General features: G+C 40.6%; 3 protein-coding genes and 1 long non-coding RNA gene across 6 annotated transcripts; 2 read left to right on the top strand and 2 right to left on the bottom strand.

Annotated features, from left to right (window-relative positions):
• The first annotated feature begins 43,464 nt into the window (after positions 1-43,464).
• On the top strand, positions 43,465-46,268 carry LOC135102758 (uncharacterized). Its single transcript, XM_064008275.1, has 2 exons — positions 43,465-43,583; positions 45,265-46,268. Exons 1-2 carry the CDS (start codon positions 43,538-43,540, stop codon positions 46,017-46,019), a joined length of 801 nt encoding a protein of 266 aa, XP_063864345.1. The 5' UTR covers positions 43,465-43,537; the 3' UTR covers positions 46,020-46,268.
• Positions 43,583-46,560, bottom strand: LOC135102757 (uncharacterized). Its single transcript, XM_064008274.1, has 2 exons — positions 46,265-46,560; positions 43,583-45,042 (listed from the first exon to the last, which is right to left on the bottom strand). The coding sequence occupies exons 1-2, from the start codon at positions 46,558-46,560 to the stop codon at positions 44,382-44,384; spliced, it is 957 nt and encodes a 318-aa protein (XP_063864344.1). The 3' UTR covers positions 43,583-44,381.
• A 6,184-nt stretch (positions 46,561-52,744) lies between these two features.
• LOC135102756 (uncharacterized) lies at positions 52,745-60,421 on the top strand. The gene is made up of 3 exons (XR_010269765.1): positions 52,745-53,137; positions 53,753-53,932; positions 59,232-60,421. It is a non-coding gene; the product is annotated as an uncharacterized LOC135102756 (long non-coding RNA).
• LOC135102755 (uncharacterized) lies at positions 57,726-62,175 on the bottom strand. 3 transcript variants are annotated; one of them, XR_010269764.1, is made up of 4 exons: positions 60,433-62,175; positions 59,208-59,324; positions 58,709-58,889; positions 57,726-58,347 (listed from the first exon to the last, which is right to left on the bottom strand). XR_010269764.1 is itself a non-coding variant. In XM_064008272.1 (3 exons), the coding sequence occupies exons 1-3, from the start codon at positions 60,652-60,654 to the stop codon at positions 58,309-58,311; spliced, it is 378 nt and encodes a 125-aa protein (XP_063864342.1). In that variant the 5' UTR covers positions 60,655-62,175; the 3' UTR covers positions 57,726-58,308. The 3 variants fall into 3 exon arrangements, 1 of the variants encoding a protein (XP_063864342.1); XR_010269763.1 differs by lacking the exon at positions 58,709-58,889 and having other exon boundaries at positions 57,726-57,829; positions 58,188-58,347; XM_064008272.1 differs by lacking the exon at positions 58,709-58,889.
• Positions 62,176-72,089: the final 9,914 nt, after the last annotated feature.

Below are 72,089 nucleotides of genomic sequence, written 5' to 3'. Positions count from 1 at the left end.
TCTTCCTTTGGCTATGTGTACTCTCCTGGCATCAATCTCACTGCATTGTTCACCTAGCTCAAAGAAAATCTGGAGCTGAGTAATTGCATTGAGCCCTTGTAGTTGATGTAGTTCTAATACAAGAATGTCACGGGGTTTAGTTGTCGTTATCGGACGCGAGGGAGTTTGCAAGTTAGCACCTAAACGTTGTAGTACTCGGTTTTATTGCGCCACTATTTGTTTAAGGTTGTCTATTTCTTGTTCCAACGTACAGATGTTAAGTTCTTTTTCTTCTGTTTATACTGGACTGGTTTTGAGAGGGTTAGTTTCCTCCATTTGTTCCCCAGAACTTGCCCCTCACTGTGAGAATAAGGGTTGATCATCCATTTTTCACGACTGGTTGTGGTGAGATGTAGATTACGTAAGTCTTGGGTAGAGGTTCGATCCTCATGAACCTCTGACACAAGAGTATTCTTCAGGTTCCCATTAACTTATCGACCACCACTCCTCCCTCACCAACCTCATCTTCCCCAATGAATCCTTTAATTATCTTCTTAAACTTAGACTCAACTCTCACTCTGCCAGCTTCACTCCAATGCACTCCATCACCACTGAACTCTTCTACAAAGCTCACATTGTTAAAATGAATGTTAGGTGTTTCAAGTGATCTCTTGATTCTGTTGTTTATCTCACACTGAATTCTCTTGTAAATTTCTGCAGGAATATTTCTAGCACGAATTCTAGGTTCAACGTGGCAGATATACACTACAGACTGGCAGTTTGTTTCAATTTCTTGGTAAATTTCTTTGATGTGGTTGAAAATTTCTAATCGGTTAGCATCAACATTTATGTCATTACTACCAGTCCAAAGGATCGTTAGATCATGTTCCCATTCCAAGACTGTTCACACGCGAGTCTTCAAAAAATTAGCTGGCTTTAGCCCCAGGTGCACGGAAAATTCTAATTTCAGTGTTTGGGAACTCAAAATCTTTAGGAATTTGACTGTGTCCCACAAAAGAAATTTTCTACATTATTCGTGAATAACACAAACTCCTGGTGAATTACAACAACTGTACATCCCACCACTCTTGCCACCAGTGCAATGTCCCGCCCCCCCCCCCCGTCACTCGAAAGCCAGATATATATATATATATATATATATATATATATATATATATATATATATATATATATATATATATATATATATATATATATTTTTTTTTTTTTTTTCTGACTAGTTGGTAAGGAAATATCTACTCTTGCTGATTTATGGTCTTTATTTTTCCCTCACTTGTGGTAGCGTTAATACTAATTCACGTCATTCATATCACATCAAGTAGCATAAAGTATCCTTTTAGTAACGCTGAAGATTTCATTACAGTAGTATAAATACTGGTCGAACTAATCACTTGACACACCTCATACATTCACCAACAACAATAATGGGCATTAGTGTTTGGGTATTACATGAGTATAGAGTCTCATTCACCTGGCGAGGGTGGTATTATTCACGCACATGACTGGAAAAATAATTAACTGGTGTTTACATAAGAATAAGCAATCTCCTTACTACATTTTCCTATAACCCTGGTATAACACAGCCTAATCAGCATTCCGAGGACCGAACCAGGTGGTTACATCCCTGTATGATAACGAGAAATACTGCACAACCTTAATAATCCGTGAAGTAAACACCCCATTCTCTCACTATTAAGTATACCTAACCACACACACAAGGACGCACAGACAGACATTTCCTTTACCTCCACTGGCTTTCCTGTAGTATAAGCAAGCCAAGACCTCTCTGAGCGATGTACGAGTACTGATAAGAAAATATATCTACAAATAAGAATAGTAATTACTTCAAACTTAGAGCGATGTACCTATTCTGTAATCAAGCCAAGATCTCTCTGAGCGGGAGTCAAGCCGGCGTCTCCCCCGCCAGGAACCTCCCTCCCTCTGTAGTTTTCAGATTCTTCCTCACGGTAATTCGCAAAAGATTGGTTTCAACCGTATAATAAACGTTTACATTACTTTACTCATATCATGACCTGGTGTATTTTTTCTTCTTAGTAGCAAGGTGAAAAATTCTAGCCACAAGCTAATACCTTGTATGAAAATAATGCCTTTATTCATAAAGAAAATCGATCACCCATTTCCTGCGGGCGCCAACATGTTGTCTGTCTGTCTGTATGTCTCGTGGATGTATGCATGATGTAATAACGACTAAATCTTACCAATAATTCTTATACTAACTTAATTCTACTTATATTAACCTAATATTACTTATATTAGCTTAATATTACGTCCCAGCACTACAGTGGTGCCATCTGGTTGAAATAAAGGAGGGAAAGAAGAAGCAAAGTTATTGGAGATGTTTATGGCTAGGTGCCAGAAGTCATGATGGGGGCTAGATCTTGAAATATTTTGACATTTTTTTTTTTATTAATGAAGGAGTTTTGACTAGTTGGAGAACAGACTTACCATGCTTCCAGACAGAAATATAATGTACTTGAGATTCTGGTGATGGAAGGTTCAAGTATCTTTTGTAGGCCACCTCTCTATCATGTATAGCATGTGAACAGACTGTGTTAAACCAAAATCTGGAAGTTTAGGTCGAGAAAAAGAGAGAGGAATGTACGCCTTCATATCAGACACTATCACGTCTGTTATGCACTCAGCACACAAAAATGGAAGCAGTTGTCATTCCAAGGAAAATCAGAGAAATACCTCCTGAGGTTCTCCCAACTTGTAGAGGCAAAACACCTACGGCACCTACACTGAGCGATAGGACAAGATACAGATATGAAACTTTGATTGGAGGAAAACCAATGAAAAAGATAGGGTAACAACATAAGCAGAAAGATTAGAGGTTAGGAAAAGGTAAATAATCCTGGAAGTATCTCCAAGACAGTCAAGAATATGAGTAGGGTGTTGCAGCAATTGCTCTAGGTCATGGAGGATAGCAAAGTTAAAGATTAGTTCGTCAGGATGGTCAGTGTAGAGAGAGGAAAGACAAAGTTGGTGGCAAACATTGAAGTCTCCAAGAATGGAGATCTGCACAAAAAAGAAGTGAGTCAGAATGTGCTCCACTTTGAAAGTTAAGTAGACAAAGAATTTCTTATAGTCAAAAGAGTTAGGTGAGAGGCATGCATGAATGTAGTTTGAGAGTGACTCTAGTTATAGCCAGATGGTGGAAAACTCAGAAGATTCAAGAGTGAGGGCATGAGAGGAGGTTAAGTCATTGCACACATAGACACAACACCCAGCTTTGGATTAAAAATGAGGATAGAGAAAGTAGGAGGTCACCTCCTATGTGACTGGATGTAGGGTTTAATATGGATTACAAGGTCCAGTTTTGACTTGAGCACTCTCCTTAACAATGGTCATAACGCCAGTTCACACTAATGAGGTCACCAGTCTGTTTTTCTTATATATATATATATATATATATATATATATATATATATATATATATATATATATATATATATATATATATATATATATATATATATATATGATGAAGTTCCAAGACACAACAGAGATGAACAGGAAAAAGATACAGTTTCTTCCTTTTCTTCGCTTTATTTCTTGCAACATTTCACCTTCACAGAAGACATCTTCAGGCATTGTATGTTGTGGAGTAGGTTTAGAGTCCTCACTCCATCAAAATCCAGCCATGTGTTGTTTATACTGAAGTGCAGTGAACATTATGAGCTACCCCTAAACTTCATTCAAGTTGGGGGGCAGCTTGTAATATTCACTGCACTTCAATGGATACAACACATGACTGGATTCTGATGGATTGAGAACCCTACACCTACTCCACGTAATGCCTGTGAAAGTGAAACGTTGCAAGAAATAAAATGAAGAAAAAGAAAAGTCTGGATATTTTCCCTATTCACATGGCCCAGGTATGTTGATAGATGATGAAGTACCAAGTACTTCATTATCTATCAACATACCTGGGCCAGGAAACAACTATTTTTCAAGAAACTTCATTCAAGTTGGGGACAACTTGTAATATTCACTGCACTTCAGTGGATACAATACATAGCTGGATTCTGATGGAGTGAGGACTCTACACCCTCTGTGAAGGTGAAACGTTGCAAGAAATAAAGCAAAGAGAAAGAACTCTTGATGTTTTCCCTGTTCACCTCTAATATATATATATATATATATATATATATATATATATATATATATATATATATATATATATATATATATATATATATATATATATATAAGACAAATTTTGAGTTACAGAAGAGGTGAGCAGGGATACACCGGACTTTCTTTCTTAATTTATTACTTATGCAACGTTTCACCTTCTCAGAAGTCATCTTCAGGCTAAAAGACATAGATAAGATTAATAAACTAATCTATGTCTTTTAGCCTGATGCCTTCTGAGAAGGTGAAATGTTGCGCAAGTAATAAATGAAGAAAGAAACTCTGGTATGTCCCTGCTCACCTCTTCTCTGACTCAAAATTTGTCTTATATATATATATATATATATATATATATATATATATATATATATATATATATATATATATATATATATATATATATATATATATATATATATATATATTGTTGAATGTGATGGCTAATTATGCATTTATTATCTTCTTTAAGATACTTTCTTTATATTTTATTATTGTCCTTTTCTCTTTCGTAGTTTGGTTTATAACTCCGCCTAAGCTAGTCATTTTCGCCAGATCGTGATCACAGTTTTTTTTTTTTTTTAACTCTTCTTCAGTTGCATGTTGTAGCCAATGTGGGAATGGCTGGAGACGTTTCGTGGCCCAGTATTTATTCAGTGGCCTGTGGGGACACCCCGGTCTGCAAGAGTCGTTGATTGGCTGGCTGTGCACAGCTGCCAGACTTGGTATGCGGTGGCTGTGATTGGGTACTTTTTTTTTTTTTTTTCATGGTTGGTAGGGCGTGAAGCTTACACAATGAGTTTAGGGCAATGTTGTTTTTGTGACATTTCATACAGAGTGACCAGAGTTAGAGGATGTCACTTTTTTTTTTTTTGTACAAAAGTATCCCATTCATAGGAAAATAACAAATGCTGACAGGAAAAAGGAAACTTCGAACTCGGTAATAGGAATAAACGGAAGTTTGCACTTATAATATGACAAAGGAAAAAGAAAAAGATAATAAAGGAATGAAACATGAACTTGGTAGTTCAGTTGTTCAGTGAGGCAAGTCTCTAGCCTTAATAAATACTTAAGAAAATTTGAGGATTGTGATGTTGTAGTTAGTTTTATTTTGAGTATTTTAATAAATAATTTGATGTAATGAATGCTTAATACAGCACTATGAAAATGCAAATGAAATTTCTTTTCTTTATTATATTATTATTGTGTATTTATATGTTTATTTGTTTGCTTTATTTCATTTTAGTTATATTTATTTTTATTTCTTGATTTCTTTATTTTTCTTTATTGCCTGAAGTATATAACAAATAATTATTGTTTCCTGATGGGAATATAATGATATGATCACAAGACTGGCATTTTTTTTTTTTATCTGGTCTGTAATACTGATATGACAGCTTAACTACTATTTCAATATAGTACAGTGGAAATTCACTTGGCCGTTATTATATTATGTTGGATCCTTGTTCAGGTCCATTTCATCTTTATATTCAGCTAATTCGAAACCGTGCTTAACTATCTGCTTAAAGTAGCATGCACAGTTAGGAACTGGGCACAACACTAAGTATAATTTTTTAGTTACTCTCAAAAGGATCTTTGTGAATATAATCTATGTCCATAAGCATTCCAAGGGTTTAGGCCAGCGAATACATGAAAAACATAATTAAGAAATTTCAATGGAAGGCATTAAATGATAATTTTTAGTACATCAGTATTTTTTTTTTTTACAGGAAAAAGAAATTGAAATACTATTTCAATATAGTACAGTGGAAATTCACTTGGCTGTTATTATATTATGTTGGATCCTTGTTCAGGTCCATTTCATCTTTATATTCAGCTAATTCGAAACCGTGCTTAACTATCTGCTTAAAGTAGCATGCACAGTTAGGAACTGGGCACAACACTAGGTATAATTTTTGAGTTACTCTCAAAAGGATCTTTGTGAATATAATCTATGTCCATAAGCATTCCAAGGGTTTAGGCCAGCGAATACATGAAAAACATAATTAAGAAATTTCAATGGAAGGCATTAAATGATAATTTTTAGTACATCAGTATTTTTTTTTTTTTTTTTTTACCGGAAAAAGAAATTGAAAATAAATTTTGTTATAAATTTCGTTAGTTAAGATTCAGAGAAAATGACATCCTCAAGTTGAGATCAGCTTGTTTCTGTTGTTATCCTCTCCCTTCATTGATCATCCTGGTGAATTATCCTTTATCTTTGCTATCCTCCACAACCTAGAGGAACTGGTGCAACACCCACTTGTATTCCTGACCGTCTTGTAGATATGCCCAACATTCTTGAACTTTTCCTAACCTCGAATCCTTCTGCTTATTGTGGGGAAGGTTGTAGAATTGCAAATCCCATGTTAAGTTGCCTATGTTCAACTCGTATCTCCTCTCTCATTTATTGACAAATTTCTTTCATTCAAAAAGCATTTTAATCAGGAAGGATAGGAGAACAGTGTCTGCTATAGTTTTTTCTTGTACAGTAATATATATATATATATATATATATATATATATATATATATATATATATATATATATATATATATATATATATATATATATATATATATATATATATATATATATATATATATATATATATATATATATATATATATATATATATATATATATATATATATATATATATATATATATATATATATATATATATATATATATATATATATATATATATATAGACACCTGCCGAAACGATAATTACTCCCAGTGAGGTCTAAAGCACTGTTCAGGGGGTGCTGTGAACTTATCATTAAACCCAGCTGTGACCTCACTGAACGTTTCCCTTTGTGTCTCACAACACAAGGGGGTAGTCACAGCCTGCCCTCTAAAGACAACTCTCTTCCTCCACACAAAACTACAAGCACCTAATAACACACACACCCTTCACTCAAAAATTTTAAAATCATGGCGACTCCTACACCAGCCTCAGAGTCCCCATCTGGGGAGGGGACCATAAATGTCCCCAGGTCGGACTGCCTTTCTGTCGACGACCCTAAGTGTCTTGACACCCCCCTCAACTTTTTCTTCATTAACTTCTGCAATATTCGCGGTCTAAGATCTAATTTTCAATCTGTAGAACACCACCTCTCCTCTTCTAAACCTCATCTTCTTTTCCTCACTGAAACTCAGGTGTCTGAGGCAACTGACAGTAGCCCCTTTTCTGTTCCCTCCTACTTTCTCTATCCTCATTTTCGATCCAAAGCTGGATGCTGCGTTTATGTGCGCAATGACTTAACCTGCTCTCGTGCCCACGCTCTTGAATCTTCCGAGTTTTCCACCATCTGGCTACGACTACAGAGTCATTCTCATACTAAATTTATCTGTGCTGTATACCTCTCTCCTAACTCCTCTGACTATAAGAAATTCTTTGACTACTTAACTTCCAAAGTGGAGCACATTCTGACCCTCTTCCCTTTTGCAGAGATCTCCATTCTTGGAGACTTCAATATTCACCACCAGCTTTGGCTTTCCTCTCCCTTCACTGACCATCCTGGTGAACTAGCCTACAACTTTGCTATCCTCCATGACCTAGAGCAATTGGTGCAACACCCTACTCGTATTCCTGACCGTCTTGGAGATACGCCCAACATTCTTGACCTTTTCCTGACCTCTAATCCTTCTGCTCATGCTGTCACCCTTTCTTCTCCGTTGGGCTCCTCCGATCACAATCTCATATCTTTATCTTGTCCTATCACTCCAATCCCTCCTCAGGATCCCCCTAAGCGAAGGTGCCTCTGGCGTTTTGCCTCTGCTAGTTGGAGGGACCTGAGGAGGTATTTTGCTGATTTTCCTTGGAATGACTACTGCTTCCGTGTCAGAGACCCGTCTTTGTGTGCTGAGCGCATAACAGAGGTGATAGTGTCTGGCATGGAGGCGTACATTCCTCACTCTTTTTCTCGTCCTAAACCTTCTAAACCTTGGTTTAACACAGCTTGTTCTCGTGCTATACATGATAGAGAGGCGGCCAACAAAAGGTACTTAAGCCTTCCATCACCAGAATCTCATGCACTTTATATTTCTGCCCGGAACCATGCCAAGTCTGTTCTCCAACTAGCCAAAAACTCCTTCATTAACAGAAAATGTCAAAACCTTTCAAGATCTAACTCCCCTCGTGATTTCTGGTATCTAGCCAAAAATATCTCCAATAACTTTGCTTCTTCTTCTTTCCCTCCTCTACTTCAACCAGATGGCACCACTGCTATCACATCTATTTCTAAAGCTGAACTCTTTGCTCAAACCTTTGCTAAAAACTCTACCTTGGACGATTCTGGGCTTGTTCCTCCCTCTCCTCCACCCTCTGACTACTTCATGCCACGTATTAAAATTCTTCCTAATGATGTTTTCCATGCCCTCGCTGGTCTAAACCCTCGGAAGGCTTATGGACCTGATGGGGTCCCTCCTATTGTTCTCCGAAACTGTGCCTCCGTGCTTGCACCTTGCCTAGTCAAACTCTTTCAGCTCTGTCTGTCAACATCTACCTTTCCTTCTTGCTGGTAGTTTGCCTACATTCAACCTGTTCCTAAAAAGGGTGACCGCTCTAATCCCTCAAACTACCGTCCTATTGCTTTAATTTCCTGCTTATCTAAAGTTTTTGAATCTATCCTCAACAGGAAGATTCTTAAACATCTATCACTTCACAACCTTCTATCTGATCGCCAGTATGGGTTCCGTCAAGGCCTCTCTACTGGTGATCTTCTGGCTTTCCTTAGTGAGTCTTGGTCATCCTCTTTTAGAGACTTTGGTGAAACTTTTGCTGTTGCCTTGGACATATCAAAAGCCTTTGATAGAGTCTGGCACAAAGCTTTGATTTCCAAACTACCCTCCTACGGTTTCTATCCTTCTCTCTGTAACTTCATCTCAAGTTTCCTTTCTGACCGTTCTATTGCTGCTGTGGTAGACGGTCACTGTTCTTCTCCTAAATCTATTAACAGTGGTGTTCCTCAGGGTTCTGTCCTGTCACCCACTCTCTTCCTATTATTCATTAATGATCTTCTAAACCAAACTTCTTGTCCTATCCACTCCTATGCTGATGATACCACCCTGCACTTTTCCACGTCTTTTCATAGACGTCCAACCCTTCAGGAGGTAAACATATCATGCAGGGAAGCCACAGAATGCCTGACTTCTGATCTTTCTAAAATTTCTGATTGGGGCAGAGCAAACTTGGTATTGTTCAATGCCTCAAAAACTCAATTCCTCCATCTATCAACTCGACACAATCTTCCAGACAACTATCCCCTCTTCTTCAATGACACTCAACTGTCCCCCTCTTCTACACTGAACATCCTCGGTCTGTCCTTTACTTATAATCTGAACTGGAAACTTCACATCTCATCTCTAGCTAAAACAGCTTCTATGAAGTTAGGTGTTCTGAGACGTCTCCGCCAGTTTTTCTCACCCCCCCAGCTGCTAACTCTGTACAAGGGCCTTATCCGTCCATGTATGGAGTATGCTTCACATGTCTGGGGGGGTTCCACTCATACTGCTCTTCTAGACAGGGTGGAATCAAAAGCTTTTCGTCTCATCAACTCCTCTCCTCTAACTGACTGTCTTCAGCCCCTCTCTCACCGCCGCAATGTTGCATATCTAGCTGTCTTCTACCGCTATTTTCATGCCAACTGCTCTTCTGATCTTGCTAACTGCATGCCTCCCCTCCTTCCGCGGCCTCGCTGCACAAGACTTTCTTCTTTCTCTCACCCCTATTCTGTCCACCTCTCTAACGCAAGAGTTAACCAGTATTCTCAATCATTCATCCCTTTCTCTAGTAAACTCTGGAACTCCCTGCCTTCTTCTATATTTCCACCTTCCTATGACTTGAATTCCTTCAAGAGGGAGGTTTCAAGACACTTATCCACCAATTTTTGACCACTGCTTTGACCCTTTTATGGGACTGGCATTTCAGTGGGCATTTTTTTTTTTTTTTATTAGATTTTTGTTGCCCTTGGCCAGTATCCTTCCTACATTAAAAAAAAAAAAAAAAAAAAAAAAAAATATATATATATATATATATATATATATATATATATATATATATATATATATATATATATATATATATATATATATATATATATATATTAGTTTGACAAAAAAAAGTAAAAAAAAAAGACATATTTGCCAAAAATCAAAATCAACCCAAAACAAAAATTTCGACAGCAGACATTGTTGGTTTCTTATAGTTTCATAAGCTGTAATAGCCCATATATGTGTAACAGGAATAACAACAGAGGAGATAATTTTTGTATGCCAAAAATCCGCTGTTTTGAGATATCAAGAGATGATTTTTAATGGGTAACTATAATTTACCTATTGCGGCTAGGGACTTGAAATTCACATGATATATACATCAGGATATGTTGAAAAAACAAACATAGTTTTATTTAGGTACTCCAATTGATTTTGTATATAGGCCTAAAGCAATTAATGATTTCATGCTTAATTACTGGGGTAGAGGGGGAGAAGAATTTTGTTAGATTTCACCATATTTCTTAGTAAAAACCACTGATTCACTGTTTAAAATAAATAAAGTGTTAATGCAAAGACATAAGGTGCAGATACTTGGATACATTTACTGGGTTTATGAAAAAAATAATTATATATTTTTATTTTTCGTCTATAAATCCAAGGAGCATATTTCCTATTCTCTAATGTATGTAGAGAGAGAGAGAGAGAGAGAGAGAGAGAGAGAGAGAGAGAGAGAGAGAGAGAGAGAGAGAGAGAGAGAGAGAGAGAGAGAGAGAACCATAGATTTTCACAGGAAACGAAAGAAAAATGGATACATTAGAAAAATACAGAAAAAGAAAAAAATATATCATACATGTATTGCAGCTCATGAAACCATGGAATTTCATGATGGAAGACCTCATTTTATAAGGGAAAGATTTTTTTTTTTTTTTATCAAAACGTTGCATATATCAAAAGAAGCGGGGAAAAAAAAATGCAGAAAATTATAAAAGAAGACTTTTTTTCAGGTCTGGATTCTACAACACTCCCTTATGCTGCCATCCTATCTTCTCCATTGGGCTCCTTCGATCACAATCTCATATCAGTATCCTATCCTATCGCTCTAGTCCCTCTTCAGGATCCCCAAAAGTGGAGGTGTCCCTGGCGTTTTGCCTCTGCTAATCTGGGAAACCTGAGGAGTAATATACTGATTTTTCTCGGAATGAGATCCATCTCTGTGTGCTGAGCACATAACAGAGGTGATAGTGTCTGGCATGGAGGTGTACACTCCTCACACTTTCTCTTGACCTAAACCTTCCAAATCTTGGTTTAACTCAGCCTGTTTTCGTGCTATACATGATAAACAGGTGGCCCACAAAGGGTATTTGAGTCTTCTATCACCTGAATCTCGTGCGCTTAATATTTCTGCTCGGAATCATGCCAAGTATGTTCTCCAACTAGCCAAAAACTAATATATATATATATATATATATATATATATATATATATATATATATATATATATATATATATATATATATATATATATATATATATATATATATATATATGCCAAAACGAGAATTACTCCCAGTGAGGTCTAAAGCACTGTTCAGGGGGTGCTGTGAACTTATCATTAAACCCAGCTGTGACCTCACTGAACGTTTCCCTTTGTGTCTCACAACACAAGGGGGCAGTCACAGCCTGCCCTCTAAAGACAACTCTCTTCCTCCACACAAAACTACAAGCACCTAATAACACACACACCCTTTACTCAAAAATTTTAAAATCATCATGGCGACTCCTACACCAGCCTCGGAGTCCCCATCTAGGGAGGAAACCATAAATGTCCCCAGGTCGGACTGCCTTTCTGTCGACGACCCTAAGTGTCTTGACACCCCCTCAACTTTTTCTTCATTAACTTCTGCAACATTCGTGGTCTAAGATCTAATTTTCAATCTGTAGAACACCACCTCTCCTCTTCTAAACCTCATCTTCTTTTCCTCACTGAAACTCAGGTGTCTGAGGCAACTGAGAGTAGCCCCTTTTCTTTTCCCTCCTACTTTCTCTATCCTCATTTTCGATCCAAAGCTGGATGCTGCGTTTATGTGCGCAATGACTTAACCTGCTCTCGTGCCCACGCTCTTGAATCTTCCGAGTTTTCCACCATCTGGCTACGACTACAGAGTCACTCTCATACTAAATTTATCTGTGCTGTATACCTCTCTCCTAACTCCTCTGACTAGAAGTGTAGCCGCACCGGCTGGGCATCAATTGGCTCTCAGGTGATCTGTTTTACTGATCACACCCATCATCGTAGGGTCAAGGAAAGGCAGTTCTCCCTGACGTGTTTATTGATGATGTAGGCATGACCGTAAGAACTGCGAACAAGTTCTCGGTCTCAATTTCTTACAAAATAACATTATACATTGATATTAAACACTTTCAACATATTACAATATTCATTAACAATACATGCAATTGACTTGGCACTATGACAATCAGTTTTTACTACAAAATTAAAGTATTTACCTCGGTCACCATCCTGCCCGTCTTTGTCTGAGCGCGACTTGGCCGTGAGTGATGCCCGCAGGCGACTAGCAGGTTAACCCCACACTACTAACAAGTGAGCATAGGCTTCGGTGCTTAATATAGCATTAAATACTGATACTTACACATATTACACGTTTTCATGCAAATAGAAAACTATTGAACATTTCACTTATAAATGCCGAGGAATAATGACGTGTGGTACATACGCTTTACATACAGTAACATGGCTCCCCTAAATTGTGTAACAATTTACCTTAAATTAACATTAGTATGTACCTTAAAACTAGGATTAGCACATAATATGTTTTGTTACACTGGCTCCTTGGCGGGGATGCTCCGGTCTATTATTATGCATTACCTTCTAACAGCAATACTAGACTATGTATTGGCCTCTCTATGATGGTCCTGTTTGCCTTTATGTGTCTTCCCTGGTTGTCGAGATTACAGTCTGAAACCTGGACCTTAACCTTTCTTACTAGGCCATCATGATCAGGAGATACTTCTGTTACTCTTCCCAGTTTCCACTGGTTCCTTGCTACATTCTGATCTTTGATGATAACTATGTCATTTACACTGAGATTCCTCTTTGGTGTCGTCCACTTATTTCTAAGTTGTAGGAATTGCACATACTCCTTTTTCCACCTGGACCAGAACTGGTTGGCCAGGTATTGTGCTCTGCGCCATCTCTTTATGCAGTACAGGTCCTTCTTAATGAAAATGCTTGGAGGAGGCAGTACTACCTTTGTTTTCATAGTTAACAAATTACTGGGTGTCAACGGTGTAGGACTTTCTGGGGAGTTAAGATGGTCCACAGTTAGGGGACGACCATTAACTATATTTTCTGCTTCAACTAAGAAGGTTCTCAGATCTTGGTCATCTAACTGGGTACTATGCTGATCAAGTAACACAGAGAGTACATTTCTCACTGTGCGTATCTGCCTCTCCCAAACACCTCCCATGTGACTGGAATTGGGTACATTCATGTTAAAAGCAATCCAGTCACACTGATCTTTCATGAGTTCTTGTCTGACTTTATTGTTATTTAATTCTTTCAAGCATTTCTCATACTCTGATTTGGCTCCTACAAAGTTAGTTCCTTGGTCACATCTCAACTGTCTTACGGGCCCTCTTCATCCTACAAAGCGACAGTATGCACTTAGGAAGGAACTTGTATCCATGCTGTTGGCTGTCTCTATGTGCACAGCTCTACATGCCATGCAAGTAAAGAGCACTCCATATCTTTTAAGCTCTTTACGCCCCTCTTTGATATAGAAAGGGCCAAAGAAATCTACTGCTGAGTATGTAAAAGGAGGTGATGGTTCTAGTCTGTCAATACGCAGGTCTGCCATCTTCTGTCCCTGTGTTGTACTTCTAACTTTACGACAGATAATGCACTTTGAAATGTGCCTTGATACTAGGGATGATCCTCCTACTATCCAGTATCCACATGACCTGATTTCATTTAAAGTTATGCCCCTGCCTTGATGATTTGTCCTTTTGTGATGGTGGCATATTATCAGCTGGGTTATGTGAGATGTTTTGGGGAGGATGACTGGATGTTTGGATTCATCTGTCAGATTAGAAAGCCTCAATCTTCCTCCTACTCTCATGATACCATTTTTATCAATGTAGGGATCTAACTTATAGAGGGAACTGGTCTTGTCTATCACTTTTGTTCCCTTGCCATTGTCTCCTTTAATTAAAGAATTATGGTTAGCAGATGACTTCAGTACATTTATCTCCTTTTGGAATGCCTTTGATTGCAGTTGTTTTATAATTACATTTTCAGCTTCTGACACTTCTGCTACATTTACTGGCTCATATGTGTTTCCCTTGACTTTAGTAGTGCCATCACCTTTTCCTCTGAAGCTGTTCAGAAGCTTGAGGCATACAGCAACTGCCCTCTTTGCTTTAAACCAATCAGAAAAATACTCAAGTCTTTCTAGTATATCTGTGGGCTGTTGTGTACCTACAGCATGGCATACAACTTTCTTCACTTCAGGATCATTCTCATTTATGACCTTGTACTGGGAATGGCTATCCATTTTGCTATGTTGCCAAAGGAATTCTGGGCCATTCCACCAGATCTTGCTATTACACAATTCATCTGCTGTCATGCCTCTAGATGCATGATCTACTGGGTTATACTGCGTCTCTACAAATTTCCACTGATCTGGTGAAGTGTGATCTCTTATTGTTTCTACTCTATTTGCAACATATACATGGAATCTCTTTGCTTCATTTGCAATGTAACCAAGGACTACTTTGCTGTCTGTCCAAAATACTTCTTCCACATTATTATACTCAAGTTCTCCCTTCAAGAGTTTATGGATTCTAACTGACACCACTGCTGCTGCTAGTTCTAGTCTGGGAATCGTCATGGTTTTTAGAGGTGTGACACGTGACTTTGCCATTACTAATGCACAATGAATTTGGCCAGTCTTGCTAATTAATCTAATATATGAGCACTGGCCATATCCCTCTTGACAGGCATCTGAAAAGTGATGGAGTTCAACCTTTTCTACTTCCCCAAAGTCACTGGGTTTGTAGCATCTAGGTACCTTTAACTGATCTAGTTTGTGCAGCTCATCCTTCCATTTTATCCATTTAGGTTTGACATAATCTGGCACCTCATCCCACTGAACTGCATTCTTACATAATTCTTGTACAATTTGCTTTCCAGTCAGTATGAGAGGTGACACTAGACCTAATGGATCATATATAGAGCTCACTGTTGACAGAATGCCTCTCCTGGTGAGTGGCTTGTCTTTCAGCTTTATTCTAAATTGAAATGTGTCAGATTCTATGCACCACTCAACTCCCAAAGTTCTTTCTATAGGCAGTGTGTCTTCATTCTTACTAAAATCCAAACTTTTAATTCCATCTGCTCTCTCATGAGGAGAAATTGCAGCTAATACAGCTTTGTTGTTTGACAAGAACTTATGCTCTGCTGAATAAGAGTGACAGCTTCATCCATTGTAGCTACTGACTTCAAACCATCATCAACATAAAAGTTATTTCTTACAAACTTGGCTGCATCAGATCCACACCCGTAGTCATCTGCAGCTTTCTTAAGTGCAAAGTTGGCTACACTTGGAGATGAAGTAGCTCCAAACAGGTGAGCTGTCATCCTGTATTCAGCTATCTCATTATTAAGGTCACCATTTTCCCACCAAAGGAATCTTAACATGTCTCTGTGTTCTGGGTTGACCTTCACTTGATGGTACATTGCTTCTATATCACATACAAGTGCAATGCTTTCTTGCCTAAACCTACACAACACTCCAATAACTTTGTTGGTAAGGTCTGGGCCTTGTAACAGGTGACTGTTTAATGATTGGTTCCTGTAGTTTGCACTACAGTCAAAGACAACTCTCAACTTCTTTGGCTTTCTTGGATGATAGACTCCATGATGTGGAATGTGTACCAGACCTTACCATCATTCCTAACTAAATCCTTTGTCGGTACAACCTCTGCATAACCCTTTGTAATCATATCATCCATGAACACTTTGTAATCACCTTTGTGTTGATTATCCTTCTCAAGTTTAGCTCTTAACTTCTTGAGTCTCTGCTTTGCTAATAGTTTGTTGTTTGGAAGCTTGACGTTATCATCTTTAAGAGGAAGGGGCAACTCATAATGGCCATCCTTCAGCTGATGTACTCCTTTTTTCATCTTACTCATAAACCTTTTATCTTCATATGATAATGGAGTGTCAGCTGACTTTCTATCACTGAAGTCAAGTTCAAACATATCTCTCACTTGAGAAGGATTAATCATCTCTTTGGTTTTAGTAGGAAACACTAAGAAATTAACCCTCTTTTCTTCATTGATTTCTACTTCTTGTGTCACTGTTCTGTAGACTACCACTGTATCCTCCAATGGACTTGAATGGGGTGAGATTCTACCAATGATCCCCCAACCTAGCTCTGTCCTACGAGCATAGGGATGCTTCTTGCTATCACCTGCTATTTGCTCTTCTGCCATAATAGCTTCTGCACAATCAAGACCAATGAGGAGTCCTATGTCAACGTTTGGGTCATATTTCATTAGTTTGTCAGAGATTGCCTTTAAGTGGGGCCAGTCACAAGCAGTCTCGGGCCTTGGTATCTGACTCCGTCCAGCTGAAATGTTTTCTGTTGAATATGCTGAAGGGATTGATATTTCCACTTCTTCATTATAACCTCTTACTTTAAGTCCATGAATTTTGATAGAATCAGTGATTTGTTTTCCACTTATTGTGTGGATGATGAGTGACACTGATGGTCCACTAACTCCCAATTTATTCAGAGTGCTTTCCTTGATGAATGAAGCATCAGACTGCTCATCCAGCAGAACATACACTAAAACTTTATTCTCTTCATTACTAACATGATGTAACCATACAGGAACTATCATGGTGTGCATGTCATGTGTCACTGATTCTGTAACTTTGACCTTATTTGCTATTACTGTGGGTTTATCATCTTTAGGCTGAGTTGCTTGTGCTGGCACCTTTTGGCTCTCAGTTCTTGTCATATCATCATTGTGAAGAGCTGTGGGATGGTATCTCTGACATACTTTACAAACTTTCCTTCTTCTACAATCCTTTCCTTTGTGACCCATTTTTAGACACCCTGTACATAACCATTTTTCTTTAGCAAATTTGTACCTAGTATTACCATCAAGTTTGGCAAATTCCTTGCAATCATCTAAATCATGATCCTTTGTACAGTAGTGACAGAATCGTCCTTTCCTTTCCAGGTCCTTGGGATACTGTTTGTTGGCTTGTACATTTACTTTACTTTGGAATGACCACATTGGTTTTTCCTCAATTGCTTTAGCCATGAAAGTTCTACTCCCTCTATTCTTTGTCATGATGTTTGATTCCCTTGGTTTCCAATTGGTTGCCCTTGTGTGAGTTTTGATCCAATCATTTACTTCCCTACTTACTGAATTCCAGGAAAGAAATGGATTGCTTGCTCCCTTTGCTTCTTTCTGGACAAATTCACATAACATTTCAAAGGGTGGGTGGTGCTCTTCATTGCTACTAGAAGTGTTATTACTGTTAGTATCAAGATATATCATCGCTTGCTTTCTCCAGTCATGAACAATATGTTCAGGGAGTTTTGCTAGCACCTTTCTCTGCTCTCTAGGGTCATTCAGAAATGACAAATAAGAAGTGTGTTTCATTGCAGCTAAACAGCACTTCAAAAAATCTGAGAATGCTGTTAATGCTGGACCATTATGTGGAGAGATTGGTAGCCAATTCATTAACCTTTTTGTGTAAGCATCAGCTATGATGCTTTTGTTTCCAAATCTATCACTAAGAATTTTCTTTGCTTGCACATAGTCAGCATCAGAGTTAAAGTGCATTAACATTTTAATGGCATCCTTTGCCTCACCAGTTGTATACCTGTCTAAGTAGGCAAGTCTCTCTTTACCAATAGAAGTTTTAGACTCTACATAAGTTTCAAAGTTTTTCAACCAGCTTGGAAATTCCATGGGTTCTCCATCAAAAGTGTTAGGCTCTATTGGAGGGAGGCTCCACTTGGGATCAGGTATGTTGAATGCAAAGGTTCCCCCAGGATGGGAAAAGGATTGATGATTCTGTCTCACATTATTCACATTATTAGGCATGTTAACATTATGAGTGTGTCTACGAGAGCTTGGTACAAGACTTTGAGCTGTAGGATTGAGATTTATTACCTGAGGTTCACTAAATATTTGTCCATGTACTTCATTTGTCATCAATTCATTATCTCTATTGCAAGAAGAAGGTTTCTCTGGGTCATGGAATGTAACATATTTGTGAGGCATGGCATTGTCACTTTGTTGATTTGCAATTGCTTGTGCTTTCATTTCATTTTGTGACTCTATGTATTGTTGAAGATAACTTTGCTTCTCTACACTTTCATCATTACCTGGAAGCATTTTTACTTCTTCTTCAACTAAGCTAAGAGCATTAAGTTCTGCACTAGCAACTGCTAAATCTCTCTCTTTCTTTTTCTTTGCAAAGATTGCCTGGTCTCTTGCTAACATAACTTCTGCATCTGCTTTTGTCTTAGCTAACATAACTTCTGCCTCTGCTTTTGTCTTAGGTAACCTAACTTCTGCCTCTTCTAAATTATCATGATATTCCTTTTCCTTTCTAAATCTGGCTACCTTTGCTGCTGCTTCTTGCTTTCTTTGTGCTGATGAACGTGATGAAGTAGATGAGACTCTAGAATGTCTAGACCGTTTGCTAGAACAAATTGATCCTCTGTCATTCTTTAACTCCTTTCTTTTACATTCTATACTTTCTAATATTTCATGGTGAACTTGTTGATTGTGTTCCAGCTCTTCATTTAGCTCCTCTGACCTTTCTGGCTCTAGTTCCACCAGCTTTGTGTATTCCACATAATACTGATGAAATGCCTCTATTACTTCACTTGACATGGGCTCTAATTCAAAGGGGCTAATTACAATTTTTAATCCTTTCTTAATTTTGCTGGTAACACTGCTCCATTTACGCTTACAGGACTCTGCTCTTCCTTTGGTTACACTGACTTGATATTCTCTTCCTTTGTCGGTCAGCACTCGCTCCCTGACACTAACTTCTTCAATACAAGTTTGATCCCTGTCCACTTGCTCACCCTCACCTTCCCTAAGGCCATCTACGGCATTAATTTCCTCAGTATCAGACATATCTAACAACTTAATTGTGTCAATACTGAGACACTGAAAGAGCAATTAAAATTACCACTCTTAATACTAGCTAATTGTGGGTAATTTTCACTTAGGCTACTCAATTCAGTGCACACTACTTAACTTCCAAAGTGGAGCACATTCTGACCCTCTTCCCTTTTGCAGAGATCTCCATTCTTGGAGACTTCAATGTTCACCACCAGCTTTGGCTTTCCTCTCCCTTCACTGACCATCCTGGTGAACTAGCCTACAACTTTGCTATCCTCCATGACCTAGAGCAATTGGTGCAACACCCTACTCGTATTCCTGACCGTCTTGGAGATACGCCCAACATTCTTGACCTTTTCCTGACCTCTAATCCTTCTGCTTATGCTGTCACCCTTTCTTCTCCGTTGGGCCCCTCCGATCACAATCTCATATCTTTATCTTGTCTTATCACTTCAATCCCTCCTCAGGATCCCCCTAAGCGAAGGTGCCTCTGGCGTTTTGCCTCTGCTAGTTGGGCGGATCTGAGGAGGTATTTTGCTGATTTTTCTTGGAATGACTACTGCTTCCGTGTCAGAGACCCGTCTTTGTGTGCTGAGCGCATAACAGAGGTGATAGTGTCTGGCATGGAGGCATACATTCCTCACTCTTTCTCTCGTCCTAAATCTTCTAAACCTTGGTTTAACACAGCTTGTTCTCGTGCTATACATGATAGAGAGGTGGCCCACAAAAAGGTACTTAAGCCTTCCATCACCAGAATCTCATGCACTTTATATTTCTGTCCAGAACCATGCCAAGTCTGTTCTCCAACTATCCAAAAACTCCTTCATTAACAGAAAATGTCAAAACCTTTCAAGATCTAACTCCCCTCGTGATTTCTGGCATCTAGCCAAAAATATCTCTAATAACTTTGCTTCTTCTTCTTTCCCTCCTCTACTTCAACCAGATGGCACCACTGCTATCACATCTATTTCTAAAGCTGAACTCTTTGCTCAAACCTTTGCTAAAAACTTTACTTTGGACGATTCTGGGCTTGTTCCTCCCTCTCCTCCACCCTCTGACTACTTCATGCCACGTATTAAAATTCTTCTTAATGATGTTTTCCATGCCCTCGCTGGCCTAAACCCTCATAAGGCTTATGGACCTGATGGGGTCCCTCCTATTGTTCTCCGAAACTGTGCCTCCGTGCTTGCACCTTGCCTAGTCAAACTCTTTCAGCTCTGTCTGTCAACATCTACCTTTCCTTCTTGCTGGAAGTTTGCCTACATTCAACCTGTTCCTAAAAAGGGTGACCGTTCAAAACCTTCAAACTACCGTCCTATTGCTTTAATTTCCAGCCTATCTAAAGTTTTTGAATCTATCCTCAACAGGAAGATTCTTAAACATCCATCACTTCACAACCTTCTATCTGATCGCCAGTATGGGTTACGTCAAGGCCGCTCTACTGGTGATCTTCTGGCTTTCCTTACTGAGTCTTGGTTATCCTCTTTTAGAGATTTTGGTGAAACTTTTGCTGTTGCCTTGGACATATCAAAAGCTTTTGATAGAGTCTGGCACAAAGCTTTGATTTCCAAACTACCCTCCTATGGTTTCTATCCTTCTCTCTGTAACTTCATCTCAAGTTTCCTTTCTGACCGTTCTATTGCTGCTGTGGTAGATGGTCACTGTTCTTCTCCTAAATCTATTAACAGTGGTGTTCCTCAGGGTTCTGTCCTGTCACCCACTCTCTTCTTATTATTCATTAATGATCTTCTAAACCAAACTTCTTGTCCTATCCACTCCTACGCTGATAATACCACCCTTCACTTTTCCACGTCTTTTCATAGACGTCCAACCCTTCAGGAGGTAAACACATCACGCAGGGAAGCCACAGAACGCCTGTCTTCTGATCTTACTAAAATTTCTGACTGGGGCAGAGCAAACTTGGTATTGTTCAATGCCTCAAAAACTCAATTCCTCCATCTATCAACTCGACACAACCTTCCAGACAACTATCCCCTCTTCTTCAGTGACACTCAACTGTCCCCCTCTTCTACACTGAACATCCTCGGTCTGTCCTTTACTTATAATCTGAACTGGAAACTACACATCTCATCTCTAGCTAAAACAGCTTCTATGAAGTTAGGTGTTCTGAGACGTCTCCGCCAGTTTTTCTCAACCCCCCAGCTGCTAACTCTGTACTAGGGCCTTATCCGTCCATGTATGGAGTATGCTTCACGTCTGGGGAGGTTCCACTCATACTGCTCTTCTAGACAGGGTGGAATCAAAAGCTTTTCGTGTCATCAACTCCTCTCCTCTAACTGACTGTGTCTTCAGCCTCTCTCTCACCGCCGCAATGTTGCATATCTAGCTGTCTTCTACCGCTATTTTCATGCTAACTGCTCTTCTGATCTTGCTAACTGCATGCCTCCTCTCCTTCCGCGGCCTCGCTGCACAAGACTTTCTTCTTTCTCTCACCCCTATTCTGTCCACCTCTCTAACGCAAGAGTTAACCAGTATTCTCAATCATTCATCCCTTTCTCTGGTAAACTCTGGAACTCCCTGCCTGCTTCTGCATTTCCACCTTCCTATGACTTGAATTCCTTCAAGAGGGAGGTTTCAAGACACTTATCCACCAATTTCTGACCACTGCTTTGACCCTTTTATGGGACTGGCATTTCAATGGGCATATTTTTTATTAGATTTTTGTTGCCCTTGGCCAGTGTCCTTCCTACATAAAAAAAAATAAAAATAAAAATAAATAAATAAATAAATAAATAAATAAATAAATATATATATATATATATATATATATATATATATATATATATATATATATATATATATATATATATATATATATAACTTTAATCTAACTCCCCTATATATATATATATATATATATATATATATATATATATATATATATATATATATATATATATATATATATATATATATATATATATATATATATATATATATATATATATATATATATATAACTTTAATCTAACTCCCTTTGTGACTTCTGGCACTTAGCCAAAAACATCTCCAATAACTTTGTTTCTTCATCTTTTCCTCCTTTATTTCGATCTGATATCACCACTGCATCTCATCTATTTCTAAAGCTGAACTCTTTGTTCAAACCTTTGCAAAAAACTCTACCCTTTTATGATTCAGGGCTTGTTCCTCCCTCTCCTCCACCCTCTGACTGCTTCATGCTACCCATTAAAATAATCTGCAGTGATGTTTCCCATGCCCTCTCTAGCCTAAATCCTAGGAAAGCTTATGGACATGATGGGGTCCCTCCTACTGTTCTCCAAAATTGCACCTCCGTGCTCGCACCTTGCCTAGTAAAACTCCTTTAGTTCTACCTATCAACATCTACTTTTCCTTCTTACTGGAAGTTTGCCTACATTCAGCCTGTTCCTAAAAAGGGTGACCGTTCTAATCATCCAAACTACCGTCCTATTGCTTTAATTTCCTGCCAATTTAAAGTTTCTTTATCTATTCTTAACAAGAAGATTCTTAAACATCTATCACTTCTAAGCCTTCAAACTGATTGTCAGTATGGGTTCCGTGAAGGCCACTCTATTGATGATCTTCTGGCTTTTCTTATTGAGTCTTGGTCATCTTTTAGAGATTTTGGTGAAACTTTAGCCATTGCCTTAGATATACCAAAAGCTTTTGATAGAGTGGCATAAGGCTTTGATTTCCAAACTATCCTCTTATGGCTTCTATCCTTTTTTCTGTAACGTTTATCCCTAGTTTCCTTTCTAATCGTTCTATTGCTGCTGTGATAGATGGTCATTATTTTCCTACTAAATCTATTAACAGTGGTGTTCCTCAGGGTTCTGTCCTGTCACCCACTCTCCTCCTATTATTCATCAATGACCTTCTAAACCAAACTTCTTGTCCTATCCCCTCCTACGCTGGTGTTACCACCCTGCACTTTTCCATGTCTTTTCATAGACGTCCAGCGCTTCAGAAAGTAAAAAGTTCATGCAGGGAAACCACAGAATGCTTGACTTCTGACCTCTCCAAAATTTCCGACTGGGGCATAGTAAACTCAGTATTGTTTAATGCCTCAAAAACTCAATTCCTCCATCCATCAACTCAACACAACATTCCAGGCAACCATCCCCTCTTGGCACTATACTGCCCCCCTTTTTTGCAGTGAACATCCCTGGTCTGTCCCTTACTTATAATCTAAACTGGAAACTTTACATATCATCTCTAACCAAAACAGCTTCCTTGAAGATAGGCCTTCTGAGTCATCTCTACCAACTTTTCTTACCTGCCCCCCACCAACCGGAGCTGCTAACTCTGTACAGGGACATTATCCTCCCATGTACTGAGTATGATTCTCATGTATGGGATGGGGTTCCACTCATACCGCTTTTTTAGACAGGGTGGAATCAAAAGCTTTTCGTCTTATCAACTGCTCTCCTCAAACTGACTGTCTTCAGCCATTTCTTCATAACCACAATGTTGCATCTCTTGCTATCTTCTATCGCTATTTTCGTGCTAATTGCTCTTTTGATCTTGCTAACTGCATGCCTCCCCTCTTCCCACGACCTCACTGCATAAGATTTCCTTCTTTCTCTCATCCCTATTCTGTTCACCTTTATAATGCAAGAGTTAACCAGTATCCTCAATCATTCATCCCTTTCTGTGATAAACTCTGGAACTCCCTGCCTGCTTCAGTATTTCCTCCTTCCTATGACTTGAATTCTTTCAAGAGGGAGGCTTCAAGACACTTATCCTTCAATTTTTTTTTATAATTCTCTTGATGTCTCTTTTGGGACTGGCGCCCAGGTGGGATTTTATCCCCCCGGTTTTGTCTCCCGTGGCCTTGCATAAAAAGAAAGAAAGAAAGGATAGAAATCTTGCCATTTCCACGTCAGTGATGAGGAGGGAAGACGCTAAGTGGACACAATATTCACCTTTAGTACACCAGGGCCAGTGAGGGTCAGGGAGATATGGTGTATTGAGTGAAACAGAGCATTTCAAATATAAACAATAATATTATGTAACACGATTTTTGTCTTTGACAAGCAAGTGTTACTTTCCAACACTTTTCATTGCAAAAACAATTATTTCTGTCAAACTTTGTTTTCGTGGCTTTTAGAATGATTTTTTGCCCCAAAATAGCTAAATTTCACCATTTTTTCAGATACTGTCACAGATAACTTCTGTAAATGCATCGTCTTGATGAACTGACCACACGTGTAGCATAATGCATCTGTAGGATGACTGCAGCCTCTTCATGCCATCTCACCTCTCGTAATGTATCTTCTCAGGCAACCAAAGAAGAACTGACTGGTGGTCTGCAAGCCCCTACTTTTATATTGCCAAGCAGTACTCTGGAATATTCTTAGTCATTCTAGAATGTGTTCCAGAATGTTCTCAATCTTTCTAGAATATTCTTGAACCTACTTTAGGATATTCTTCATCATTCTAGAAAATTCTTGTAGATTCTAGAAAATTCTTGATACTTCTATATATTTCTACTGTATTCTAGAAAGCTCTAGAATATTCCAGAAATGTTTACGTTGAATAGACTGTTCTAAAAAGTTCTAAAAGCTTCTAAAAGTGTCTGATAGAACATTTTGGAAGATTTGAGAATGTTTCTAAAATGCAAGAAAATTCTTTTAAATATGAAAAATTTCTTGCTAGATCTGGTCAGTTCAAGAATGATCTTATTAAAATTAAAAATCTTTAGAACACTATATTCTTTCTTTCATTGTTTTAACTTATTTACAACATTACAAAAGCAATTAGATAAGCAATTGAAATTTTGCAAAGGTCTTTACCTGACATTAAAACTAATACTATAATGAAATAATGCAAAAAATATAAATTCATTGTTCTAATCACAAAAGCAAAGTTTTAGGATCAAAATAACCTTTTCCTATTTTGTTTAGATAGAAATAACTGGAAAATTATGGTTTGGGACCAAGGACAAGACAAAAGTAAAAGTTTGTTATATAGTGTAATTGAGCAGAGTTCGTTTCAGGTTGAGGGCTGCCCTTGGCCTCAGTTGTTTAGTGTATGTTTCACGTACAGAGCACTACATGAACTTCACGCTAAGAAGACAGGCTGGCATGTTAAAAATTAGTATATTCCTAAGGCTTAAATGTAAGTTGAACATTTTTAGAGGCCAGCGGGAACTCATTTTGACTCCTTTTTTTTTTTTTTTTTTGATATGAGGAATACCCTTCTGTTGCAAAATGTTGAAAAATATGGCTTCCTTTTTTAAGGTATTACACTAACTATGGCCATCTTTTCACATCACCTATGTTTCGCTGCGAAATTTGTTGACTACATGAACTTTGTGTGTTGATAGTGTGGCGAAGATCTTGCATAAATGATACTGTGGCACCACAAAGTGACAAAGGTTTCAAAGCCTCACCCCCCCTTTGGAAGAGGTAAAACACAAGATGAGTAACAGTATATAGTCTCTCATCTTTGTACAAAACTCCAGAGGTACCTCTACTTCGGAGGATCCTGAGGAGGATTGAAATTATAGGGCAAGATACAGTTCAAAGAAGATGACAGAGTAGACAGGAGGATTAGATGTTAGGAAAAGATCTAGAATGTTGAGTGTATCTACAAGATGGTCTAGGATATGGGTAGAATGCTGCACTAATTATTGGTATAGGTCATGAAAGATAGCAAATTTAAAGGCAAATTTACCAGATTGGTAGGTAAAGGGGGATGAAAGCCAAAGTTAGGGATGAACTTGGAAGCCTCAAAGAATGAGATTTTCTCAAAAAGAAAAGAAGAGAGTTAGGATGTGCTCCACTTTTGGAAGTTCAATAGCCAAAGAATTTTTAATAGTTCAACAGTTAATTGAGGTATATAGATAGATTTATAAGAGAGATTCTGAGGCCTAAGCCAGATGGTAGAAAATTTGGAAGACTAAAGACCTTGGGCCTTGGGACTAAAGACCAAGCCAAATTGCTGAAAGTAAACAAGGATACAAAAAGTATGAGGATAAAAGAAAAGGGGTTTTAGTTGGTAGCTTCAGACACCTGTGTTTCGGTGAAAAAAGATAAGGTTTAGGAGAGGATAAGTGATGTTCCACATACTGAAATTAGATATAAGACCATGAATGATGCAGACGTTAATGTAAAAATAATTGGGAGAAGTGTAAAGACACAAAAGGAAACATTTTTTTTAGGGAGATCACAACTGGGTCAGAGGCAGGTTCACAACACTCATCTATGCCATTGCATATGAAACCTCCCTCAGGAGCAATTCCCATTTCAGCAGGTGCCTACTACTCCCTCCCATTAAGCCCCTTTCAGCTGCTCAAATTTTCATATGGGTATGTATTGTTCCAGCAATAAATACAACTTTACTAACAGGTTCTTGAGCGGTGCAAGGAGCCACTATTAACTGCGTGTTCCATGTGATGGACTCTTGTATCTTCATTCACCATTGCCACTCAGCTGATAATAATTTTGGGTTTGGATCGGTGTAGGTGACCACCTTAAAATATGGAATCATTCCATAATGAAGAGTGAAATGTTGCTTTCCGTTTTGAACTAATATGAACACCATTTGTTCTGTATTTGGCTGTATGAATAATCAAGCAAATGATATCATTAATCCAAAATCATCGTGACTAAATATTGAATTAAATATATCACCAGTTTGTTGGGCCTTTGTGCGATACATGATCAGTAGCTACATCTCTATCTTTCCGCCTCCAGTTCACCATTAAGGACTGTTAGTCTAGACAGGGTGGGGGGGTTGAGAATGCTGCTGCTGTGCTGGGTTTCAGCTCTACTAGGTAGTATTGAGCAATGGCTATTTCTTCATGTTCTCTCCACCCTCCCCCCCCCCCCGCCCCTCCGAAGGAGAAGAAACAGAAGCACCTCCAGAAATATCGACATGAATGGGAAACTGATTATTTGTCGTTCAGCAGTACTGATGACACTTTTAAAGCAAACTATAAATTATGCCATCAAGAGTTTACAATCAACCATAGTGGGATGTGAAACATGCACCAGGCGATCATCAAATCCATAATTTTGTCAACAGACAAAAACAGCCATCTCGTCCTTTCTGGTTACAGGAGTCACTGAGCTCAATGTGTTCTAAAATATATCCTCATATTTAGTCTAGATAACCTTAAATTCCTTCTAATACAGGGTACTTATGGAAGAACTTATCTCCAAGCCCTTGTTGATAGATGGACTCTCCAATCCCATCACTGTTTCAACTTCAGCTACTGCGTTCCGTATTTTTTTTTGAGATGGAGGTGGCAACCCTAATCACTGTGACATTCACTCTGATATTAATTCTCTCCTTCTGCAGTTAGATAATGACTTTCCTGACAGCCTTTACATTATATCCCTTCTGTTTAAGAATAATTTTAGTATCCTCACAATAAATGTATCGTATACTTCCCATCACTGCTGGTCAGCTGATGTTTATTTACAACTGTGGCAGTGCAGTTTTTTTTTATTCCCTTCATTGTTAGGTTACAATTTTCTTAATAACTTTTACAGTATATTCCTTCCTTTGTCCAAAACACTGGTAGCTTTTTAGACAAAGATAAAACCAATTTATACTGATAGTCATCGAAAATCTGTGGACACATGAATCTGATTTCCATGTTTGGTGAACTCTGGAGTACAGTTATGTGACTTGTTACCTTCTCAGATTTCATAGTTTATGAATTAATGTCAAATTAACAATCAACGCCATAAGTGATTAGAATTCCAGCTGACGTGTGCGTGTCACATTGCACAAACTGGGGTGCGTTCCGCACGAGGGTTCTCCCTATCCACACACCCCACATTCATTTGGGACAGTCGATCAGCTGGAGCTAACAAAAGTGACTACCCACAGAGCTTTTTTTTTTTTTTTTTTTTAACAGAAGAGCTCGCTGACGACCCTGTACTAGACGCTGTAGACATTATTCATAGCAGAAATTAAGTTTTAAGGAGGAGAGAGAGGAGAGGAGAGGCCACAGAGTCCCGTGTTTATTTATCAACAGTACCTGCCCTCGAAAAGGGGAGCCTACGACCTCTTGGGCCTTTGAACCTCCGTTAGCCATCAGTGACGTCATCACCCCCAAAAACTTGTTCTGTTAGCTTGTGTAAGCTAACATAATGCTCTTTGGGATCCTCCCCATGTTAGGCACAAAGCTCAGTTCACACTAGTCCGTTCACCGTCCAGCAATGATGTCACAAAAAACGGGGTCCGTACTGAATGGAGGAGTTTACCGCCATCTCCGTATCCATTGTTTGTCAGCATGGCTGCACGGAGACCTTGCCATGGAATTTGTATACTTCTTTCCACCTTGCTGCTTGCAGCTGATGAAGAGAGGCCAGTGAGGTGGAGAAGAGTGTCATTTATTGCCCAATAAAGAAATATAAGTAACTACATAGTGAATCGTACAAACTACTGTGGGAGCAGTAGTTTCTGCCTTACTAATGAAAGGTGTGATGGAGAGGGGGGGAGGAGTTACACAAGTATTTTTTTTTCGGTTGTTTGGCTGTCAGTTATTAATACATTGTCATTACCATAGCTGCTGAGTGAGGCTTGTTGAGTTTCTACAGTTTGATAGGCTGAAACCTGTCCAGTTCATCCATTTGCTTGTGTTTACGTAGCTTTGCAGTGTTGCCTCACCTCACGCTGGGACCAAGGTTATTCCTCTTTTTCCACAAAGTGTGAAAATCTTTAATTTACAATATAGCATTATTACATTCCAAGGCTGTAATTCAATAACGTGGTGCTAGTTTGGCTTGTTATCTACTGGGAAAAATATCTACACCGTGCTTTGGGTTGTTATCTACAAGGAAAAAATGTCTACACTGTACAAATTTTTATTTTGGAATGATATATAGCATAGAGAAAATGTAATTAAAATATCAAAAAATTCTATTATTCATATTCTAGCGATGAACAGCACGTACAGTGCATCGGTTAAAAATGCTAAATAGAGGTCAGGAGCTTTTCTCATCATCCGCCAACAGAAGTAGTCTTGGTGAGATTGAAATACTCTTTGATTGATGCCTCACATTATTTTCAATATAAGAATCTTCGCATCAAGCTAGGATCTTTCAGTTTCTTGAATATGAGCTCCGATGTTAGAATCGACGTAATATTGCTGATGATTTACGGAAAAATGATGAAGTTTGAGTTGATTTAAAATAGATTAAGCTGGCCAGTCGTTGGAATGGATTATTAAGCCTTCAGCGACTTCTTTCTGAATAATTGGGTGAAGTGTCTCACGGTCTCTTCTTTGAACTTCGACACTAGAACAGACATTCCGCTCATGTTTCATTCTCTAACCAGACATTTTCTCTCGAAACTAGTACAAATGTTTTCCTTGTTCTTGATAAGTACAACTTTTCTTGTTGTAGATCACAATATAAAATGTAGATTGCATACAAAAGTAGATTCATAACACGTGGATCGCAACATAAAATGTAGATCGCATACCAAAGAAGGTTCATGACAGGTCGATAATAAGCCAAAGTAGGACCCAGTAATGTTTTATCGTATACATGAGTATTGTAGCCGCACCGGCTGGGCATCAATTGGCTCTCAGGTGATCTGTTTTACTGATCACACCCATCATCGTAGGGTCGAGGAAAGGCAGTTCTCTCTCTGACATTTATTGATGAGGTAGGCATGACCGTAAGAACTGCGAACAAGTTCTCGGTCTCAATTTCTTACAAAATAACATTATACACTGATATTAAACACTTTCAACATAATACAATATTCATTAACAATACATGCAATTGACTTAGCACTATGACAATCAGTTTTAACTACAAAATTAAAGTATTTACCTCGGTCACCATCCTGCCCGTCTTTGTCTGAGCGCGACTTGGCCGTGAGTCATGCCCGAAGGCGACTAGCAGGTTAACCCCACACTACTAACAAGTGAGCATCGGCTTCGGTGCTTAATATAGCATTAAATACTGATACTCACACATATTACACGTTTTCATGCAAATAGAAAACTATTGAACATTTCACTTATATATGCCGAGGAATAATCATATGAGGTACATACGCTTTACATACAGTAACATGGCTCCCCTAAATTGTGTAACAATTTACCTTAAATTAAAATTAGTATGTACTCGTACCTTAAAACTAGGATTAGCACATAATATGTTTTGTTACACTGGCTCCTTGGCGGGGATGCTCCGGTCTATTATTATGCATTACCTTCTAACAGCAATACTAGACTATGTATTGGCCTCTCTATGATGGTCCTGTTTGCCTTTATGTGTCTTCCCTGGTTGTCGAGATTACAGTCTGAAACCAGGACCTTAACCTTTCTTACTAGACCATCATGATCAGGAGATACTTCTGTTACTCTTCCCAGTTTCCACTGGTTCCTTGCTACATTCTGATCTTTGATGATAACTATGTCATTTACACTGAGATTCCTCTTTGGTGTTGTCCACTTATTTCTAAGTTGTAGGAATTGCACATACTCCTTTTTCCACCTGGACCAGAACTGGTTGGCCAGGTATTGTGCTCTGCGCCATCTCTTTATGCAGTACAGGTCCTTCTTAATGAAAATGCTTGGAGGAGGCAGTACTACCTTTGTTTTCATAGTTAACAAATTACTGGGTGTCAACGGTGTAAGACTTTCTGGGGAGTTAAGATGGTCCACAGTTAGGGGACGACCATTAACTATATTTTCTGCTTCAACTAGGAAGGTTCTCAGATCTTGGTCATCTAATTGGGTACCATGCTGATCAAGCAACACAGAGAGTACATTTCTTACTGTGCGTATCTGCCTCTCCCAAACACCTCCCATGTGACTGGAATTGGGTACATTCATGTTAAAAACAATCCAGTCACACTGATCTTTTATGAGTTCTTGTCTGACTTTATTGTTATTTAATTCTTTTAAGCATTTCTCATACTCTGATTTGGGTCCTACAAAGTTAGTTCCTTGGTCACATCTCAACTGTCTTACGGGCCCTCTTTGTCCTACAAAGCGACGGTATGCACTTAGGAAGGAACTTGTATCCATGCTGTTGGCTGTCTCTATGTGCACAGCTCTACATGCCATGCAAGTAAAGAGCACTCCATATCTTTTAAGCTCTTTACACCTCTCTTTGATATAGAAAGGGCCAAAGAAATCTACTGCTGAGTATGTAAAAGGAGGTGATGGTTCTAGTCTGTCAATAGGCAGGTCTGCCATCTTCTGTCCCTGTGTTGTACTTCTAACTTTACGACAGATAATGCACTTTGAAATGTGCCTTGATACTAGGGATGATCCTCCAACTATCCAGTATCCACATGACCTGATTTCATTTAAAGTTATGCCCCTGCCTTGATGATTTGTCCTTTTGTGATGGTGGCATATTATCAGCTGGGTTATGTGAGATGTTTTGGGGAGGATGACTGGATGTTTGGATTCATCTGTCAGATTAGAAAGCCTCAATCTTCCTCCTACTCTCATGATACCATTTTTGTCAATGAAGGGATCTAACTTATAGAGGGAACTGGTCCTGTCTATCACTTTTGTTCCTTTGCCATTGTCTCCTTTAATTAAAGAATTATGGTTAGCAGATGATTCCAGTACATTTATCTCCTTCTGGAATGCCTTTGCTTGCAGTTGTTTTATAATTACATTTTCAGCTTCTGACACTTCTGCTACATTTACTGGCTTATATGTGTTTCCCTTGACTTTAGTAGTGCCATCACCTTTTCCTCTGAAGCTGTTCAGAAGCTTGAGGCATACAGCAACTGCCCTCTTTGCTTTAAACCAATCAGAAAAATACTCAAGTCTTTCTAGTATATCTGTGGGCTGTTGTGTACCTACAGCATGGCATACAACTTTCTTCACTTCAGGATCATTCTCATTTATGACCTTGTACTGGGAATGGCTATCCATTTTGCTATGTTGCCAAAGGAATTCTGGGCCATTCCACCAGATCTTGCTATTACACAATTCATCTGCTGTCATGCCTCTAGATGCATGATCTACTGGGTTATACTGCGTCTCTACAAATTTCCACTGATCTGGTGAAGTGTGATCTCTTATTGTTTCTACTCTATTTGCAACATATACATGGAATCTCTTTGCTTCATTTGCAATGTAACCAAGGACTACTTTGCTGTCTGTCCAAAATACTTCTTCCACATTATTATACTCAAGTTCTCCCTTCAAGAGTTTATGGATTCTAACTGACACCACTGCTGCTGCTAGTTCTAGTCTGGGAATTGTCATGGTTTTTAGAGGTGTGACACGTGACTTTGCCATTACTAATGCACAATGAATTTGGCCAGTCTTGCTAATTAATCTAATATATGAGCACTGGCCATATCCCTCTTGACAGGCATCTGAAAAGTGATGGAGTTCAACCTTTTCTACTTCCCCAAAGTCATCAGGTTTGTAGCATCTAGGTACCTTTAACTGATCTAGTCTGTGCAGCTCATCCTTCCATTTTAACCATTTAGGTTTGACATAATCTGGCACCTCATCATCCCAATCAATTGCATTCTTACATAATTCTTGTAAAATTTGCTTTCCAGTCAGTATGAGAGGTGACACTAGACCTAATGGATCATATATAGAGCTCACTGTTGACAGAATGCCTCTCCTGGTGAGTGGCTTGTCTTTCAGCTTTATTCTAAATTGAAATGTGTCAGATTCTATGCACCACTCAACTCCCAATGTTCTTTCTATATGCAGTGTTTCTTCATTCTTACTAAAATCCAAACTTTTAATTCCATCTGCTCTCTCATGAGGAGAAATTGCAGCTAATACAGCTTTGTTGTTTGACAAGAACTTATGAAGGTTAAAACCTCCCTTGTAACATAATTCTTTGCTCTGCTGAATAAGAGTGACAGCTTCATCCATTGTAGCTACTGACTTCAAACCATCATCAACATAAAAGTTGTTTCTTACAAACTTGGCTGCATCAGATCCACACCCGTAGTCATCTGCAGCTTTCTTAAGTGCAAAGTTGGCTACACTTGGAGATGAAGTAGCTCCAAACAGGTGAGCTGTCATCCTGTATTCAGCTATCTCATTATTAAGGTCATCATTTTCCCACCAAAGGAATCTTAACATGTGTCTGTGTTCTGGGTTGACCTTCACTTGATGGTATATTGCTTCTATATCACATACAAGTGCAATGCTTTCTTGCCTTAACCTACACAACACTCCAATAAGTTTGTTGGTAAGGTCTGGGCCTTGTAACAGGTGACTGTTTAATGACTGGTTCCTGTAGTTTGCACTACAGTCAAAGACAACTCTCAACTTCTTTGGCTTTCTCGGATGATAGACTCCATGATGTGGAATGTACCAGACCTTACCATCATTCCTAACTAAATCTTTTGTCGGTACAACCTCTGCATAACCTTTTGTAATCATATCATCCATGAACACTTTGTAATCACCTTTGTGTTGATTATCCTTCTGAAGTTTAGCTCTTAACTTCTTGAGTCTCTGCTCTGCTATTAGTTTGTTGTTTGGAAGCTTGACGTTATCATCTTTAAGAGGAAGGGGTAACTCATAATGGCCATCCTTCAGCTGATGTACTCCTTCTTTCATCTTACTCATAAACCTTTTATCTTCATATGATAATGGAGTGTCAGCTGACTTTCTATCACTGGTCAAGTTCAAACATATCTCTCACTTGAGAAGGATTAATCATCTCTTTGGTTTTAGTAGGAACCACTAAGAAATTAACCCTCTTTTCTTCATTGATTTCTACTTCTTGTGTCACTGTTCTGTAGACTACCACTGTATCCTCCAATGGACTTGAATGGGGTGAGATTTTACCAATGATCCCCCAACCTAGCTCTGTCCTACGAGCATAGGGATGCTTCTTGCTATTACCTGCTATTTGCTCTTCTGCCATAATGGCTTCTGCACAATCAAGACCAATGAGGAGTCCCATGTCAATGTTTGGGTCATATTTCATTAGTTTGTCAGAGATTGCCTTTAAGTGGGGCCAGTCACAAGCAGTCTCGGGCCTTGGTATCTGACTCCGTCCAGCTGAAATGTTTTCTGTTGAATATGATGAAGGGACTGATATTTCCACTTTTTCATTACTTACTTTAAGTCCATGAATTTTGATAGAATCAGTGATTTGTTTTCCACTTATTGTGTGGATATTGAGTGACACTGATGGTCCACTAACTCCCAATTTATTCAGAGTGCTTTCCTTGATGAATGAAGCATCAGACTGCTCATCCAGCAGGGCATACACTAAAACTTTATTCTCTTCATTACTAATATGATGTAACCATACAGGAACTATCATGGTGTGCATGTCATGTGTCACTGATTCTGTAACTTTGGCCTTATTTGCTACTATTGTGGGTTTATCATCTTTAGGCTGAGTTGCTTGTGCGGGCACCTTTTGGCTCTCAGTTCTTGTCACATCATCATTGTGAAGAGCTGTGGGATGGTATCTCTGACATACTTTACAAACTTTCCTTCTTCTACAATCCTTTCCTTTGTGACCCATTTTTAGACACCCTGTACATAACCGTTTTTCTTTAGCAAATTTGTACCTAGTATTACCATCAAGTTTGGCAAATTCCTTGCAATCATCTAAATCGTGATCCTTTGTACAGTAGTGACAGAATCGTCCTTTCCTTTCCTGGTCCTTGGGATACTGTTTGTTGGCTTGTACATTTACTTTACTTTGGAATGACCACATTGGTTTTTCCTCAATTGATTTAGCCATGAAAGTTCTACTCCCTCTATTCTTTGTCATGATGTTTAATTCCCTTGGTTTCCAATTGGTTGCCCATGTTTGAGTTTTGATCCAGTCATTTACTTCCCTACTTACTGAATTCCAGGAAAGAAATGGATTGCTGGCTCCTTTTGCTTCTTTCTGGACAAATTCACATAACATTTCAAAGGGTGGGTGGTGCTCTTCATTGCTACTAGAAGTGTTATTACTGTTAGTATCAAGGTATATCATCGCTTGCTTTCTCCAGTCATGAACAACATGTTCAGGGAGTTTTGCTAGCACCTTTCTCTGCTCTCTAGGATCATTCAGAAATGACAAATAAGAAGTGTGTTTCATTGCAGCTAAACAGCACTTCAAAAAATCTGAGAATGCTGTTAATGCTGGACCATTATGCGGAGAGATTGGTAGCCAATTCATTAACTTATTCGTGTAAGCATCAGCTATGATGCTTTTGTTTCCAAATCTATCACTAAGAATTTTCTTTGCTTGCACATAGTCAGCATTAGAGTTAAAGTGCATTAACATTTTAATGGCATCCTTTGCCTCACCAGTTGTATACCTCTCTAAGTAGGCAAGTCTCTCTTTACCAATAGAAGTTTTAGACTCTACATAAGTTTCAAAGTTTTTCAACCAACTTGGAAATTCCATGGGTTCTCCATCAAAAGTGTTAGGCTCTATTGGAGGGAGGCTCCACTTGGGATCAGGTATGTTGATTGCAAAGGTTCCCCCAGGATGGGAAAAGGATTGATGATTCTGTCTCACATTATTCACATTATTAGGCATGTTGACATTATGAGTGTGTCTACGAGAGCTTGGTACAAGACTTTGAGCTGTAGGGTTGAGATTTATTACCTGAGGTTCACTAAATATTTGTCCATGTACTTCATTTGTCATCAATTCATTATCTCTATTGCAAGAAGAAGGTTCCTGTGGGTCATGGAATGTAACATATTTGTGAGGCATGGCATTGTCACTTTGTTGATTTGCAATTGCTTGTGCTTTCATTTCATTTTGTGACTCTATGTATTGTTGAAGATAACTTTGCTTCTCTACACTTTCATCATTACCTGGAAGCATTTTTACTTCTTCTTCAACTAAGCTAAGAGCATTAAGTTCTGCACTAGCAACTGCTAAATCTCTCTCTTTCTTTTTCTTTGCAAAGATTGCCTGGTCTCTTGCTAACATAACTTCTGCATCTGCTTTTGTCTTAGCTAACATAACTTCTGCCTCTGCTTTTGTCTTAGGTAACCTAACTTCTGCCTCTTCTAAATTATCATGATATTCCATTTCCTTTCTAAGTCTGGCTACCTTTGCTGCTGCTTCTTGCTTTCTTTGTGCTGATGAACGTGATGAAGTAGATGAGACTCTAGAATGTCTAGACCGTTTGCTAGAACAAATTGATCCTCTGTCATTCTTTAACTCCTTTCTTTTACATTCTATACTTTCTAATATTTCATGGTGAACTTGTTGATTGTGTTCCAGCTCTTCATTTAGCTCCTCTGACCTTTCTGGCTCTAGTTCCACCAGCTTTGTGTATTCCACATAATACTGATGAAATGCCTCTATTACTTCACTTGACATGGGCTCTAATTCAAAGGGGCTAATTACAATTTTTAATCCTTTCTTAATTTTGCTGGTAACACTGCTCCATTTACGCTTACAGGACTCTGCTCTTCCTTTGGTTACACTGACTTGATATTCTCATCCTTTATCGGTTGGCACTCGCTCCCTGACACTAACTTCTTCATTACAAGTTTGATCCCTGTCCACTTGCTCACCCTCACCTTCCCTAAGGCCATCTACGGCATTAATTTCCCCAGTATCAGACATATCTAACAACTTAATTGTGTCAATACTGAGACACTGAAAGAGCAATTAAAATTACCACTCTTAATACTAGCTAATTGTGGGTAATTTTCACTTAGGCTACTCAATTCAGTGCACATACATACTCGTACTATTATACTTTCTTGCCTGTGACCATGGGTTCTACAAAATGGTGGCGAGGCACAGTGGGTAGAAGGGAGTGGTTGTCGTCAAGGGTAGAGCTGACCCCGGGGCCTCAGAGGTCAACCTTTAGGCTTATGTCAGCGTCCCCTCGTCCTGTGACTCACTCTTGCTGCGGTTTCACATGGAGCCAATTTCTTGCTTGTAGGCCGAGTTCTTACTGTAGCCGCACCGGCTGGGCATCAATTGGCTCTCAGGTGATCTGTTTTACTGATCACACCCATCATCGTAGGGTCGAGGAAAGGCAGTTCTCTCTCTGACATTTATTGATGAGGTAGGCATGACCGTAAGAACTGCGAACAAGTTCTCGGTGTCAATTTCTTACAAAATAACATTATACACTGATATTAAACACTTTCAACATATTACAATATTCATTAACAATACATGCAATTGACTTAGCACTATGACAATCAGTTTTAACTACAAAATTAAAGTATTTACCTCGGTCACCATCCTGCCCATCTTTGTCTGAGCGCGACTTGGCCGTGAGTGATGCCCGAAGGCGACTAGCACTACTAACACTACTAACTACCACACTACTAACAAGTGAGCATCGGCTTCGGTGCTTAATATAGCATTAAATACTGATACTCACACATATTACACGTTTTCATGCCAATAGAAAACTATTGAACATTTCACTTATATATGCCGAGGAATAATCATATGAGGTACATACGCTTTACATACAGTAACAAGTATCATACCTAGAATATTCTAAGTACCAGTATGTGCAACACTGCCCATCTCTCCGTACAAAGTTAAACTTGTTTCATCTTTTCTGCTCGACGGTGTCTGTCTGAGCGGAGGCAGAAACAGAGACTGGTGCCCACTACAGTCGCTCAAACGGAAATGGTGGTGACGTCGTTGTAGGATTGTGTACGGAACTGGAATCTGTAAAAATGGAGTGTGAACCGGGCCTTACTCCTCAGTCTCAAAAAATCTGCCAGGAGAAAATTACTACCGGTACATAGCAACTTAAGTTAGCCCATTGTGTGTTTTTGAAAGCATAAAATAACAGATTCATTGTCTGACATATTGACATAAAGCCCCGTTCACACACTGGCGAATTTTGATGGTGACTCCTCTGCGACTCTGCTGTGACTTCTTGAATGGCGACTGTGCTGTGAATTGTGTGACAACTCAATGCTTGGCGAACATGCTGCAAACGCATTGCAAATGCACTGCCACTCAGCTGCGAATGCACTGGGAATGCAGTGCGACTCATCGATGGAATATGTGCAATATATATATATATATATATATATATATATATATATATATATATATATATATATATATATATATATATATATATATATATATATATATATATATATATATATATATATATATATATATATATATATATATATATATTTTTTTTTTTTTTTTTTTTTTTTTTTTATGTAGGAAGGATACTGGCCAAGGGCAACAAAAATCTAATAAAAAAAATGCCCACTGAAATGCCAGTCCCTAAAAGGGTCAAAGCAGTGGTCAAAAATTGGTGGATAAGTGTCTTGAAACCTCCCTCTTGAAGGAATTCAAGTCATAGGAAGGTGGAAATACAGAAGCAGGCAAGGAGTTCCAGAGTTTACCAGAGAAAGGGATGAATGATTGAGAATACTGGTTAACTCTTGCGTTAGAGAGGTGGACAGAATAGGAGTGAGAGAAAGAAGAAAGTCTTGTGCAGCGAGGCCGCGGAAGGAGGGGAGGCATGCAGTTAGCAAGATCAGAAGAGCAGTTAGCATGAAAATAGCGGTAGAAGACAGCAAGAGATGCAACATTGCGGCGGTGAGAGAGAGGCTGAAGACAGTCAGTTAGAGGAGAGGAGTTGATGAGACGAAAAGCTTTTGATTCCACCCTGTCTAGAACAGCAGTATGAGTGGAACCCCCCCAGACATGTGAAGCATACTCCATACATGGACGGATAAGGCCCTTGTACAGAGTTAGCAGCTGGGGGGGTGAGAAAAACTGGCGGAGACGTCTCAGAACACCTAACTTCATAGAAGCCGTTTTAGCTAGAGATGAGATGTGAAGTTTCCAGTTCAGATTATAAGTAAAGGACAGACCGAGGATGTTCAGTGTAGAAGAGGGGGACAGTTGAGTGTCATTGAAGAAGAGGGGATAGTTGTCTGGAAGATTGTGTCGAGTTGATAGATGGAGGAATTGAGTTTTTGAGGCATTGAACAATACCAAGTTTGCTCTGCCCCAATCAGAAATTTTAGAAAGATCAGAAGTCAGGCGTTCTGTGGCTTCCCTGCGTGATATGTTTACCTCCTGAAGGGTTGGACGTCTATGAAAAGACGTGGAAAAGTGCAGGGTGGTATCATCAGCATAGGAGTGGATAGAACAAGAAGTTTGGTTTAGAAGATCATTAATGAATAATAAGAAGAGAGTGGGTGACAGGACAGAACCCTGAGGAACACCACAGTTAATAGATTTAGGAGAAGAACAGTGACCGTCTACCACAGCAGCAATAGAACGGTCAGAAAGGAAACTTGAGATGAAGTTACAGAGAGAAGGATAGAAACCGTAGGAGGGTAGTTTGGAAATCAAAGCTTTGTGCCAGACTCTATCAAAGGCTTTTGATATGTCCAAGGCAACAGCAAAAGTTTCACCAAAGTCTCTAAAAGAGGATGACCATGACTCAGTAAGGAAAGCCAGAAGATCACCAGTAGAGCGTCCTTGACGGAACCCATACTGGCGATCAGATAGAAGGTTGTGAAGTGATAGATGTTTAAGAATCTTCCTGTTGAGGATAGATTCAAAAACTTTAGATAAGCAGGAAATTAAAGCAATAGGACGGTAGTTTGAGGGATTAGAGCGGTCACCCTTTTTAGGAACAGGTTGAATGTAGGCAAACTTCCAGCAAGAAGGAAAGGTAGATGTTGACAGACAGAGCTGAAAGAGTTTGACTAGGCAAGGTGCAAGCACGGAGGCACAGTTTCGGAGAACAATAGGAGGGACCCCATCAGGTCCATAAGCCTTCTGAGGGTTTAGGCCAGCGAGGGCATGGAAAACATCATTACGAAGAATTTTAATACGAGGCATGAAGTAGTCAGAGGGTGGAGGAGAAGGAGGAACAAGCCCAGAATCGTCCAAGGTAGAGTTTTTAGCAAAGGTTTGAGCAAAGAGTTCAGCTTTAGAAATAGATGTGATAGCAGTGGTGCCATCTGGTTGAAGTAGAGGAGGGAAAGAAGAAGAAGCAAAGTTATTGGAGATATTTTTGGCTAGATGCCAGAAATCACGAGGGGAGTTAGATCTTGAAAGGTTTTGACATTTTCTGTTAATGAAGGAGTTTTTGGCTAGTTGGAGAACAGACTTGGCATGGTTCCGGGCAGAAATATAAAGTGCATGAGATTCTGGTGAAGGAAGGCTTAAGTACCTTTTGTGGGCCACCTCTCTATCATGTATAGCACGAGAACAAGCTGTGTTAAACCAAGGTTTAGAAGGTTTAGGACGAGAAAAAGAGTGAGGAATGTACGCCTCCATGCCAGACACTATCACCTCTGTTATGCGCTCAGCACACAAAGACGGGTCTCTGACACGGAAGCAGTAGTCATTCCAAGGAAAATCAGCAAAATACCGCCTCAGGTCCCCCCAACTAGCAGAGGCAAAACGCCAGAGGCACCTTCGCTTAGGGGGATCCTGAGGAGGGATTGGAGTGATAGGACAAGATAAAGATATGAGATTGTGATCGGAGGAGCCCAACGGAGAAGAAAGGGTGACAGCATAAGCAGAAGGATTAGAGGTCAGGAAAAGGTCAAGAATGTTGGGCGTATCTCCAAGACGGTCAGGAATACGAGTAGGGTGTTGCACCAATTGCTCTAGGTCATGGAGGATAGCAAAGTTGTAGGCTAGTTCACCAGGATGGTCAGTGAAGGGAGAGGAAAGCCAAAGCTGGTGGTGAACATTGAAGTCTCCAAGAATGGAGATCTCTGCAAAAGGGAAGAGGGTCAGAATGTGCTCCACTTTGGAAGTTAAGTAGTCAAAGAATTTCTTATATATATAGGAGACGCTTATAAACCTTTTCATGTGTGTCTGAGCTCTCCTTGTTTGCACGCCATTAGGATGATTTTCTTGTACAATACTGCATTTTGTAATTTTAAAGTTTTATGACGATTTTTTTATGAGGTAATTACATCTCCGTATTGAAAAACCCCCTTCACTGGCACTTTTGCTCATACACTCACTACACCAGAACCAGGTACTGCCACAAAACGACACGCGCGATAAATGCTCAACGTTGCCAGTTCATATTAATCTTTTGTACATTATGAAGTTAAGGAGGAAACAATGAAATAATTTTTGCTAACTTTAAGAGGGAGTACAGTCTGCATACGCAGACATGCATAATGCATGTGTACCTGTGTATTGTTACTGGAGAGTCATAGACATGAAGATAAGGAAGTGGTATGTGAAGCTGGCAGAGAAGGGAAGCGAGAACTGCATACTCAAATATGAATAGGGTGACATCTGCACTACAAGAGTTAAATGATTATTAAGAAGAACGCAAACCACATAGTATGGGGATCACAGAGACCAAATTGAATTATACATTCGTAAATCTTAACATAGGTGGTGGAGGATACAGTATATGGAAGAGAAATAGAAAATGTAAAAAAGGAGGTGGACTGATGTTATTAGTGAAAAAAAAAAACCTAGTGGTTGATGAGGTGACATACGGTGAAGGTAGCGCAGAGGTGTTCAGAGTGGGAATAAAGAAGAGAGGAGGAGAGAAGAGTGACTATGCAGTGGTATACGTTCCACCAAAAACGAAGTCATGGAGTACTGAGGATTATGGAAAAATGTTAACAGACAAAAGATAACACATGGAAAGTTTGATTACAGTGACAACATAATCCTTATGGGGATTTCAACAGTGAGGTGTATTGGGAGGACTGGTCAACAGAAGGAAATGAATTGTCGTGGGAAACAGGTTGTTGAAAATAGTAATGGATAGTGTTCTAAAACTGTGAGTGAAGGAAAATACCAGATTAAGAACAAATGAAGAACCCTCAAGATTGGATTTACTGTTCACAAAAGAACCAAAAATTATTGAAGACCTCAACTACAGGATTCCGACAGGGAATAGTGACCACATTTTACTCGAGTTTGGTATAAAAGAGGAAATGGAAGAAGGAAGGAAAGAGGACTATAGAAAAGGAAGGCGGAACAAAACAAATTTCACTAAGTAAAGGAAATACTTCGAGGACTGACTGGAGTAAATCTGATGAAACAAAGGGAGAGGAAGAAAGCTGGAACATTTTGCTCGAGATATATAATGAAAGAATAGAGAGATACGTGCCAAAGATATCTGCAAAAGGATTTAAATGACTAGTAAATGACGTGAGAAGGCGAGACTGGAAAGAAAAAAAAAAGCATGGAGTAGAAGCAGGAGAAATAAAAAAAAGTAACCAGTGGAAGAAATACATGGAAGAGAGGAATAAATATGTACCGTATTTGCCAGCGTATTAGACGCACTTTTTTCTCGAAAAAAAAAAAAGTTTCTGATAATTACCGTGCGTCTAATGCGGCTGTTGCACAGACGCCTAGGCCTGTAAGTCTATACCTATAGGTGTGGAGTTGAAGCAGTAGTACACTAAGCATAAATATTGTTACTAATAATATTAATAATAATAAAATTCTCTCTCTCTCTCTCTCTCTCTCTCTCTCTCTCTCTCTCTCTCTCTCTCTCTCTCTCTCTCTCTCTCTCTCTCTCTCTCTCTTCCTCCTTCATCTCCCTTGTCCCTCATCTCTGACAGATAAGGAAGAGGGGAGGTGACAGGGAGGGAGGTTTGAGACAAGACGAAAGAGGGAGGGAAAAGAAAAAAAAAAGTGGGGAAGGGACATAACCGGGGAAGGAGAATAAGTACATTGGACAAGGAATTAGAGAAAGAGAGGAAGTATCGTGAAATAATTATTCTCTTTTCCTGTCCCCTACTCCTTTTCACTTTTCCTTCATCCATTTTCTTCACATTTATGCTCCTTCCATGCTCTCTCTCGCACACACACACACACACACACACACACACACAGAGAGAGAGAGAGAGAGAGAGAGAGAGAGAGAGAGGAGGGAACCGGTGTGTGCACAGAGAAAGCAGGTTACCAGCGCGCTGGTTTCCAGCGCCAACCCGCGCCGGGAACCAGCGCGATAGGGTGTTCACAGAGGACGCAGGTAACCAGTTTCGACCCGCTTGGTGAGCGACACGGACAGAGGCAGTATCTGTCATCAGTGTACAAGATGTCGAGCTCATCGTCTGACGATGACTTCATGCTGCTTGATAGTGTTCATACAAAAGTCAAGAGAAAAAGAAGAGCAGTACATGAAATAAACTACAAGAGAGAAGAGTTTGGAGAATATCATCATCTTTTCAGTGATCTGAAAAGGGACAACGCAAGATTTTTTGATTACACAAGGATGACACAAGAGACATTCAACTACATTCTCAAGAAAGTTGAACATCGTCTTGTGAAGACATGGTGTAATTGGCATGAGCAACCCATTCAACCTGAAGAAAGACTTGTCATTACTATCAGGTGAGCGAAATTCTGATGCTAAAATCAATTTCATATTACTTTATTAATAAGATGATAATCATAGATGGTATAGGGAACAAATAACTTTTATTTGAATTTTACAGTTTATATCGTATGGTACTGATAAACACAACACTGAACAAAGTAAAGATACATATATCATAAATCCTAATAACAAAACAATTACATAAAATAAGCATTTCTCCTAGTACAGACATGTATGTGATACTAAGAATGTTAGTGTACTACATAGGTTGTAAAGTCATATCTGTGGTATGAACTTGAGACTCTATAGGAGAGTGGGCATATGAGTGAGGAGACACCTGTGGGGTATAAGCAGAAGCTGAGGAAGAGGAATCATGGGTATATGGAAGGGGAGATATGGCAGGCACTGGATATGAAAATTGTTGTACAAGTTCTTGTAGGCGGCTTCTAAATGTCAGCTTCTGCACAGCAGGAATTCTTTTGACATGAGGTAACAAACTTTTGAAGAACATCAGATCCTCGTCATCTTCTTTGTCTTGCTTGCGATTTATTTTTTCTTTCAAGTACTGAATTTTTTGTTGTTCAATATCCAGGATGCTCTGGTTGAAGTCATCTGTTTTAGAGCGTTTGTTAGCTCCCTTTTTTTTCGGACGGGTGGCGGGTGAAATGAGCCATTGCTTTTCCATAACTTCATCTTCGCGTTCAAGAGCGTCTTTAGTGTGGGATACGCCTTCCTCTGTAGCCAAGGGGGGCTCCATGGTACCCATTTGGTATTCTATTTGAGGTGATTCTGGTAATGAGGTTTCAACAGTATCATTGGTTAGCACACCTGATAAATTTCCAGTTGAAGCTCTTGCTTTCACGACTGCCAAAAGCACGCTCAACAGTTTTCCTACACCTGGATAAACGTTGGTTGAAGGTGGTATCTTCAATAGTCAAATTACGTCCACCATACGGTTTTAGTAGGAAAGGTAAAAGTGGATAGGCTTCATCCCCCACAAACACATACGGAGCTTTGACATTTGTATTTGGTAGGTAAGAAGGTTCAGGAATTTCTAGTTTTCCCTTTGTCAAGACACTGTACAGATCAGAGGCTTGGAGCGTACCACCATCACTTTGCTTTCCAAAGCCTCCTACATCAACAGCAATGAACTTGTAGTGTGCATCTGCAACAGCTTGAAGGACAATGGAAAAAAACTTTTTGTAGTTAAAGTACATTGATCCTGAATTTTGGGGACACTGAACACGGATATGTTTTCCATCAATTGAGCCTAAACAGTTAGGGAAATTCCAGATGCTGTAGAAATCTTCAGCGATCATTTTGAAGGACTCCTTTGTTGGTACTGGCATGTGTTCCTCATGTAGTTCTTCCCACAGTGCGATAACAGTCTCTAAAACAATCTTTCCCACCGTTGTCACTCCGATCCTAAACGAAAATGCAAGGGAACGGAACGACGATCCTGTGGCAAGATACCTGCAAATAATATAATAAGCATTGTCAATAAACAGTAATGAATTATAATAATCATTGTTGTTAGCCTTGGCGCGGCTTGAAAATGTGAATGTATGCATGTGTGTGTGCGCTTTGCCTATAGAATACAGTCTTGAAGGATGTATGTATGTAGGCATATTAGCATAATACGTATTGTTATCAAGTCTTTTTCTTTACCACTTCCCAAATCTTTTTTCTTTTCAGAGACACTGGTAAAGAAAAAATGGAAATATTTTAGAGACCAATTTGCTGTTGAGCTCGGGAAAATTCCATCAGCTCGATCAGGTGATGCCGCAGGTAACACTCCCACATCAAAGTGGCAGTATTTCAAATTACTGCATTTCCTGAAAGACGTCGTGAAAGCAAGAGCTTCAACTGGAAATTTATCAGGTGTGCTAACCAATGATACTGTTGAAACCTCATTACCAGAATCACCTCAAATAGAATACCAAATGGGTACCATGGAGCCCCCCTTGGCTACAGAGGAAGGCGTATCCCACACTAAAGACGCTCTTGAACGCGAAGATGAAGTTATGGAAAAGCAATGGCTCATTTCACCCGCCACCCGTCCGAAAAAAAAGGGAGCTAACAAACGCTCTAAAACAGATGACTTCAACCAGAGCATCCTGGATATTGAACAACAAAAAATTCAGTACTTGAAAGAAAAAATAAATCGCAAGCAAGACAAAGAAGATGACGAGGATCTGATGTTCTTCAAAAGTTTGTTACCTCATGTCAAAAGAATTCCTGCTGTGCAGAAGCTGACATTTAGAAGCCGCCTACAAGAACTTGTACAACAATTTTCATATCCAGTGCCTGCCATATCTCCCCTTCCATATACCCATGATTCCTCTTCCTCAGCTTCTGCTTATACCCCACAGGTGTCTCCTCACTCATATGCCCACTCTCCTATAGAGTCTCAAGTTCATACCACAGATATGACTTTACAACCTATGTAGTACACTAACATTCTTAGTATCACATATATGTCTGTACTAGGAGAAATGCTTATTTTATGTAATTGTTTTGTTATTAGGATTTATGATATATGTATCTTTACTTTGTTCAGTGTTGTGTTTATCAGTACCATACGATATAAACTGTAAAATTCAAATAAAAGTTATTTGTTCCCTATACCATCTATGATTATCATCTTATTAATAAAGTAATATGAAATTGATTTTAGCATCAGAATTTCGCTCACCTGATAGTAATGACAAGTCTTTCTTCAGGTTGAATGGGTTGCTCATGCCAATTACACCATGTCTTCACAAGACGATGTTCAACTTTCTTGAGAATGTAGTTGAATGTCTCTTGTGTCATCCTTGTGTATTCAAAAAATCTTGCGTTGTCCCTTTTCAGATCACTGAAAAGATGATGATATTCTCCAAACTCTTCTCTCTTGTAGTTTATTTCATGTACTGCTCTTCTTTTTCTCTTGACTTTTGTATGAACACTATCAAGCAGCATGAAGTCATCGTCAGACGATGAGCTCGACATCTTGTACACTGATGACAGATACTGCCTCTGTCCGTGTCGCTCACCAAGCGGGTCGAAACTGGTTACCTGCGTCCTCTGTGAACACCCTATCGCGCTGGTTCCCGGCGCGGGTTGGCGCTGGAAACCAGCGCGCTGGTAACCTGCTTTCTCTGTGCACACACCCTTACGTGGAAGGATAGGCTATCAAACAATACAATTTTTTTCCCTCTCTCTCTCTCTCTCTCTCTCTCTCTCTCTCTCTCTCTCTCTCTCTCTCTCTCTCTCTCTCTCTTCGTTGAAGTAAGGTGTTCCTGAGGTAGTACAGGAAATATGATAATTTCTGGAGACCAAATCCAAATCCACGAAACGGTTGCTACTTAACGAACTGCGATCAGCGCCCATTATCAACCTTCGGCCGCCAAATGGTATCCACGAACGCGTAACAGGTTGGTGATGCCATGGTAGCAAGGTTGATAAGTTACACCACCTCCTGAGGTGGTGTAAGTTAACATCACCTCGCCCGAAAACTCGTATATAAATATTTATGTGCACAAATATTTTTTTTAATTGTTTACAAGCTTTACCACCAAGAAAGCATGGTTTTGGGATGCATAAAGTGAAATCTTACATGGAACACCAAAAATAAAGCAGGAAAAGGAAGAGGCAGATTTGCCCCTCACGTGCGCGCTCTCCATTCCGCCTCCCAGCAAGAAGTGTGTACTATAATTAAATATTGTTTTCGTCGCTTCTCCCGCATATATCGGATATTTTCTTTGCATACTTCCGAGTTTGTGCCTTGAGGTGAGAAAGGCGCTTTCGGGATCGCCTTGACCCTTTGGCACTGAGTGATAATGAGCTCATGCTCAAATATCACTTCCTTTGGCAGACCTAATCCCCTTGTTTGAGGAGATGTAGCATCAGCTGGAGAGAAGGACAAGGCGTAGCCAGGCATTACCAACTCACACCCAGGTTTTGCTGGCCCTGAGATTGTTTGCCTGTGGACCCTTCCAAAACGTCATTGGAGAAACTACAGGTAACTAAATTTATCTGTGCTGTATACCTCTCACCTAACTCCTCTGACTATAAGAAATTCTTTGGAAAATCTTAAGAATAACGCACTCATGATTATTTTCAATAAGGTGTGCTTTCAAGAAGTGTAAGTAGTATAGCTACATGTCTGTAAAGGTTTTACTGATCGCTCGTTGATATTAAGGTTACAATACAATGTTAAAGTTTCTCCAGTATTCCTGAGATCCTTCCTGCTTACCTGTCCGTGCTGAAGTTACACTGCGTGCGTTCGTGCGTTGGTTTACACGCAGGGTGCTTTTGCGCATGCTCCTAAGTCTATGGGGGGGGTGTCCAGGGAGGGCGCAGACCACCCGGTTAGGTTAGGTTAGGTTAGGTTAAAAGCATAGGTTAGGTTAGGTTAGGTTAAAAGCATAGGTTAGGTTAGTAACCTTAGGGGGGTCCAGGGGGAACCCAGCTCCCGCTGGATAGCAGGGCAGGGTCCAGGGGGGGTCGCAGCCTCCCTGGTTCGGTTAGGTTAGGTTAGGTATATAATTATTCTGGCGTATTGGTTAAAACTTAAATTTTACCCAAAATTTTTTTATTCTAGGGAAATTTCCCTAGATTTTCAAAGTCCATTTATCGGTCTTTTATGTCCCCCCCTAAAAAAAAAAACCCGATTCCCCACGTGCCCCCAAGCTTGTTGGGGGAGAGGGAAAAAGATTAATAAGATATGTGTGGAGGTGTATTTCTTAAGAATTACCTCCCAAATTTTTTTCATTCTAGGGAAATTTCCCTAGATTTTCTAAATCCATTCATCGGTCGTTTATGTCCCCACCAAAAAAAACCCCGATTCCCCACGTGCCCCCAAGCTTGTTGGGGGAGAGGGGAAAAGATTAATAAGATATGTGTGGAGGTGTATTTCTTAAGAATTACCAATTCTTTGACTACTTAACTTCCAAAGTGGAGCACATTCTGACTCTCTTCCGTTTTGCAGAAATCTCCATTATTGGAGACTTCAATGTTCACCACCAGCTTTGGCTTTCCTCTCTCTTCACAGACCATCCTGGTGAACTAGCCTACAACTTTGCTATCCTTCATGACCTAGAGCAATTGGTGCAACACCCTACTCGTATTCCTGACCATCTTGGAGATACGCCCAACATTCTTGACCTTTTCCTGACCTCTAATCCTTCTGGTTATGCTGTCACCCTTTCTTCTCCGTTGGGCTCCTCCGATCACAATCTCATATCTTTATCTTGTCCTATCGCTCCAATCCCTCCTCAGGATCCCCCTAAGCGAAGGTGCCTCTGGCGTTTTGCCTCTGCCAGTTGGGGGGACCTGAGGAGGTATTTTGCTGATTTTCCTTGGAATGACTACTGCTTCCGTGTCAGAGACCCGTCTTTGTGTGCTGAGCGCATAACAGAGGTGATAGTGTCTGGCATGGAGGCGTACATTCCTCACTCATTTTCTCATCCTAAACCTTCTGAACCTTGGTTTAACACAGCTTGTTCTCGTGCTATACATGATAAAGAGGTGGCCCACAAAAGGTACTTAAACCTTCCATCACCAGAATCTCATGCACTTTATATTTCTGCCCAGAACCATGCCAAGTCTGTTCTCCAACTAGCCAAAAACTCCTTCATTAACAGAAAGTGTCAAAACCTTTCAAGATCTAACTCCCCTCATGACTTCTGGCATCTAGCCAAAAATATCTCCAATAACTTTGCTTCTTCTTCTTTCCCTCCTCTGTTTCAATCAGATGGCACCACTGCTATCACATCTATTTCTAAAGCTGAACTCTTCACTCAAACCTTTGCTAAAAACTTTACCTTGGATGATTCTGGGCTTGTTCCTCCCTCTCCTCCACCCTCTGACTACTTCATGCCACCTATTAAAATTCTTCGCAATGATGTTTTCCATGCCCTTGCTGGCCTAAAACCTCGGAAGGCTTATGGACCTGATGGGGTCCCTCCTATTGTTCTCCGAAACTGTGCCTCCGTGCTTGCACCTTGCCTAGTCAAACTCTTTCAGCTCTGTCTGTCAACATCTACCTTTCCTTCTTGCTGGAAGTTTGCCTACATTCAACCTGTTCCTTAAAAGGGTGACCGTTCTAATCCCTCAAACTACCGTCCTATTGCTTTAATTTCCTGCCTATCTAAAGTTTTTGAGTCTATCCTCAACAGGAAGATTCTTAAACATCTATCACTTCACAACCTTCTATCTGATTGCCAGTATGGGTTCCATCAAGGCCACTCTACTGGTGATCTGGCTTTCCTTACTGAGTCTTGGTCATCCTCTTTTAGAGATTTTGGTAAAAGTTTTGCTGTTGCCTTGAACATATCAAAAGCTTTTGATAGTCTGGCACAAAGCTTTGATTTCCAAACTACCCTCCTACGGCTTCTCTCCTTCTCGCTGTAACTTCATCTCAAGTTTCCTTTCTGACCGTTCTATTGCTGCTGTGGTAGACGGTCACTGTTCTTCTCCTAAATCTATTAACAGTGGTGTTCCTCAGGGTTCTGTCCTGTCATCCACTCTCTTCTTATTATTCATTAATGATCTTCTAAACCAAACTTCTTGTCCTATCCACTCCTATGCTGATGATACCACCCTGCACTTTTCCATGTCTATTCATACATGTCCAACCCTTCAGGAGGTAAACATTTCATGTAGGGAAGCCACAGAACGCTTGACTTCAGATCTTTCTAAAATTTGTGATTGGGGCAGAACAAACTTGGTATTGTTCAGTGCCTCAAAAACTCAATTCCTCCATCTATCAACTCAACACAACCTTCCAGACAACTATCACCTCTTCTTCAGTGACACTCAACTGTCCCCCTCTTCTACACTGAACATCCTCGGTCTGTCCTTTACTTATAATCTGAACTGGAAGCCTCATCTCATCTCTAGCTAAAACAGCTTCTATGAAGTTAGGTGTTCTGAGATGTCTCCGCCAGTTTTTCTCACCCCCCCAGCTGCTAACTCTGTACAAGGGCCTTATCCGTCCATGTATGGAGTATACTTCACATGTCTGTGGGAGTTCCACTCATACTGCTCTTCTAGACAGGGTGGAATCAAAAGCTTTTCGTCTCATCAACTCCTCTCCTCTAATTGACTGTCTTCAGCCTCTCTCTCACCGCCGCAATGTTGCATCTCTAGCTGTCTTCTACCGCTATTTTCATGCTAACTGCTCTTCTGATCTTGCTAACTGCATGCCTCCCCTCCTCCTGCGGCCTCGCTGCACAAGACTTTCTTCTTTCTCTCACCCGTATTCTGTCCACCTCTCTAACGCAAGAGTTAACCAGTACTCTCAATCATTCATCCCTTTCTCTGGTAAACTCTGGAACTCCCTGCCTGCTTCTGTATTTCCACTTTCCTATGACTTGAATTCCTTCAAGAGGGAGGTTTCAAGACACTTATTCATCAATTTTTGACCACTGCTTTGACCCTTTTATGGGACTGGCATTTCAGTGTGCATTTTTTTTAATTGGATTTTTGTTGCCCTTGGCCAGTGTCCTTCCTACATATATAAAAAAAAAAAAATGATTCTGGTGTTGCATGCTTCTGCACAGGGGCTGGCTATTTTGGTAATTGTCAGGGAGCCCTTTCCCTGACCTTATTATTGATATATTCTCTTGCACTCTTCGCTTATACCTTTAGATACACATAAAACGTAACTTAAAGGTGAAGAAGAAGTACCCCTGCCCTTTAGGGGGTCCTGGGGATGGGCGAATTCCCCCAAGAGGTTACCAGAGGTTAGGTTAGTCACCGTACACTTTTATATGAAACATTACCTTATCTAACATAACCACGGTGGCTACATCCACCTTTAAGGACACTAATATAAGTTTGCATCCACCTTTAAGGACACTAATATAAGTTCGCATAACCTCTGGAACACCCCTGAAGGTCGGGGGCATTCCTTCCCAAGCCTTATACTATATGTTTTAGGTTTATCAAGAGGCTTATGTGAAGGAATGGAAGAGGACAGATGTAATAAGGACAAGAGAGGACTCTAAACAATTACTACTACTTTTTTTTTGAGACAAATTGCACAATATCCCATAAATAACTTTTGTAGGTGAATAAACTGATGTTCAATATGGTGAGTAATATTTAAGTGTGTCTGACTTTCAAGGATAAAAGGCATAAAAGTCAACCTACTGCATGCCACGGTTTATAAAGTTGTAATCCAGTGTTAGGAACATGTTAAAATTAGTTCCTAATGTCAAAATATGTGAGTGCATAATTAATAAGGAGGGAGGAGGGACGATGCTTATCTTACAAAACCTAACCTTACCAAACCTGCCGTCGAATACCCCTAAGGCTGTCCCTTCCTCACCCACCCCATTATTATTTATGTGTACAAATATTTCTAGACTTGTAGGTTTATTTCTGACATGTTTCTAACACTCTCCTGAGGATAACTTAATTTACTGGCAAAAAAAAAAAAAAAAAATTGACAGCAGATGTAATATGTGTATGGATATGGTTGCAGTGACTGAAAGAACAGTGCATTACATGTAGAAGGATCATTAAACTTCTGTGGCTGATTTTTTTTTTTTTACCTACAGCAGAAAGATGTATCTTATTTAAAATAAATAAACAAATAAAATAAAAAATAATGGCTTATAATCTGCTTTCAGGACCTATGCAAGCAAGTGTCAGCAGGGTCTTCCAGCATGTGTGCACCGTGTATTTTGTTTTAAATTTAGTGCTATTGTTATAATCTATCACTGCATTGTTGTTTCCTTTGAGTGAAATGTATCTCACAGCCTCAAGTTCTTGTTAAGCATTAATAAAGTTTTAATATTATATGCATACTGTATGCATATCCAGTGCAGGGGGTGGTATATATATATATATATATATATATATATATATATATATATATATATATATATATATATATATATATATATATATATATATATATATATATATATATATATATATATATATATATATATATATATATATATATATATATATATATATATATATATATATATATATATATATATATATATATATATATATATATATATATATATATATATATATATATATATATATATATATATATATATATATATATATATATATATATATATATATATATATATATATATATATATATATATATATATATATATATATATATATATATATATATATATATATATATATCAGTGGCGGCTCAATGCCAAATCCAAAAGTCCTTCATCAGGAGGCACCGTCTCAGCCCTAACAGACTAGGGAAAACTAGACGTAAAAAAAAAAAAAAAAAAAAAAAAAATCAGTGGCGGCTCCTCAATAGGGACTGCGAGACTGCAGCCCCCCCCCCAAATGGATTTCTAGGATTCACGAAAATAATGTTAATTTATTTATGTTTGACTATCATTCACATGAAAACACCAATTGTCATATGTTTATATGAAAAAAAAAATACTGCAAAACAATGAGGAAGTACGGAAATTATTTACTATTTAATGATACGAAAGCGGGGAGAAATGGGGGGAGGCTTCCTGGGCGGAATGGCGAGTGTGGACTGCATCCAGCGCAGTCTTGTCTCAGCCGTTGTTGTGGTTAGGTGAGTGTTCTTGCGTTGGTCTTATTTTCGATCGTGTTTTTCAATTTGTCAGGGATGATTTTAAAATATTATTGATCAGTGATGGCTTGTGCCATCACTGATAGGCACTAGCAGTATTTTGCAAAATGGCACAAGAAGCAAAGACGGTTTCTGCATTGAAAGAACTTGCACTTGCCATGATTTCAATAGAGAAGATTTCTATGAATATTATGCCAGGTTTAAATGAAAAAGTCATTGATCTGTTTGCACAAAACAGGAACAGGAGAATGGACTTCCTTTTCAAATAGCCTAAGCCAGCACTAAGGAAGTCAAGCATTTACTGTTAGGATAAGATCTAAAGAATTAAATAATTATCTATCTATCTTTATAATCTATCAATCAATGGTATGTTAAACAGTAACAATAAAAGCATTTAAGATTTTATTTGTTTGAATGTGAGACAGCCCCCCCCCATCAGTAACAGTCACGAGCCGCCACATATATATATATATATATATATATATATATATATATATATATATATATATATATATATATATATATATATATATATATGATGGATATATTTAGCTACTGTGTAACATGATCATCTAATACTTTCTTTTGTGTGCATAGGCACCCACACTGCCATCAAGGGAATTCTAGTCAGGACGGCCCCAAACCACGACGGCCCTCCGCGACGGCCCCCCAGGACGGCCCCAAATTCTAGTCAGGACGGCCCTCAACCACAACGGCCCTCTACGACGGCCTCCCAGGATGGCCCTTTGTTAGACAAACAATGGGGAGCTTTCTAAGGTAGTGGTTTCTAAGTAGTGAAATAAGTAAAAAGTCCATACGCGTTTCTTATTCCTTTTTCGCCTTCAATACTCCAAAACAGGGTATTAAACAGTCGATGCAAGGTTCCATTTATTTGTATAAACATAGGATTTAAAAAACAGTTAAATTTAAATATCCAATGAAAGCAGTAGCCTAAAACTAAAATATTCTTTTTACATCAAAAGTAGGCTCACATATGATTTATATAATTCTCTCAATTTCATCACAAACTGGGAGCAGTTAACCTGGAACACTTCTTGAGTAAGAATGATGTTGTCAGGGTTCCCTCTTCGTACTGCCTCCAGTAGCTGAAAATTCGTCCTTGGGTGGTCTGAGCACGTTTGCGGTGATACTTTTTCAGTTTCTGCTCCTTCAGAAGCTGGACCTGAAGAGGAACAAGGCAGCTCTCTGCATGAAGGAGGGGGATCAGTTTGTAGAGCTGGTGGGCTTGATTGCGGGCTTTCTCATTGATGCGACGGTGGTAACCCTCTACATCATTATTTGTTCTTGTTGATTGGTTGAAGATGCACCATGAAGTTGGCGGCCACAGGTCTCCTTCAATCCACGTGTCTCGGATGTAGTCTAGAAGTGGAGCTACGGCTGGTGTCGATGGTTCATTGCTGAGCTGGTTGAAGGCTGCACAAATGTGTTCAACAGGAAGACATGGGAGAGCGAAGAGTTTCCTGACAAACTTCTGCATTGGACCGTTTTCACGGTATGCAACCGCCAGACCAAGGTCTTGAACCTTCCTAAAGATACACTGTACCCAATGAAATAGGCATCCCTGGATGGTGGTGTTTGGCAAGATGTAACGGAAGGCTCTCCAAATGGCTTGCTCGAAATCAGCAACAACCTTCTTGACGTGATTGTTTGGAACCATGTTAAGGATAGATTCCAAGACAGCCTTGTAATCCCTTTTCCTACGGCGTGACATCAGCACAAATATAAGTGGGACTTGCTTCATGTCACTCATCTCCTTTGATGAAAGCATGAATGGAGAGTAGCTGGTGGAATGGGGCGGCGACGATCTTGATCAACATACCACGTCTTGGCACGTTCCAGGATGTCAAGTTGTGCTTGTGTTGCAAAAATCAAATGTCTTGCCCCATCCATTGCGATATCATTGCGGAGATAATCTTGTGGTATGAAGTTAACAGCTACTTCGAAGTGCAGATCTTGTGGATCTGTAGGCCGCAATGCTTGGCGTAGTCTGTTGGCCCGTCTCACAAGGAGGCCCGGTGCAGGACGACTTGGCTCTGGATCAGTAGATTGTAACTGGCTGGTCATCACTTCTTCAACAATGGCACTGGCAGAACGGAACACATCTTCAGACGCCTTACGCTTGACATCAGCCAAAATCTCGTAGTTCTTCTGCTTCCCTGGTTCTGCCTGATGAGCGTGGTCATGGAGCCCTGGAGTAAAAGTGTTGCCCTTTTGTAAGACAGTGGCCTTGCACGTAAAGGTGCGATTCCGGATGCTGCAACGCCAAGTAGTTTTGCCAGGATGTCCATTCTTGTTAGCTTTGATGTTGTACGAATAACCATTGCTGTCAACCAAGAGAGGTTTTCCTTTGAGTGTGCCGGCTGGTATGATCTGGTAAGTTGTGACGTGTGGCTCATCGCTGGCCGAGATGTCTGCAATAGGAAGATATGGTAATGCATCCTCTACATTATCTTGAGGAATTTGAAAACTGTGTGTTATGTGGAAAGTGCCGGCATCACTGTTGCTGGTGTTGCTTAGATGAATGGCAGCATGTGAAGCAGACTCCATGGCAGTGTTCTGTGCAGGTTGCAGGTCGGGCAGCTGATGGTTACTTGTGTCGTCTTGAGTTATCAAGCTGTTTTCGCTTGTGAAGGTCTGTATGTGTGTGCTTTCACCAACTGGCAAGGTAAAGTCTTCCAGCTGAGCCAAAGAATCTCCAGGACACTTACACTTGCAACAATGCCACTGTATGTTGAGGTCACCCTTCTTCATCAGTTGGTATTGAGCATAACTAACTCCACTGTTACACAATCTGTGTTGCCACTGGGAGCAGTTATCACAACACAAGGCATGCTGTCGGTTTGTAACCACTGTGTCACAGCAGACACAGTAGGCAGGGGTGTCCTTACTTTGTGAAGGTCTTACTGGAGGCATGCTGATCAATGCTGGAAGCCTTGTGTTTATCATACTACTGGCAACACTTTCAATTAGGTGTGAAGCAGATTCAGTGTGTTGGGAAACACTGTGGGTGGTATTCCTAGTCGTTTACCATACTTATCTTCTACCTCCTCCCTCCAACCCTCCCTATCCCCTCCCTCCCTTCCGTCAACTGCCGTCAACTGGTGGTGTTATTATTGTTATTGTTATTACACACACCCACACCCAGACACACATGCACACATGCTTGTCGCCTTATCTCCCATCCCATCCCTCCTCCCTCCCTTCCTCCCAGACTCTCCCTCCCAGTCCTTCCCTCCTCCCTCACTGCTATCTCCCTCTTTCCTTTCCTCCAACTACACCCTCCTCCCTCCCTGCTATCACACACACACACACACACACACACACACACACACACACACACACACTGAAACAAGTTTCATTAAAATATTGGTGGATGTATAACAAGTGTCCACACGCAAATGGTTTGAGGCCATCATGGGGGGCCGTCGTGGGGGGCCGTCGTGGTTTGAGGCCGTCGTGGTTTGAGGCCGTCATGACCTGCTACCCCATCAAGGCCCCAAGTGTGGATGAGGCCCTCCACATTAACCAGAAAAGGTATCACTCTCTCTGAACATCCAACTTGTTTGTCATGCGAATGGAGTGATCCTCAGCTACTGCTCCAGATTCCCAGGTATATAGTATTATTGCAATACATGTTTACCCAACCATGTCTTTTATTGATTTTCATGTGACTGCACATGGTTACTGGTATTGCATAAGAAAACAGTGTGGTAAGCCTTGACATTAGTTATAAATGAGCAGTTGACATACTCCTTTATAAGTAATGAATTCTCTTGTAGTATGAAATATCACTTTTCACAGGTGCCTGCACTCTTCTGGAGGTAGCTTGCAGTACAGACCCATCAAGTGTGTGAAAATAATTAATGCTTGCCTGCTCCTACACAACCGCTGCGTCAAACCGGGTATTCTTGTTCCTGATGATGTATGCACTTGTCACTATTTTTCTGGTAGTTGACAGGATATATCAATATCATGGACATTAGATTTAACTGAGTACAGTTATGAATGTTCTTACACTTATTGTTAGGGTAATGAAATTTGTCAGAAGTGTACTGTCATTTAACGAAAATAAACATTTGTTTTTTTTCCTACAAAGGTGTCTTGAAAGTCATTATGGTTTGGGCTAGTTTTGGATCATCAAAATGCTAAATGTCAAACTACGGGACTATTCCTATCATACAATATAAACTTTAAACAAATGGAAGGGTTAGGTTCCAACCCCCTATACCTCTCAGACCCTAACAAAAGTCTGCTTATAACTACCACCTCTTGAGGATGAAGCAGTGCCCCATGCTGATACCAACCCTGCTGTGCTGCAGAGAGGTCGACGTGCTCCAGGCAGAATTGTGCAGCAAGAAATCATAAAAAACTTTTTCCAGCAATGAAGTAAGGAAGTCAGGTATCATTTGCCTGTCAGTAATCATGTAATGAGTGAAATAATGGTTTTCCATGTATCACTGCACACTACATGAAAGAGATCAGTGCAGCATTTAATTTCATCAAATACTTAAGTGGCTTGCTAGCATTAGGTATGAATAACACAAATAGATACAAAAATTGCTGTAGATATATTTAAAAAAAAATAAATGATTACAAATTACCAAAGTCTTTGCAAGAAAAAGAAAAAAATATAGCATGAGTATGGTTCAGGTCCTGTAAAAAGAAAAAAAAGTAAATAAATATATTTGTAGAAATGCCCACCAGCAAGTCACCACAAAACACTAATCTTATTTTTGTACTTTAGGTAACATAAAAGAATTGTAGGTATCACAGTGAAGAAATACTTTGGTATTATATTGTACTAACATTAACATGCTGCTCTAGATAAATGATAGAATTGCTACAACTTAAAGCTACAGAAAAGAAATATAACTTAATGTAACTTAATTTCATAACTTAGTCTTATAACTTAGTAACTTAATAAAGGTAAAGTTATGAAAGGGAAACATTAGAATTCTAAAAATTATTGCTGGCTAGTATTGACATTAATGAAGTGCTCAGCAAGTGTTACCAGCTGCTGCAATGAATGCAGAATGTTCCTCTGCACTTCAGATTGTTGAAGTGTCTGGGACATGTTTTGTACAGCACCGTCACCAGCTCATCCATGCTCAGACGAATCTGCTGTTGGGTTTCTAGCGCTTGAGAGAGAACTTCCAAGTCTGAGTGGCCACCTGCAATACAGTTTAGAAGCAAACATGACTTTACACCACAAGTTACAAAATAAATGGTATTTTAAGTTACATGTCATGCTATCTTGCTGTGTCCTTTTACCTCATTTGCTCCTTGGAACTTTTTGCTATACTATACCTAAGGTGGTGGTATGATACACTTATGGAATCAACAATTTAAATGTTTGAGAGATGTATCCCTCAAAAAAAAAAAAAAAAAAAAAAAAAGTCAAAGTAGCAAGAACAACAGACTTACTGGCAGGAATTGTATAATGAGTATTCATTGTACTGAAATAATATGTACATTGTATATATTATTTCAGGGTATGGAGGACACAACTGAATACATGTTAATGTTATTCACCATTGCATGTAGTCATCTGTAACATGGATAATTTGAACAAAGATGCTCTCATCCAGTGCAGATGACAAAGCATTGTCAAATCCAGAGGCCCCTGCAGACCCAGCAACACCAGCAGAAGAGGGTTGGATATCTCCAACACCACTGCTGGTGGAAGGCTATGTTCCTTCTAGAGGCCCTGACACTTTTGGAAAAAAAAAAAAAAAAAAAAAAGTGTTGTCATTACTGCAGGTAGAGAATAAGCTGGTATTCTTTGAGTGATGTTTTTATTGACTAATTTTTCTTTTAATTAGCAGTCAACCTATGTCTGTCACATGGTTTTGCTGAGTTGGTGTGCAAGTGTGCAGATATCTATGCTCAGGAAGATAAGTATTGGACATGATGCTGCTAGCCCCATGAAAGATGATGCTGTAACATAATCATTGTTACATTACAGTACTGCACAAAGTTAAAAACGGCATTAATTTACAAAATGTAATTTGACCTTTGGTAGTTTACTTACGCAGTGTGGCTCCATCACTTTCAGGGTATGGCAGTCCTGCAAATGCTGTGAGAGACAACATCTGCAGCATGCCCAACTCCACAGCAGTGCATGTTGTCTCATCTGGAGGTCCCCCACCTGCATGGATATGAATGTTGCAATTATCAGCCACTTAGAAGTTCACATGTAAAACCAAATCAACTTTGTGTTAATCATGAATATATTAGAGCATATTGATATTATTTAGCACTGCAGTGGTCACTGTCTGCCAGAGGTACTGTACATGCTCCTATTTATAATCCATTGCTTAGTTGGTTCTTAGTTATGTTTATTGACTATATGGGTAAATTTTGTAACAACTCCAATAATGAAATACAACATGTACACAAGAGCAAACTTCTTTTTATATAACTGCAGGGGTTTTAAGCACTGCTAACAATCACCTAACCTAACTAACCTAATCATAACCTAACCCTCCTTCCTCAAAGTAAAACCAATATTCAAGAAATAAAATTTATTACAGCAGTTTGGGTCTAAAAGGCTGAACAGAAAGAAACTTCTTTTTCTCCCAATATGCAACAAAAAGTCATATAGAGGAATTTGTTCATATTACTCAAAACAATGTCCAGCAATGCCCAAAAACATTAGTTAATTAAATTCCATAAACAATTAGGTCAAGACAAAATATTAAGCAAATATGCTAGTGTGGGTAAATTTTTACTTTCATCTGTTTATCTTTTCCACTTGAAACTATTTGCTTTTTGTTATTTTTGGCCTACCCTGAATTAGTATGTTAATCAAACCTGATGTAACTTAACCAAAGTAATCTTAACATAACCAAAATAATATAACCTAACCAAAGACAAACCTTAAATAGCTAAAATAACATTGCTTCTCTAAAAATCTGTACATATAATTGTTTAACAATTGCTGTCATTATTATAATTAATTTGCAGTTGGTATATGTGGGGTTCAAATTACTCTGGAATGACAAAATGTATCTGATGAGAAGGGTAAGAAAAGCCATGTTGAGACTGGCGAAAGAGTAAAAGAATACCCTACTATGTGTCTCCTGGAACCATAAGCCATGATTTTACTTACTTCCAGCAGGACATCACACCATTTTTTGGTAATATCACTGTAATTCCATCCATATACCTCTCTATCCCTCTTCTGTGTCAACTGCACCATGCTAAGCCTGCAACTGTGCTAACGAAAATGTGATAAGAATAACCGATTAACTCACCAGTGCCTGCAGTGTGACACTGTTCTGTAGCAGCCTTGCTCTTGACATGGGTCGGAGGTCCTTAAATTTCCTCTGGACCTCAGGATAGGCAATTGCTGTGAAGGGAAGACGGGTGAGTCTGGGAAGGCTAAGAGATGTGATGCTCAGCAGGGCGGAGAGTGGGTAGCGAAGTGCAGTGTGATGGGAGTAGAAACACTGGCAGAGGAGCAGGAAGTGGTCCATAGTCTCAGAGGAATAGCCCTACACTAAGGGCAGAAGGGGTCACTTTATCAAAGTTTGTAAACAATGTCGCATGACTCCCATTTGTGGTGCGAGTTTTGCTGTCAGCACCCCAATCCTACACCTCCACCAAGGTTAAGGCCTCAGTGTCGGTGAATCATTGTCTCCTTGTTCTTAAGGGTTTCAATAGCCATGATGAAAGCATTGTGAGGACAGTTGAGTGTGGTTTTAGTGCCCTCTAAGGAGTGTGATGTTCCCTTGTGGCAGACGATAATTACAAATCCTATCACTGGATTAAAAGAAATACAAGTACTGACACTTTTATGATTTTTAATAAATAATGGAATAATCCGAAATAATAATAATAAAAAGAAAGCAATTCAGAAATACAAAATAAATGGTAGCGTACTCTTCAGTTACATAATTCAGAAATACAAAAATAAATGATAGCTTACTCTTCAGTTACATAATTCAGAAATACAAAATAAATGGTAGCGTATTCTTCAATTACATAAAAACTACGATGGAGATATTTTCGCGACTACTGAATTGCGGGGGAGACCAGAGAATAAATAAATAAATAACAAATATATATCCAAAAAGTATGTATATACCTGAGGACAGTCTCACACGGTGATCTCGAACCAGGTGGTTTCACTAGTCCCGTGGAGAAAACCAACAAAAGAAGAACGAAAAAATGCGAATATCTATCCACTCAGAAAACAGTTTATCAACAGGAATATCTGAGGAGAATCCGAGAGAGACTGGCTTTAGTAAAATTATTGTTAAATAAACACTTAATATTACAGGAATGGAGGGGGAGACTATCAGACTGCATGCTCACCTGAGGAGAATCCGAGAGAGACTGGCTTTGCTTGTGAGGAAATCGGCGGGAAACTAAGGATAAAGGTTTCCAATGGGGAAATTTATTAAGTTATAATTTTGTTTTTAGTGGGGGGGGGGGCGACTAGGTTGTGAGTTCAGGGATGAAAAATATGAATAATTAAGTTACTGTTTACTTTATAGTTGTTACTTTAAGAAGTTTAATTCAATGGACTTTTGAAATCAATTGGGGAATTAGTCAAAGTCTGGTATCTCTTCCCGGCTTGCGTAGCAACAGGGGTAACAAGGCAGCGAAGCAAAGAAGACTTATCAGATTCGTCAACCTCATTGGCGCGGCGTAATTATCTGGGATTTGTTTGAGCTGGTTTAAGACCTTACCATTATAGAATTAATTTTATCGTATTAAGGGCTCCCCATTCTCTGGGATTAGGTGAAAAATTCGCCTCTATAACCTGGCCAAGCAGGAGAAATTACGTTTATTCACTGGGTAAATTTGTTATAGAAGTGGTCAACACAGTGACGCTGAGAGGGGGGGGGGAAAGCAAGGACAAAAGGACACAGAGGAGAGGAGGGGAAGGGGAGGGGTTAGTCACATGGTACTGAGATTCTGGTCACCCCCCGCACACTACATGGGCCCTAGCCTAGGAAAAAAGTAGAAATATACATAATTAATTTCTCAGCACTACATGGTGAGTGGTGGCTATGGGTGTGTGACATATCAGAGTTTGTAAACAATGCCATATGACTTCCTCTGCGATAACACAAAGCCTCCCTGTGATTGGCTGCCTTGCGTGTGACGTCGAGTTAGTGACGTATCACTCCAGCAGCCAATGAGCATGCTTAAGGGCTTAGCAACCTCCATTCGTCAACCCCTGAAATTCTTTGTGGATACTGTTTCTTGGAGATTGTAATGCAGTTGCTGTGAGAGCGAAGTTATGCCATTTGCCTGATCACAGAATGTTAGGTAGCAACCTGTTTCGTGGATCTAGCCCCAGGAGTGTATTAAGTATGAGTAAACATCACCGTTCGAACAATATTCTATGGATTGCCTCTTGGCAAAAGGCCTCAAAATATCATATGGCTCCATACCGTCCGATTACCTAAAGTAAATATTATTATGTGCAATGTTAGCCATGATTTTTCCTGACACCATTGGTCATATCTGCTTTCTCCACATCACTATCAGCGTTTCACATCAGATGGATATATTCTACACCTAGACACACGCATGCACGTGCACACACATTGTGCGACAACTGCAGCAGCCACCCTTTTGAATGATATTATGCAGAGGAAGAGAGGAAGTTGGACATCTCATGGTTATGCCTGGTTTCATCAAGCTACCAGATGATGATTAGAAAAACTGAACCTACCATCTAGTAAAGAAAAGAAAAAAAAAAAAATTGCTGCATCTCTAGAGTATAAATTTGTTACAGTAGACTATGCATAAAATATGAAAATAAATAAATAAATGAAAGTGAGTAAACGTTTTCTTTCTATTTCTTCAATCACCTATTCTTCCTGTACTGTTACTGGCATTGAGTTATCAGTCACTGTCTCAGAATCAGTACATTTCCTTATTTTATTGGTATTTGACACATAACAATACAAAAATATGCAGGTGCTGATGAGTAACAATAACGTAAAGCTTGCCCATGTAACGCTGGAGTGCAGGAAGACAAGGAGAGCAATGATTTCCTTTGAACTGGTAATTCAATCATGTTTTTGATTAGCAGCAATGTCTCATGAACACCATGGTAGGCTTAGTTTCCCTAAATATCATTATGAAAGTTTGATAATATCTAGTGATGGGAAGGATGGATTCTTCTTCACCAAGGTGGAAGCTTGGGGTTGCACCCTGTATTTTATAGTATTGTAGTGATGGCAGCCATTATCGCCTCCTTTCTGCTGTTTCAACATGTGGGAGCAAGTTTCCTGCCATCCCTGATTGTATGATGGGCCCCTCAGCTGCTGATTGGCCATGGAAATCACGTGGTCGAGAGCTGGATCTTGATTGGAAGTGACATGAGGGGCAGCAAGGGGACGTGGCAAGCAAGCAGACAAAGCCAGCGGCGGCGGGCAGTGAGGCACCTGCAGCGGCAGCAAGTGAACCTGCGTTCCAATTTGAGTCGCCCGAAAGTTTTGTAAGCAGTTCGTGCTCCTTCACGAACTCTTTCAAGGGTTGGCAAGTGATCCAGGAGGAGGGCACGAACTTGCAGTAGGTGTCTGTACATGGATAACGGACAATACACGGAAACTGACAGTATTTATTTAATCAACCTGGCAGGGAACAAAGAGTGACTGGCAGGCGAGGGTGAGGACACCTGGAGCGAGGCCAGATGGGGAAGTGATTCATGCAGAGAAAGAGGTGAGTTACGGGTCACTTTGCCACTGCAGATAAGGACCGTCACCATCATGCACACACGACGAACCGGGCTGGCCAGGGTACCGAGGGCCAGGGAGCAACGAGACCGAGGACAAAAGGTGGGCTTCGTTACAGTGGTGTCAGGAGTGGGATAATCATGTGTGACCAGCATGTTACGGCCCAGTGAGTGCTTCTAGGGTGCCTCAGAGAATATTACACCATGGCTGAAAAGAAGTAACTTTGGTGGACATGATGGCCACGTTGATGACCCAGGCCCAGAAAATGGATGGAAAATTAGACACCTAGTATGCAGGCATGAAAGAAGAGATCGCAGGTTGTGTTGATCGAGTGTTACAGGAGGCAAAAGCACATGTGGAAGCAGAGTGTAAAAGGGTGAAAAGTGAAGTGCTTAGTGAAGTGTTTACGGAAGTGTACACAAAGGATGGGGTGAAAATAAAAGTGGAGGTGGCAAGTGATCTGAAAAAGTATGTGGATGATACAGTAGCAGTGCAGGCCGCCCTGGTTCTCAGTCAAAATCAAGACACGTGGTCTTGGGTGAAAGGTGAACCCAGTAGTGATGCTGATGACAAGAACGAGAATGCGAGTGGTGGAGAAACGAGTGACAATGACTGAAGCATTGTCAGTAGTCACGGAAGGCATGAACGTACCTCGCCTGCATCTCACGCTCTCCTGACACCCCGGCAGTCCCCAATAGTGTTGTCACCCCTGCTGTCTCCGCCAGGCTTGGTAAGGTGTCTCTGTTTGAGGGTAAGTACCGCCTTGTACAGGCACAAAGACGGATCGAAATGCCGCCAGCAGGAATTCGATGGAACAGTGTCCTGGGAGGCATACAGGACACAGTTTGAGCTGCTGGCCAGTGCCCGCCAGTGGAGCCGCCCTGAGATGGCGATGCAGCTGGTCTCGGTGCTCAAGGGTGCGGCATTGGAGGTGTTGAACCAGCTACCCCCTGCCAAACGTAGCTCCTACAGCAGTGTGACGGTAGCCTTGGAGCAGAGATGGGTACCAGCACCAGACAGACATTCAGGGCAAGGTTCAGGGCCAGGACAAGGGGCCCTGGGGAGTCCCTGACTCGCCTTGCCCAGGATCTGGAGCTGCTGGTGTGTCGTGCATACCCAGAGGCCAATGAGGACATGGTTACTATCCTCCTGTGAGACCAGTTCATGGATGCCATTGACCACCAACAAATGAGGATCTATGTCCAACAGGCGCACCCCAATGACCTGCAGGAGGCCCTGGCGAGGGACCTGGAGCTGGAGTCATTCCTCTGGACGACACAGGAGTGACCCAATGAAAACCGCCCCTCACAAGATGAAGGCCAGGAAGGAGCGTGTGGGGACGCCGCCCCCTAGCTCTTCACCACCCCTGGGAGGCTTTCGGGGTAAGTGTTTCTCCTGTGGGCAGACGGGACACAGCAAGAAATACTGCCTGGAGAATGAGAGTAGCAGTAAGACTGACAGTGCTGATGCGGTACAGTACCAGTACAAACCCTGCTGTTGGAACTGTGGCAAAGGTCACTGGATGCAGCAGTGTACCCACGTCCCAACAAGCAACAGCAAGCAAGCTGTGGGAAACCAGCAGAGGCTGGCGGAAGGGGTCGGACAGCAGTCAGAGAGCTCAAGACCACAGGCTGCCTAAGTTGCCACACCGCTGGCACCCGGACCATTCAGTTAGGGGGCCAAGTGGACAGGAAATCTTGACAGTGGACTTGGGCGCCAAACGCACATTCGTGCAAGAAGGTGTGTTGGCAACTCAGTAGCCCCTAGTAGCCAAGCAGCAGCTGTGCGGAATCACTGGGTACTGCACACAGCTGAAAGGACCATTCAGGGCCAGGATCAAGGTTGGCGGAACAGAGGAGCACCTACCCATCTATATGGCTGATGTGGGTGAGAACTTACTGGGCCTTGATTTCGGAGAAATGACCATGGAGGTTGGGGGCAACGTGGTGCCACTGCAGGAGGGCTGTGGTGACACGTGGGAGTGTGAGGTTTCAGTTGAAACCCACAAGGCCCACACCACGCCATTGCCCGAAGCCAGCCACTGCTGCCACTTAAGCACGGAGCTGGAGGGGGAAGGCTTAGTAAACCCAGAGGATGCACATGGCAACGTGGCTAACCTCTCCTCTGGATGCGAATGAGGCCAGCTAGCGAGGTGCTGGGTGTGTGTGAGGGTGTGCAGAAGGCTGGGGGCCCAGAAGGTCACTTCGAGGACACGCAGGAGAGCAGCACTAGTGTTTCACCTTGTAAGTGCCGTCCGACGCTTATTAATGTATTGTACTGGAGGTGACTGAAATGAGCTGTGCAGTACGCGCTTTTTGTATTCAGAAGCGGTCAAACCTGTGAATGAACATATTATCACTAATACTGAGAATAACAAAAAAAGTAAATCATTAGGTAAAACAAGTATTGCAGAACATCAATGTCATGACACTTCACTTCATCAATTCCGTAACATATATGAGTCAATACAGAGTTACCTACACTTTAGCGGGTTCAGGCGGTTCTAAAGTTACGTTAAGTGTACTTACGAGTATATTAACACACATTGCTAAATTCTCACAATTACGTAACTCACAATTACGTAAGTATCTAATTACTATAAGTAGTTACATTAATTATGTTGATGCACATCATTAAATCCTCATGGTTACATAAGTATCTGTTATCTAATACCATGATGAATACATACACAGTGGGGGGAATAGGCGTCTTCTTGGTTGTATGCAAGGGATTACACTTGGGGATTTACCAGGATGAGAACTCAGGGATTTACTGAGATTTACTCTCCGTGCCTCCTGAGACACATCTGACGTGTAGGCGTGACTGTCATGAAGTGGCTTTGGAGACGCTGCTGGGCCCTTACAGCCTATGATGTTCATTATGCTGTAGGTATGTTATCAACACTCACGTCACAACAACCGACCCTTCGGCAAGAGAAATAGCTGAGAGGGCAAGTTCAACGCATCCCCTCAGCCCTACATTCCCCTCTCACTCTGTTGTGCCGGCGCGCAGGCACTGCTCATGTATCACGACCAGTTGCTACATATAATATAACGCTAACAAAATAAAATATAAAATGTCACATTACGATGTATGTATATGCGTATCTCTAGCCATCATGTAAGTTGTACATATATGGCGGCTACACTCCCCCACGTTGATTGAGTAGGCGCTCAATCAACACAAACACAGAAGCACTAAGTGATTAAAGCCTGTTGTAGTCGAGATCCGTCCTCCAGGTCATCCTCAAGAAGACAGAGTTTGACAATGGTACTGGGGAGAGTGCCCGTGCCAGTATGGATGCGAGCTGTCCCCACCAGCCCATCAGTCCCAGGTAAGGTGTGTGTAACTCTTCTAAGTCGCCACTGATCCAGGGGCAGCCAGGGTTCCCTGATCAGCTGACTGACAATTCAGTGTGATCAATACCTGAACTAGACAACGGCACGTGGTGGGAGAGCAATCACGTTGATGAGTGTAAAAAACCCCGACATTTATGTTATGGTTCAAGCTGCGGGGAAAAACTCCATAAGGTAATCACTCACACCACTGGCAAGGCACCATTATGTACAGAATCGACTGGCGATATCTGCAACCACACGGCGGTCACTGGGCATCGGGAGTAACTGTGACTCCTGGAGGTGCCGGGATGGTGTCATGCCGTGACTCCCCGAGTGACGTGAAAAACCTCTTTGAGATTTAGTTACTGGGGAAGTCTGCCTCCTAGTGGCGCCCGCTGGAAACGTAGGAACAAGCCTTATGGATTGGGCCTACGGCTAAAGTGCTTCCCCGCGAGATGAATATGAGGCGGGGAGTTGGACAAATATTCCATCCTCCCTTCTCATAAATGTTCATAGAGTAATGGAGTTCCGCCAGGCTTCGGAGCCCAGAACAGCTTCACTGATCCGGAGTCCTTCTGCTCCTTCGAGTTCTCTATCTCGTTGGGGTGGGGGCCGTCAGGGTGATTTGCCGCGTCGTTGGGTCAAACCCACTTACCCTCGGCAACAGTAGTCACTCTGGCGTTTCCAGGGTGACGGCCTGCTGGTGGGGAGGTAGCGCTCTTCCTGCCTTCAAATACCAGCGGGTTCATGGCTTTGATAATGGGGTACACAGTGCGGATGCGGTACCATTCCCCCCCGGGTCAGAGGGGCGGGCATAGAGCCTCTGTGTTCGTCCCTCGGATCAAGGGCGTCCTAGTAGTCTGCGAACTGATGTTTCGTGCTGCGTCGGGTCTAGTAAAGCAGATAGCCAACCGCCCGGCTGAGGGTGGCGTCCTCAGAACCGGAATCCTGTCTGGGGCGACTTCGGCAGGTAGGTTTCGCATCACCTGTGCCATTGAAGACGGTAGGTGTGAGTAGTGCTGGCCCTGCCCACTACCCTGTCATCCCCCCAAAGGGGTTGTCCTGGCCGCCGGTATTGGCTACTTGGTCATCAAGCGCCGGTAAACGGTGGTCGGACAAAGCTCCGCCAATATGTTACATTTACGACAGGTTTCATCATCATCACAGGTCAAGAACGAGTTGCATACCCTCAGCAACACACCGGTTCTCAGTTCATGGAGGTTCTCTGTTCATTATCACCGTGTCAGTCCTCAGGCCGATGTATAGCGACATAACTGTTAGCAGAGTTTCAAAAGGTTAAGGTTAACGTTCAAAGATGTTAGGATCTCTAGTGGTCTTTCTCCTTACGATGTACTCCCCCTGGTGACTCCCGTGACTCAGTCTCCCGTGACTCAGTGGTCACGTGCAAGTATTGAAGAATCCTTGTCCTCCCCCTGGTCTACTAAGTCCAGTTCAGCTTCAAGAGTTAAGAGTCCATCTGGAGTGACCTTGCTTCCTTTCGTGTTCATGCGAGGTATCTGAGTCCAAGACACTCACTTCCCTCGCTTGAGTGTCGCTGCAGGCAACCAATGATAGCGTCTCGCCTCTGTCCTCTGTAAGTACACAGCCATAAGCAAACAAATCACTCCCTAGTAGCGTCTAGCCTCTGCAAGCACACAAGCTCACCCTCTGGTGGTGTCTAACCACCCTTGGTGGTGTCTTGATCCCTGCAAGCACACAAACTCACTTCCTGATGAAGTCTGGTCTCTGCAAGCACACAATCTCACTCCCTGATTGTGTCTGATGCCTGCAAGCACGCGCACAAGCTCGCTCCCTGATGGTGTCTGATCCCTGTAAGCACGCAAGCTCACCCTCTGGTGATGTCTAGCCTATGCAAGCATACAAATGCACTCCCTGATGGTGTCTGATCCCTGCAAGCACACAAGCTCACTTCCTGATTGTGTCCGCTCCCTGCAAGCACACAAGCTCACTTCCTGATTGTGTCTGCTCCCTTTTTTTTTTTTTATGTAGGAAGGACACTGGCCAAGGGCAACAAAAATCTAATAAAAAAAAAATGCCCACTGAAATGCCAGTCCCATAAAAGGGTCAAAGCAGTGGTCAAAAAATTGATGGATAAGTGTCTTGAAACCTCCCTCTTGAAGGAATTCAAGTCATAGGAAGGTGGAAATACAGAAGCAGGCAGGGAGTTCCAGAGTTTACCAGAGAAAGGGATGAATGATTGAGAATACTGGTTAACTCTTGCGTTAGAGAGGTGGACAGAATAGAGGTAAGAGAAAGAAGAAAGTCTTGTACAACGAGGCCGTGGAAGGAGGGGAGGCATGCAGTTAGCAAGATCAGAAGAGCAGTTAGCATGAAAATAGCGGTAGAAGACAGCTAGATATGCAACATTGCGGCGGTGAGAGAGAGGCTGAAGTCAGTCAGTTAGAGGAGAGGAGTTGATGAGACGAAAAGCTTTTGATTCCACCCTGTCTAGAAGAGCAGTATGAGTGGAACCCCCCCAGACATGTGAAGCATACTCTATACATGGACGGATAAGGCCCTTGTATAGAGTTAGCAGCTGGGGGGGGGGGTGAGAAAAACTGGCGGAGACGTCTCAGAACACCTAACTTCATAGAAGCTGTTTTAGCTAGAGATGAGATGTGAAGTTTCCAGTTCAGATTATAAGTAAAGGACAGACCGAGGATGTTCAGTGTAGAAGAGGGGGACATTTCAGTGTCATTGAAGAAGAGGGGATAGTTGTCTGGAAGGTTGTGTCGAGTTGATAGATGGAGGAATTGAGTTTTTGAGGCATTAAACAATACCAAGTTTGCTCTGCCCCAATCAGAAATTTTAGAAAGATCAGAAGTCAGGCGTTCTGTGGCTTCCCTGTGTGATATGTTTACCTCCTGAAGGGTTGGACGTCTATGAAAAGACGTGGAAAAATGCAGGGTGGTATCATCAGCGTAGGAGTGGATAGGACAAGAAGTTTGATTTAGAAGATCATTAATGAATAATAAGAAGAGAGTGGGTGACAGGACAGAACCCTGAGGAACACCAGTGTTAATAAATTTAGGAGAAGAACAGTGACCGTCTACCACAGCAGCAATAGAACGGTCAGAAAGGAAACTTGAGATGAAGTTACAGAGAGAAGGATAGAAACCCTAGGAGGGTAGTTTGGAAATCAAAGCTTTGTGCCAGACTCTATCAAAAGCTTTTGATATGTCCAAGGCAACAGCAAAAGTTTCACCAAAATCTCTAAAAGAGGATGACCAAGACTCAGTAAGGAAAGCCAGAAGATCACCAGTAGAGCGGCCTTGACGGAACCCATACTGGCGATCATATAGAAGGTTGTGAAGTGATAGATGTTTAAGAATCTTCCTGTTGAGGATAGACTCAAAAACTTTAGATAGGCAGGAAATTAAAGCAATAGGACGGTAGTTTGAGGGATTAGAACGGTCACCCTTTTTAGGAACAGGTTGAATGTAGGCAAACTTCCAGCAAGAAGGAAAGGTAGATGTTGACAGACAGAGCTGAAAGAGTTTGACTAGGCAAGGTGCTAGCACGGAGGCACAGTTTCGGAGAACAATAGGAGGGACCCCATCAGGTCCATAAGCCTTCCGAGGGTTTACGCCAGCGAGGGCATGGAAAACATCATTGCGAAGAATTTTAATAGGTGGCATGAAGTAGTCAGAGGGTGGAGGAGAGGGAGGAACAAGCTCAGAATCGTCCAAGGTAGGGTTTTTAGCAAAGGTTTGAGCAAAGAGTTCAGCTTTAGAAATAGATGTGATAGCAGTGGTGCCATCTGGTTGAAATAGAGGAGGGAAAGAAGAAGAAGCAAAGTTATTGGAGATATTTTTGGCTAGATGCCAGAAATCACGAGGGGAGTTAGATCTTGAAAGGTTTTGACATTTTCTGTTAATGAAGGAGTTTTTGGCTAGTTGGAGAACAGACTTGGCATGGTTCTGGGCAGAGATATAAAGTGCATGAGATTCTGGTGATGGAAGGCTTAAGTACCTTTTGTGGGCCACCTCTCTATCATGTATAGCACGAGAATAAGCTGTGTTAAACCAAGATTTAGAAGGTTTAGGACGAGAAAAAGAGTGAGGAATGTATGCCTCCATGCCAGACACTATCACCTCTGTTATGCGCTCAGCACATAAAGACGGGTCTCTGACACGGGAGCAGTAGTCATTCCAAGGAAAATCGGCAAAATACCTCCTCAGGTCCCCCCAACTAGCAGAGGCAAAACGCCAGAGGCACCTTCGCTTAGGGGGATCCTGAGGAGGGATTGGAGTGATAGGACAAGATAAAGATATGAGATTGTGATTGGAGAAGCCTAACGGAGTAGAAAGTTTGAAAGCATAAGCAGAAGGATTAGAGGTCAGGAAAAGGTCAAGAATGTTGGGCGTATCTTCAAGACGGTCAGGAATACGAGTAGGGTGTTGCACCAATTGCTCTAGGTCATAGAGGATAGCAAAGTTGTAGGCTAGTTCACCAGGATGGTCAGTGAAGGGAGAGGAAAGCCAAAGCATTGAAGTCTCCAAGAATGGAGATCTCTGCAAAAGGGAAGAGAGTCAGAATGTGCTCCACTTTGGAAGTTAAGTAGTCAAAGAATTTCCTATAGTCAGAGGAGTTAGGTGAGAGGTATACAGCACAGATAAATTTAGTATGAGAATGACTCTGTAGTCGTAGCCGGAAGGTGGAAAACTTGGAAGATTCAAGAGCGTGGGCACGAGAGCAGGTTAAGTCATTGTGCACATAAACGCAGCATCCAGCTTTGGATCGAAAATGAGGATAGAGAAAGTAGGAGGGAACAGAAAAGGGGCTACTGTCAGTTGCCTCAGACACCTGAGTTTCAGTGAGGAAAAGAAGATGAGGTTTAGAAGAGGAGAGGTG

The sequence above is a fragment of the Scylla paramamosain genome, chromosome 8 (assembly GCF_035594125.1).
Source record: "Scylla paramamosain isolate STU-SP2022 chromosome 8, ASM3559412v1, whole genome shotgun sequence".
In the NCBI taxonomy this organism is placed as follows: domain Eukaryota; kingdom Metazoa; phylum Arthropoda; class Malacostraca; order Decapoda; family Portunidae; genus Scylla; species Scylla paramamosain.
Note: the sequence above shows the minus strand (reverse complement) of the source record. Positions and strands in the feature narration are given on the sequence as shown.

Bases quoted from the DNA above. Each gene is read 5' to 3' on its own strand.
- LOC135102758 (XM_064008275.1), top strand. From the start codon at position 43,538: ATGAGCAACCCATTCAACCTGAAGAAAGACTTGTCATTACTATCAG. The intron at 43,584-45,264 runs GTGAGCGAAATT...TTTTCTTTTCAG, and splicing joins AGACTTGTCATTACTATCAG to AGACACTGGTAAAGAAAAAA.
- LOC135102757 (XM_064008274.1), bottom strand. From the start codon at position 46,560: ATGTCGAGCTCATCGTCTGACGATGACTTCATGCTGCTTGATAGTGTT. The intron at 45,043-46,264 runs GTGAGCGAAATT...TATTATTTGCAG, and splicing joins AGACTTGTCATTACTATCAG to GTATCTTGCCACAGGATCGT.
- LOC135102755 (XM_064008272.1), bottom strand. From the start codon at position 60,654: ATGGACCACTTCCTGCTCCTCTGCCAGTGTTTCTACTCCCATCACACT. The intron at 59,325-60,432 runs GTGAGTTAATCG...ATATCCATGCAG, and splicing joins GTGTCACACTGCAGGCACTG to GTGGGGGACCTCCAGATGAG. The intron at 58,348-59,207 runs GTAAGTAAACTA...ACTGTATTGCAG, and splicing joins AAGTGATGGAGCCACACTGC to GTGGCCACTCAGACTTGGAA.